This window comes from Argopecten irradians, chromosome 2, assembly GCF_041381155.1.
Source record: "Argopecten irradians isolate NY chromosome 2, Ai_NY, whole genome shotgun sequence".
In the NCBI taxonomy this organism is placed as follows: Eukaryota; Metazoa; Mollusca; class Bivalvia; order Pectinida; family Pectinidae; genus Argopecten; species Argopecten irradians.
The window spans coordinates 72,124,601-72,191,378 of record NC_091135.1 but is presented as its reverse complement, the minus strand read 5'-3'; the positions used below and the strand labels follow the sequence as shown (position 1 = coordinate 72,191,378).

At 33.4% G+C, this 66,778-nt stretch overlaps 3 protein-coding genes and 1 long non-coding RNA gene across 4 annotated transcripts in view; 2 read left to right on the top strand and 2 right to left on the bottom strand.

The window, feature by feature from the left end:
• The first annotated feature begins 26,897 nt into the window (after window positions 1-26,897).
• Window positions 26,898-31,127, top strand: LOC138316381 (uncharacterized). Its single transcript, XR_011207649.1, has 3 exons — window positions 26,898-27,030; window positions 27,318-27,419; window positions 28,913-31,127. It is a non-coding gene; the product is annotated as an uncharacterized lncRNA (long non-coding RNA).
• A 1,936-nt stretch (window positions 31,128-33,063) lies between these two features.
• Window positions 33,064-39,299, top strand: LOC138316380 (CBY1-interacting BAR domain-containing protein 1-like). Its single transcript, XM_069258082.1, has 4 exons — window positions 33,064-33,420; window positions 34,483-34,596; window positions 34,933-35,136; window positions 37,539-39,299. The coding sequence occupies exons 2-4, from the start codon at window positions 34,489-34,491 to the stop codon at window positions 37,617-37,619; spliced, it is 393 nt and encodes a 130-aa protein (XP_069114183.1). The 5' UTR covers window positions 33,064-33,420; window positions 34,483-34,488; the 3' UTR covers window positions 37,620-39,299.
• A 22,255-nt stretch (window positions 39,300-61,554) lies between these two features.
• Window positions 61,555-62,110, bottom strand: LOC138316837 (uncharacterized transmembrane protein DDB_G0284971-like). Its single transcript, XM_069258491.1, has 2 exons — window positions 62,057-62,110; window positions 61,555-61,857 (listed from the first exon to the last, which is right to left on the bottom strand). The coding sequence occupies exons 1-2, from the start codon at window positions 62,108-62,110 to the stop codon at window positions 61,555-61,557; spliced, it is 357 nt and encodes a 118-aa protein (XP_069114592.1).
• Window positions 61,573-66,778, bottom strand: part of LOC138316379 (CBY1-interacting BAR domain-containing protein 1-A-like) — a gene marked incomplete at its 5' end in the record, with an annotated part of 11,210 nt that continues 6,004 nt past the window's right edge. Inside the window, 4 exon segments of the mRNA XM_069258081.1 lie at window positions 61,573-62,429; window positions 64,832-65,035; window positions 65,372-65,485; window positions 66,561-66,665. Coding sequence (XP_069114182.1) covers window positions 62,349-62,429; window positions 64,832-65,035; window positions 65,372-65,485; window positions 66,561-66,665 — 504 coding nt within the window.

Here is a 66,778-nt window from a genome sequence, read left to right as displayed (position 1 = left end):
ATTGAACATAAAATTTGCTTTTTAGCCTTCGTTCGTATCGTGTTGGTGTTCGCAACAAAAAAGGATTTCAATATTTTCAGACTATTTTGTTTTGCTTTGATTTCGATTGCAGTATGGGCAGTCTTTCACCGTACGTCACGGTGTATATGTATGTTGTGCACATCTGATGACATTACAAAATGTAGCTACAATCTTTTCTGACCGAATTAAGATAAGACTATCTTAAGGTGATGTACAAAATGTAGCTCATATCTCAGCACAATCTTTCCTGTTACGACAGTAATCCGATCAATATACACTAGTATTATCCACAGGGATCTGATGATCCATAGATGATTGTCACAAGCTTCAAAAATGACATACCAACTCGAGTCATGGAAGGAGAGATGGCAAATGAGATTCAATGCCAAAAATGTTCAATTATAAACGCAACATGTCATCTTGCACCAGGAAAGTCAAGGCCATAACATACACATCATTAGTAAGACCATCACTTACGTATGCAGCACCTTGCTAGGACCCCTACCAATCTGAACAAGTCCTAGCCATAGAGTACATACAAAGAAGGGCTGCTCGATTTGTCTATAATGACCATAGATCAAGAGACCATGGCTGTGTCACAAACATGCATGATACAATCATAAGAATGGGAGCCCCTAGCCCAAAGAAGAAAAATAGCCAGACTGGTAACATTCCATAAGTTCATAAATAAAACTGTTGCAAAAACTCCATCTCAACACTTATCACAAATCACAAGGAGACAGAAGAACTCGAGGTGCACACAAATATAACCAAATTTTCACCAACAAAAATGTTTACAAATATTCGTGTTTTCCCAGAACCATCTCAGACTGGAATTCACCACCATCTTTGAACAGTAGCAAGCATAACAAACCTGAACCCCTTCAGGTCTGCCCTTGCCAATCATTAGCACCCATGAAAGAACAAGTTTTTATCATATATATATATATATATATATATATATATATATATATATATATAAGAAATAAAAACAATAACGACTGACTAGTGAGCGCTTTCGCCCCATTCAAGGGAGCTCTTCAGACTGTTTATTGAAGACCAACTATTATATATATATTATATATATATTATATATATATTTTATTGAAGGTCTTCAATAAACAGTCTGAAGAGCTCCCTTGAATGGGGCGAAAGCGCTCACTAGTCAGTCGTTATTGTTTTTATTTCTTATAGATTTCGTCCGTAAGGATTTTTGTTTAAATTTATTGTATATATATATATATCAAATCATGTAACCAACATTAAAGTTCATGCCACCACCCGGAGTCAAATCACTCAACCCTTTGAGTCTGACACTAGATTTGGAAGAAGAAGAAGAATAAACCGTCTAAATATTGATGTTAATGATGTACCGTATATATGCAAATCACTTGAATTATTGAAGTATTTCACGTGTACGTTATATATTATTATACGTCATTACAGTTACATTATCCAATAAATACTTAAATCATATTTAATTTCAACAAAACACACGAAAAGCATAGGCCTACATATGTATCTACACATCCTCGATACTCCAGGGCTTCCAATCACTTACGATCTCTACACCCCTGGACTATCTCATAGTAAAACTGGAGGCAACAGAATAGAACAGGTAATTTAGTCATTTGATGTACATCAAAAGAGCCGTATAACGGTACACTGTGGTTGACTGTGTGGCTTTGATGTTAGGCGTCGCTCTCTCTGCAGTCTTCAAAGAAGTCTTTGCTAGCCTGTGATTGGTCAAATGTTTTCCGCTGAGCTGCCTTCAGTTTCACTATGAGATACATACAATGTAGTCCAGGGGTGTAGAGATCGTAAGTGATCGGAAGCCCTGGAGTATCGAGGATGGTATCTACAGTACATTGTATACAGTAGGTCTATTATACTTTGTAGATCTCCTGGCTCGACTTTATTTTGTGTGACTCTTCGCTGATGACTTAGAGTTTAAATTATTCGATATATCACACTCATTATCAGAGGGCACCTGTTAGCTTAGAATCAGGGGCGATAATCCTGTCAAGCGTCACTGTCAGAACTCTTTTGTACCAGAAACCAAAATTAGTCGGGAGGAATGTTTGGTTGGTTTTCAGGACAACCAGCCCATTTCAGCAGAAATATTCAAAATGAGTCGTCCGAATTCCTCTCCTTCAAAGTAAGTTTGAGAAATGTATTCGATGTTATGCTTAAATGCATGTTTTGTACATTTTATAACGCTCAAGGTTTTGACGCCTTGTATCGCACGAACTGGGGACAAGTCTGAGCAAAGCTTCAGACTACTAACCACAGAGGATAATTTGTTATAGCTAGGCCTACCAATTACAGAATGCTTGGTAATTACATGTATAAATTCTTCTTTTCGTAGCTTGTATAGGATTTAATTAACTACGGTCGATTATGAAAATTATTCGATGATGGAAGAAGAAAAAAAAATAGATCGTTAAAATGATAGATTTTCAGGTTTTGTATTTCGTATAGATAACATAAATAAATTCTCAATTAAGATCATGTTGAACACCCTTCATAGTGAAGTTTCCATTCAAACACAGCTGTTAAAAGAATTTTGAACAGAGCTCTTACACTATGGGTCTGTATTTGTGTTTATCATAGAAAATCTGCAACAAATTATACCTTTGCATCATGTTGAATTGAAGACATTCATTGGTATGTTTCTATGGCACAGTCATATTGATAACCTTTTAAATAAAAAAATTTTAATATAGTTGCTGAGTTCATTATTATCATAAACTGTTAGATTGAAATCTAAGACCTTACTCATATTTTTACTGCCTTGTCACATACAAATGTATATCAGTACAATACATTAGTGGCATATTAGTCAATCAATCATCCATAAGCTTGTTTATAAACGTCTGTCACTTGTTTGATTGTCATCTCTTTAATCATGATAAGCTACATCTAATTAAAATCTTTGTATGAGTGTTCTCGGTCTAAACATCACTTTTTCACACATAGCCTTTCTCAAATTACATGTACTTACTTTGAACATTCTGCTGATTTGCATTGACCCAAGGATTTTGTGTTAGTAGCTAGATGTACATGTAGTTTGTTATGATTTTACAATGTGAAGAATTCATTAGTTTGAGGTAATTTAGAGTCCGATGTTGTTGATTCATGTATAATACTGTGATAATACATAGATATGGGCATTCAGCCGCATAGTCCGTTAGCTAGCTTCTGTAACAGTGTGGATGAGTGTTGGTTCTGTGTATCGTAGTTAAGCAACCTAGCTGCAATATTGTAGCTCAAAAGACTATTTGACAGAAAATGGTGTTGTCTTTAGAGCTACACTTGGTGCCTATTACTGCTAATGGAGCAAAGAAATGATTATGCAAACCATTATAAAACGTTTGTTTGCAGTTTTATCGTACTTGTTTGATATCGCCTACCTACTAGGCAATAAAACTGAACCAGATAAAATATCAAATTCTCATCGAGGCATTATTTTTTTCACATAATACATATAAAGGTCTTTCTGAAGGGAATTTATACGGCAAGTCCACAAATTGTGAGTTTGACGTCTTGTTAGCGGATCGGTAGATATTAAGAATAGTGGTTGTGTTTGTTTTGGACAAAAATATTATGTAAATGCATGTATACGTATAAAATAATAGGAAACCTACAAAAAAGTATAGAAAACTATGCCCGAGTGGTTTTCGGAGGCAGTGCTCCACTACGACACATAGGGACCAATTTGTACGCGGCCGTAAGGTATATTAGGCCGGGTACATATATACATTCTATTAAAGGTAGGTTTCGCCCAACCAAATAAATATTTTTTTGTGAATTGCGATAAGCGGAAGAAAAGATGAAAAAACATATAAAAATATCTCAATTTAATTTCTTTATGTGTTTGAGATTCAACAAATGTGTCTTAATTGAATACAAAATTGAAGGAAATCCTTGATTTATTACGGTGTCCGTCAGACAAAATAATATGCAAATGAAGCTGCGATGGATTGTGTTGTCGAAGTTTGGCGCATGCGCATTGTCACACACTAAAAGTAAACAAAATGGCTGAATGAAAGTGTGTGCGATGAAAAAAATATATCTGAATCGGCAACAAAGTGGAGGAAATTATAATGGATTCGGTAGCACCCTAGGATATCTATAGGGAATTAAATTCAGAGATGGCATGTAGCAATAGAAGAAACAGAAGCCACATCTCAAGCGGAACTTGCCGGGATCTGTTGGGACTCGTGTAACGGCATTGCACGTGGCGAGTTAAATTTCAACACATATGCCAGCGCACAAACAGCCGCAGACTAACTACATGTATATTTGGTGTACAAAGTTAGCGAGCGTATGTAAGTAACATGAAGTGTTTTAGATTATATGATATGTATAAACAGTCCCTCGCACTTCGACTTGTTGTTGTTGTTTTTTAACTAAACATGCCGTGGCAAGACTGTCACTTCTATCTGACATTTTGTTGCACGCATCCGTTTGTTGCTGCGGCCTCGTTTTGGAAAAAATACGTCATGTTCTATGTAAAGCTTGACTTCGCTCTATTTTTAGAGGAGTATTTTCCTGGTCAAGCTAGGCAACTGACCACCCATATTGTTCGCTGTATGCATTGAAAATGATCTGAAAATTATATCTATGTATAGGATAAATTTCAATTTCGTAGTCTTTATATTTCATTGGGCGAAACCTACCTTTAAGCAACCGTGAGTGCGGCCCACTCTTTGATGGGTGCTCACCACGTTGGTTCGGACCCCATCCTCGGCACGTTACAATACCGGTGTTTAGATTATTAATTGTTAAGCTTTTAAGAGTTCAATTGCAATGTTGACAGTAAAGTAAAAAAGCTAAATAAAAAAGTAAGGCTTTTATTAAGGAATTTTCAAAAGTTGAAAGTGAATGATTTTTTAATATTTTTAGCCCACCATCATCAGATGGTGGGCTATTCAAATTGCCCTGCGTCCGTGGTCCGTCGTCCGTCGTCCGTCCGTAAACAATGCTTGTTATCACTATTTCTTAAAAACTGCTGCAGGGATTTTGTTCAAACTTCACATGGAGGGTCCCCTTGGTCCATATTTGTGCCATACAAATTTTGAGGCTGATCGAAAAAACAAGATGGCCGCCAGGCAGCCATCTTTGATTTTGGCAGTTGAAGTTTGTTATCGATATTTCTTGAGAACCACTGAAGGGATTTTTTTCAAACTTCACATGAAGGTTACCCTTGGTCCCTAGTTGTGCCATTCAGATTTTGAGGCTGATCGGAAAAACAAGATGGCCGCCAGGCAGCCATCTTTGATTTTGGCAGTTAAAGTTTGTTATCAATATTTCTTGAGAACTACTGAAGGGATTTAGTTTAAACTTCACATGAAGGTTACCCTTGGTCCCTAGTTGTGCCATACAGATTTTGAGGCTGATCGAAAAAACAAGATGGCCGCCAGGCAGCCATCTTTGATTTTGGCAGTTGAAAATTGTTATCGATATTTCTTGAGAACTACTGAAGGGATTTTGTTCAAACTTCACATGGAGGTTACCCTTGGTCCCTAGTTGTGCCATACAGATTTTTAAGCTGATCGGAAAAACAAGATGGCCACCAGGCAGCCATCTTTGATTTTGGCACTTGAGGTTTGTTATTGATATTTCTTGAGAACTACCGAAGGGATTTTGTTCAAACTTCACATGAAGGTTACCCTTGGTTCCTAAGTGTGCCATAGATATTTTGAGGCTGATCGGAAAAACAAGATGGCCGCCAGGCAGCCATCTTTGATTTTAGCTGTTGAAGATTGTTATCGATATTTCTTGAGAACTACTGAAGGGATTTTGTTCAAACTTCACATGAAGGTTACCCTTGGTCCCTAGCTGTGCCATACAGATTTTGAGGCTGATCGAAAAAACAAGATGGCCGCCAGGCAGCCATCTTTGATTTTGGCAGTTGAAGTTTGTTATTGATATTTCTTGAGAACCACTGAAGGGATTTTGTTCAAACTTCACATGGAGGTTACCCTTGGTCCCTATTTGTGCCATACAGATTTTGAGGCTGATAGGAAAAACAAGATGGCCGCCAGGCGGCCATCTCGGATTTTGATAGTTAAGGTTTGATATCCCTATTTCTCAAAAAGTGCTGAAGGGATCTTTCTCAAATTTAATATGTAGGTTCCCCTAGGACCCTTGTTGTGCATATTGCATTTTTGGACCAATCGGTGAACAAGATGGCCGCCAGGCCGCCATCTTGGATTTTGATAGTTAAAGTTTGTTATGGCTATTTCTCAGATAGTACTGAAGGGATCTGTCTCAAATTTCATATGTAGGTTCCGCTAGGGACCTAGTTTTGCATATTGCATTTTGGGACCGATTGGTCAACAAAATGGCGGCCAGGCAGCCATCTTGGATTTTGTTATTCAAAGTTTGTTATCGCTATTTCGCAGAAAGTACTGAACGGATCTGTCTCAAAATTCATATGTAGGTTCCCCTAGGGCCCTAGTTGTGCATATTGTGATTTGGGACTGATCGGTCAACAAAATTGCTGCCAGGCAGCCATCTTGGATTTTTAGGTCATCTGACCGAAGGTCGTGCGTAAAACTATTTATACAAAAGCCTACTCCTCCTAAACCCTTGAGTGAACTACATCCATATTTGGTGTGAAACATCCTTGGGGAAGGACAATCATATTTTATATAAATGAGATAAGTCCGACCCCTAGGGGCAGAGGGGCGGGGCCCCAAAAGGGCAAATTTTCTTAATTTAAGCTTTTAAATCCTACTCCTCCTTCATCCTTGGATGGATTTCATCCATATTTAGTGTGAAACATCATTGGGGACCGACAATCATATTTTATATAAATGAGCCTGGTCCGACCCCTAGGGGCTGAGGGGTGGGGCCCCAAAAGGGCAAATTTTCTTAATTTTAGCTTTAAAATCCTACTCCTCCTTCATCCTTGGATGGATTTCATCTATATTTGGTGTGAAACATCATTGGGGAAGGACAATCATATTTTATATAAATGAGCTTGGTCCGACTCCTAGGGGCTGAGGGGTGGGGCCCCAAAAGGGCAAATTTTCTTAATTTTAGCTTTAAAATCCTACTCTTTCCTCATCCTTGGATGGATTTCATCCATATTTGGTGTGAAACATCATTGGGGAAGGACAATCATATTTTATATAAATGAGATAAGTCCGACCCCTAGGGGCAGAGGGGCGGGGCCCCAAAAGGGCAAATTTTCTTAATTTAAGCTTTTAAATCCTACTCCTCCTTCATCCTTGGATGGATTTCATCCATATTTAGTGTGAAACATCATTGGGGACCGACAATCATATTTTATATAAATGAGCCTGGTCCGACCCCTAGGGGCTGAGGGGCGGGGCCCCAAAAGGGCAAATTTTCTTAATTTTAGCTTTAAAATCCTACTCTTTCCTCATCCTTGGATGGATTTCATCCATATTTAGTGTGAAACATCATTTGGGATGGGCAATCATATTTTATATAAATGAGCCTGGTCCGACCCCTAGGGGCTGAGGGGTAGGGCCTTAAAAGGGCAAATTTTCTTAATTTTAGCTTTAAAATCCTACTCCTCCTTCATCCTTGGATGAATTTCATCCATATTTGGTGTGAAACATCATTGGGGAAGGACAATCATATTTTATATAAATGAGTCTGGTTTGACCCCTAGGGGCTGAGGGGTTAGGCCCCAAAAGGGCAAATTTTCTTAATTTTAGCTGGCCCAATTCCTGTATTCAGGTTTCGGTCTCCGATCTCAATGATTTTATAGGGGTTTAATTGATGCCGAACAACATACAACATTTTCGTAAAGATTTTTGGTATTCCAAGATGGCCGCTGGCCCACTTCCTGTTTTAAGGATTCAACCTCCGATCTCAATGAAAATTGGTCTATAGGGGTTTTAATTGATGCTGAACAACATGAAAACATTTTCATAAAGATTTTGGTATTCCAAGATGGCCACTGGCCCACTTTCTGTTTTCAGGTTTCAGTCTCCGATCTCAATGAAAATTGGTCTATAGGGGTTTTAACTGATTCAGAAGGGGGAACTTTAGGTGAGGACAATCATATTTTATGAAGGACCGAGCTAAGACCCATGGGGATAGTACGGCGGAGGTCCAAAATGGGAGCTTTGCTGAAATTTGGCTTTAAAATCTGACGACTCCTCATATTAATCCTTGAATCGGTTACAACCATATATTGATGAAGGGCTACCAAGTTTGTTCAACAAATGATATTTACCTATTTCAGAAACTTACATATTCAACTAAGGAGTTCCTTGTATTGTTTATATTAATCGTTAACCAATTTGCTTTATACTGTGACTTTGTTGTTTTGTGCCATGAGTCAGATGACCGTTAAGGCCCATGGGCCTCTTGTTATATTCAAAGTTTGTTATCGCTATTTCTCAGAAAGTATTGAATGGATCTTTGTCAAATTTCACATGTAGGTTCCGATCCCCTAGGGCCCTAGTTGTGCATATTGTGATTTGGGACCGATTGATCAACAAGATGGCCGCCAAGGAGTCATCTTGGATTTTGATAGTTGAATTTTGTTACCGCTATTTCTCAAAAGGTACTGAAGTGATCTGTCTCAAATCTTATATGTAGTATGTTTGAAAAAGTTTAAAAAGTAGAGAAAAGATCCATCTTTCCTTTGTCAGATATAGATCATTCTTTGGTGGGCGCCAAGATCCCTCTGGGATCTCTTGTTATCAAATAAAAGTGTTTGCAATGTTTTGAAATTTTACATTATGATATGCTTGAAAAGAATAAGATAAAAATTATTTAAAAACCAATGGTGGCATTCTTCATAGAATACATGTATTCAAAATCATAGTATATTAAACAGAATAACTGATCTTTCCTTTCACAGTGGATTATCGATGACCTCGTCTGAGAAACAGGTGTAAGTGTAACACTGATATATATTGTTGGGTTCTATTTGTCATATCTGTTGTATACTGCACAGACCTTTGGTAGGATTAGTGCTAAACATTCATTTATTCCAGCAGCATCCTTTAGAGATGAAAATTACAAAAATAGATGTAGGATAATGATGCTGAATTCATCACATCCTAATCATGATTTATTTTGTCTCAAATGTGATGTCTAGTTTTGAGATTTGTTTCCACTTTTCCAACATTTATGTACATTTCTACTTGCATTAAAATTGCTTTTCCTGCTTTTGAAATAAAACCATATAAAATCGTTACACACTGTATTATAATTTCTGTAGCTTTTATGCTCAGATCACATACTGCCATTAATGTTTCTCGGGGTAAAGATGGAAACAAATTTAAAACTGCTTTATCTTATTGGTCTGGGCAGACTCTATGTAGTTTTTCCAATATTAATATTCCAATTTTCTCTGAAGGGAATGGTTAACATTTTTAATACACTGTAGTAGGAAGTTTTATATCATACATTTAAAATCATCTTAAGAATCATAACAAGTTTGTGTAAGATTTAAATCTGAATAAGTAGCAAAATGATAATATGTGCTGTTTTATACAAACTTTATAATCTAGCATTTCAAAAAATTAGGAAAATCACCTTTTTTGTATGCATTTCCCATTTTTCATTATAGATATAAATGACACTAGTGTAGTTTAAATTAGTGAATCTTCTAGGAAGTCCATTTCTCAGACAGCACAAACATTTTTAATGAAAATAATGTTTTTCGGGAAATGTTTTAAAGCTAAAACTATTTTAATTTATCTAACTTCTGATCCCTAGAGTATGCAATGCACTATTGTACCCCTACTATATTTTGTATTGACATTAAGGGTCATATATGGTACATTTGAATTGATACATACTTTACATTGTCTCTACAATTTTGTGATTTTGATCATTTTATACTAGTAATACTTAAAATTTTATTTGAAATGATACAACAACATGACTTTATTATACTTATTAATGACATACGTTTTATAACTTTGACTGAAGGTTTTGTGTACATACAACAACAATATACTTATAAATGTCAGACATTTTATAACTTTGACCGAAGGTTTTGTGTACATACAACAACAATATACTGATTAATGACAGACGTTTTATAACTTTGACTGAAGGTTTTGTGTACATACAACAACAATATACTTATTAATGACAGACATTTTATAACTTTAACTGAAGGTTTTGTGTACATACAACAACAATATACTTATTAATGACAGACGTTTTATAACTTTGACTGAAGGTTTTGTGTACATACAACAACAATATACTGATTAATGACAGACGTTTTATAACTTTGACTGAAGGTTTTGTGTACATACAACAACAATATACTGATTAATGACATACGTTTTATAACTTTGACTGAAGGTTTTGTGTACATACAACAACAATATACTTATTAATGACAACGTTTTATAACTTTGACTGAAGGTTTTGTGTACATACAACAACAATATACTGATTAATGACAACGTTTTATAACTTTGACTGAAGGTTTTGTGTACATACAACAACAATATACTTATTAATGACAGACGTTTTAATAACTTTGACTGAAGGTTTTGTGTACATACAACAACAATATACTTATTAATGACAGACGTTTTATAACTTTGACTGAAGGTTTTGTGTACATACAACAACAATATACTTATTAATGACAGACATTTTATAACTTTGACTGAAGGTTTTGTGTACATACAACAACAATATACTTATTAATGACAGACATTTTATAACTTTGAACTGAAGGTTTTGTGTACATACAACAACAATATACTTATTAATGACAGACGTTTTATAACTTAGACTGAAGGTTTTGTGTACATACAACAACAATATACTTATTAATGACAGACATTTTATAACTTTGACTGAAGGTTTTGTGTACATACAACAACAATATACTTATTAATGACAGACGTTTTATAACTTTGACTGAAGGTTTTGTGTACATACAACAACAATATACTGATTAATGACATACGTTTTATAACTTTGACTGAAGGTTTTGTGTACATACAACAACAATATACTTATTAATGACAGACATTTTATAACTTTGACTGAAGGTTTTGTGTACATACAACAACAATATATGACTTATATGACAGACATTTTATAACTTTGACTGAAGGTTTTGTGTACATACAACAACAATATACTTATTAATGACAGACGTTTTATAACTTTGACTGAAGGTTTTGTGTACATACAACAACAATATACTTATTAATGACAGACGTTTTATAACTTTGACTGAAGGTTTTGTGTACATACAACAACAATATACTTATTAATGACAGACATTTTATAACTTTGACTGAAGGTTTTGTGTACATACAACAACAATATACTGATTAATGACAGACATTTTATAACTTTGACTGAAGGTTTTGTGTACATACAACAACAATATACTTATTAATGACAGACGTTTTATAACTTTGACTGAAGGTTTTGTGTACATACAACAACATGATTTTATTATACTTTTTATAACTTTGACTGAAGGTTTTGTGTACATACAACAACAATATACTTATTAATGACAGACGTTTTATAACTTTGACTGAAGGTTTTGTGTACATACAACAACAATATACTGATTAATGACAGACATTTTACTTACTTAACTTTGACTGAAGGTTTTGTGTACATACAACAACAATATACTTATTAATGACAGACGTTTTATAACTTTGACTGAAGGTTTTGTGTACATACAACAACAATATACTGATTAATGACAGACGTTTTATAACTTTGACTGAAGGTTTTGTGTACATACAACAACATGATTTTATTATACTTATTTAACTTTGACTGAAGGTTTTGTGTACATACAACAACAATATACTTATTAATGACAGACGTTTTATAACTTTGACTGAAGGTTTTGTGTACATACAACAACAATATACTTATTAATGACAGACGTTTTATAACTTTGACTGAAGGTTTTGTGTACATACAACAACAATATACTTATTAATGACAGACGTTTTATAACTTTGACTGAAGGTTTTGTGTACATACAACAACAATATACTGATTAATGACAGACGTTTTATAACTTTGACTGAAGGTTTTGTGTACATACAACAACAATATACTGATTAATGACAGACGTTTTATAACTTTGACTGAAGGTTTTGTGTACATACAACAACAATATACTTATTAATGACAGACGTTTTATAACTTTGACTGAAGGTTTTGTGTACATACAACAACAATATACTGATTAATGACATACGTTTTATAACTTTGACTGAAGGTTTTGTGTACATACAACAACAATATACTTATTAATGACAGACATAACTTTATTATACTTATATAACTTTGACTGAAGGTTTTGTGTACATACAACAACAATATACTGATTAATGACAGACGTTTTATAACTTTGACTGAAGGTTTTGTGTACATACAACAACAATATTTTATTATACTTGACAGACATTTTACATACAACAACATGATTTTATTATACTTTTATAACTTTAACTGAAGGTTTTGTGTACATACAACAACAATATACTTATTAATGACAGACGTTTTATAACTTTGACTGAAGGTTTTGTGTACATACAACAACAATATACTGATTAATGACAGACATTTTATAACTTTGACTGAAGGTTTTGTGTACATACAACAACATGATTTTATTATACTTATTTAACTTATTAATGACAGACGACATTATTTAACTTTGACTGAAGGTTTTGTGTACATACAACAACAATATACTGATTAATGACATACGTTTTATAACTTTGACTGAAGGTTTTGTGTACATACAACAACAATATACTTATTAATGACAGACTTTTTATAACTTTGACTGAAGGTTTTGTGTACATACAACAACAATATACTTATTAATGACAGACGTTTTATAACTTTGACTGAAGGTTTTGTGTACATACAACAACAATATACTTATTAATGACAGACGTTTTATAACTTTGACTGAAGGTTTTGTGTACATACAACAACAATATACTTATTAATGACAGACGTTTTATAACTTTGACTGAAGGTTTTGTGTACATACAACAACAATATACTTATTAATGACAGACGTTTTATAACTTTGACTGAAGGTTTTGTGTACATACAACAACAATATACTTATAAATGACAGACGTTTTATAACTTTGACTGAAGGTTTTGTGTACATACAACAACAATATACTTATTAATGACAGACGTTTTATAACTTTGACTGAAGGTTTTGTGTACATACAACAACAATATACTTATTAATGACAGACGTTTTATAACTTTGACTGAAGGTTTTGTGTACATACAACAACAATATACTGATTAATGACAGACATTTTTATAACTTTGACTGAAGGTTTTGTGTACATACAACAACAATATACTTATTAATGACAGACATTTTATAACTTTGACTGAAGGTTTTGTGTACATACAACAACAATATACTTATTAATGACAGACGTTTTATAACTTTGACTGAAGGTTTTGTGTACATACAACAACATATTTAATATTTACTTAAGTACATACAAACATATACTTATAATGACAGACTTTTTAACTTTGACTGAAGGTTTTGTGTACATACAACAACAATATACTTATTAATGACAGACGTTTTATAACTTTGACTGAAGGTTTTGTGTACATACAACAACATACTATACAACAATACTTTGAGGTTTGTGTCATACAACACAATATACTTATTAATGACAGACATTTTATAACTTTGACTGAAGGTTTTGTGTACATACAACAACAATATACTGATTAATGACAGACATTTTATAACTTTGACTGAAGGTTTTGTGTACATACAACAACAATATACTGATTAATGACAGACAATTTTATTATACTTATTTAACTTTGACTGAAGGTTTTGTGTACATACAACAACAATATACTGATTAATGACAGACATTTTATAACTTTGACTGAAGGTTTTGTGTACATACAACAACAATATACTTATTAATGACAGACATTTTATAACTTTGACTGAAGGTTTTGTGTACATACAACAACAATATACTGATTAATGACAGACATTTTATAACTTTGACTGAAGGTTTTGTGTACATACAACAACAATATACTTATTAATGACAGACATTTTATAACTTTGACTGAAGGTTTTGTGTACATACAACAACAATATACTTATTAATGACAGACATTTTATAACTTTGACTGAAGGTTTTGTGTACATACAACAACAATATACTTTTAATGACATACGTTTTATAACTTTGACTGAAGGTTTTGTGTACATACAACAACAATATACTTATTAATGACAGACGTTTTATAACTTTGACTGAAGGTTTTGTGTACATACAACAACATTATACTGATTAATGACAGACGTTTTATAACTTTGACTGAAGGTTTTGTGTACATACAACAACAATATACTTATTAATGACAGACGTTTTATAACTTTGACTGAAGGTTTTGTGTACATACAACAACAATATACTGATTAATGACAGACATTTTATAACTTTGACTGAAGGTTTTGTGTACATACAACAACAATATACTTATTAATGACAGACGTTTTATAACTTTGACTGAAGGTTTTGTGTACATACAACAACAATATACTTATTAATGACAGACATTTTATAACTTTGACTGAAGGTTTTGTGTACATACAACAACAATATACTTATTAATGACAGACATTTTATAACTTTGACTGAAGGTTTTGTGTACATACAACAACAATATACTTATTAATGACAGACATTTTATAACTTTGACTGAAGGTTTTGTGTACATACAACAACAATATACTTATTAATGACAGACGTTTTATAACTTTGACTGAAGGTTTTGTGTACATACAACAACAATATACTTATTATATGACTTTATTATACTTTTTATAACTTTGACTGAAGGTTTTGTGTACATACAACAACAATATACTTATTAATGACAGACGTTTTATAACTTTGACTGAAGGTTTTGTGTACATACAACAACAATATACTTATTAATGACAGACTTTTATAACTTTGACTGAAGGTTTTGTGTACATACAACAACAATATACTTATTAATGACAGACATTTTATAACTTTGACTGAAGGTTTTGTGTACATACAACAACATGATTTTGACAGACGTTTTATAACTTTGACTGAAGGTTTTGTGTACATACAACAACAATATACTTATTAATGACAGACGTTTTATAACTTTGACTGAAGGTTTTGTGTACATACAACAACAATATACTTATTAATGACAGACGTTTTATAACTTTGACTGAAGGTTTTGTGTACATACAACAACATGATTTTATTATACTTATTTAACTTTTTATAACTTTGACTGAAGGTTTTGTGTACATACAACAACAATATACTTATTAATGACAGACGTTTTATAACTTTGACTGAAGGTTTTGTGTACATACAACAACAATATACTTATTAATGACAGACATTTTATAACTTTGACTGAAGGTTTTGTGTACATACAACAACAATATACTTATTAATGACAGACATTTTATAACTTTGACTGAAGGTTTTGTGTACATACAACAACAATATACTTATTAATGACAGACGTTTTATAACTTTGACTGAAGGTTTTGTGTACATACAACAACAATATACTTATTAATGACAGACATTTTATAACTTTGACTGAAGGTTTTGTGTACATACAACAACAATATACTGATTAATGACAGACGTTTTATAACTTTGACTGAAGGTTTTGTGTACATACAACAACAATATACTTATTAATGACAGACATTTTATAACTTTGACTGAAGGTTTTGTGTACATACAACAACAATATACTTATTAATGACAGACATTTTATAACTTTGACTGAAGGTTTTGTGTACATACAACAACAATATACTTATTAATGACAGACGTTTTATAACTTTGACTGAAGGTTTTGTGTACATACAACAACATGATTTTATTATACTTATTTAACTTTGACTGAAGGTTTTGTGTACATACAACAACAATATACTTATTAATGACAGACGTTTTATAACTTTGACTGAAGGTTTTGTGTACATACAACAACAATATATACTGATTAATGACAGACGTTTTATAACTTTGACTGAAGGTTTTGTGTACATACAACAACAATATACTTATTAATGACAGACATTTTATAACTTTGACTGAAGGTTTTGTGTACATACAACAACAATATACTTATTAATGACAGACGTTTTATAACTTTGACTGAAGGTTTTGTGTACATACAACAACAATATACTTATTAATGACAGACGTTTTATAACTTTGACTGAAGGTTTTGTGTACATACAACAACACAATATACTTATTAATGACATACGTTTTATAACTTTGACTGAAGGTTTTGTGTACATACAACAACAATATACTGATTAATGACAGACGTTTTATAACTTTGACTGAAGGTTTTGTGTACATACAACAACAATATACTGATTAATGACAGACGTTTTATAACTTTGACTGAAGGTTTTGTGTACATACAACAACAATATACTTATTAATGACAGACATTTTATAACTTTGACTGAAGGTTTTGTGTACATACAACAACAATATACTTATTAATGACAGACGTTTTATAACTTTGACTGAAGGTTTTGTGTACATACAACAACAATATACTTATTAATGACAGACTTTTTATAACTTTGACTGAAGGTTTTGTGTACATACAACAACAATATACTTATTAATGACAGACGTTTTATAACTTTGACTGAAGGTTTTGTGTACATACAACAACAATATACTTATTAATGACAGACATTTTATAACTTTGACTGAAGGTTTTGTGTACATACAACAACAATATACTGATTAATGACAGACGTTTTATAACTTTGACTGAAGGTTTTGTGTACATACAACAACAATATACTTATTAATGACAGACGTTTTATAACTTTGACTGAAGGTTTTGTGTACATACAACAACAATATACTTATTAATGACAGACATTTTATAACTTTGACTGAAGGTTTTGTGTACATACAACAACAATATACTGATTAATGACAGACGTTTTATAACTTTGACTGAAGGTTTTGTGTACATACAACAACAATATACTGATTAAATGACAGACGTTTTATAACTTTGACTGAAGGTTTTGTGTACATACAACAACAATATACTTATTAATGACAGACATTTTATAACTTTGACTGAAGGTTTTGTGTACATACAACAACAATATACTTATTAATGACAGACATTTTATAACTTTGACTGAAGGTTTTGTGTACATACAACAACAATATACTTATTAATGACAGACGTTTTATAACTTTGACTGAAGGTTTTGTGTACATACAACAACAATATACTGATTAATGACAGACGTTTTATAACTTTGACTGAAGGTTTTGTGTACATACAACAACAACTATGACAACTTTTATAATGACAGACGTTTTGTGTATAACTTTGATATGACATTTATAACTTCTGAAGGTTTTGTGTACATACAACAACAATATACTGATTAATGACAGACATTTTATAACTTTGACTGAAGGTTTTGTGTACATACAACAACAATATACTTATTAATGACAGACGTTTTATAACTTTAACTGAAGGTTTTGTGTACATACAACAACAATATACTTATTAATGACAGACATTTTATAACTTTGACTGAAGGTTTTGTGTACATACAACAACAATATACTTATTAATGACAGACGTTTTATAACTTTAACTGAAGGTTTTGTGTACATACAACAACAATATACTTATTAATGACAGACATTTTATAACTTTGACTGAAGGTTTTGTGTACATACAACAACAATATACTTATTAATGACAGACATTTTATAACTTTGACTGAAGGTTTTGTGTACATACAACAACAATATACTGATTAATGACAGACGTTTTATAACTTTGACTGAAGGTTTTGTGTACATACAACAACAATATACTTATTAATGACAGACATTTTATAACTTTGACTGAAGGTTTTGTGTACATACAACAACAATATACTTATTAATGACAGACGTTTTATAACTTTAACTGAAGGTTTTGTGTACATACAACAACAATATACTTATTAATGACAGACGTTTTATAACTTTGACTGAAGGTTTTGTGTACATACAACAACAATATACTTATTAATGACAGACGTTTTATAACTTTGACTGAAGGTTTTGTGTACATACAACAACAATATACTTATTAATGACAGACGTTTTATAACTTTGACTGAAGGTTTTGTGTACATACAACAACACAATATACTTATTAATGACAGACGTTTTATAACTTTGACTGAAGGTTTTGTGTACATACAACAACAATATACTGATTAATGACAGACGTTTTATAACTTTGACTGAAGGTTTTGTGTACATACAACAACAATATACTTATTAATGACAGACGTTTTATAACTTTGACTGAAGGTTTTGTGTACATACAACAACAATATACTTATTAATGACAGACGTTTTATAACTTTGACTGAAGGTTTTGTGTACATACAACAACAATATACTTATTAATGACAGACGTTTTATAACTTTAACTGAAGGTTTTGTGTACATACAACAACAATATACTTATTAATGACAGACGTTTTATAACTTTGACTGAAGGTTTTGTGTACATACAACAACAATATACTGATTAATGACAGACATTTTATAACTTTGACTGAAGGTTTTGTGTACATACAACAACAATATACTTATTAATGACAGACGTTTTATAACTTTGACTGAAGGTTTTGTGTACATACAACAACAATATACTTATTAATGACAGACGTTTTATAACTTTGACTGAAGGTTTTGTGTACATACAACAACAATATACTTATTAATGACAGACATTTTATAACTTTGACTGAAGGTTTTGTGTACATACAACAACAATATACTTATTAATGACAGACATTTTATAACTTTGACTGAAGGTTTTGTGTACATACAACAACAATATACTTATTAATGACAGACGTTTTATAACTTTGACTGAAGGTTTTGTGTACATACAACAACAATATACTTATTAATGACAGACATTTTTATAACTTTGACTGAAGGTTTTGTGTACATACAACAACAATATACTTATTAATGACAGACGTTTTATAACTTTGACTGAAGGTTTTGTGTACATACAACAACAATATACTTATTAATGACAGACGTTTTATAACTTTAACTGAAGGTTTTGTGTACATACAACAACAATATACTTATTAATGACAGACATTTTATAACTTTGACTGAAGGTTTTGTGTACATACAACAACAATATACTGATTAATGACAGACATTTTATAACTTTGACTGAAGGTTTTGTGTACATACAACAACAATATACTTATTAATGACAGACGTTTTATAACTTTGACTGAAGGTTTTGTGTACATACAACAACAATATACTTATTAATGACAGACGTTTTATAACTTTGACTGAAAGGTTTTGTGTACATACAACAACAATATTATACTTATAAATGTATTAATGACTGAAGACACACACCAACATTTATAACTTTGACTGAAGGTTTTGTAAAAGTGTACATACAACAACAATATACTGATTAATTAATTACAGACGTTTTATAACTTTGACTGAAGGTTTGAATGTGTACATACACAAAAGTTCACTGCCATATTCTACTATATTAATGACAGATATTTTACAGATATTTGTGCATGTTTCTGAATTTTCATATACATGTCATGGTGTTGGCAATCCTATATCACATTTTCATTATCCAAGACTACATTTTGGAGTTCAAGTCAGTGATCTGCTGAGGCCTTTTGGTTGCACCAATATTTTACATTTACATATTATATACGTGGTGGAATGTACAATGTTTTATCCACAATGCACTTTAATACATATAATTCACTTTATACGTTATGCATGCTTTAGCTTGTGTATCTATGGCTGTACAGCAAACTGTTTTATATAGCTACTCATGTAATCTTATCTTGGAGAAATTTAGGATTGTTATCAGAGCTTCATCAAAAGTCATTTCATCAAAATCAAGTTATAAAAAAATCATTATGTAAAAATTCATAAAATAAATCATCGAACAGAGCTTCATCAAAACTGATAAAATCATTTCATCAAAAGTGTTTCAACAATGTTTAAGTGTTCATCCTCCATGCATCTTTTTATGAATTAGAATTATCCGTTGTTGCTGATGAAATAAGCTACTGTGGTAATCCCCATGTACTTCTTCGCTATTGGGTTTTGTGTTTGCATGTAACTATCACAATCAATATATATTGGTACCTACTTGTGCTAGGTAAATTATCACTTTGTTTCATGTTTTCAGCCTTAAGAATCAATATTTTGTATGTTGTAGTGAAAATCAGGGCCAAGTTTATGTCAAGCCCGAGTCAAACCTAACAGAAAAACATTTGGGACTGTTATGTGAAACTGTTGGTTCTATGAACAGAAAAATCTGCTAAAATGAGAGACAAAGGTTGGATATGTTTTCTTGAATAAAGAAAATTAAATACCTCTGATAACACATTCCTATTATTTTGTAGGATTTATTGTTTTAAAGATGTATTATTAATATAAGAATGTACAGAATATAGTTGTACAAATATACTATAGCTGTTCTTATCAACTCATAAAATACATTTAAGTATGGAAAATGAGTTTTCTTATTAAGTTAGACAGAGTTGATTAATGTTAGCTCTGGCCACATATATAGAGTATAAAACATATTGGATCATATATTCTAATAACAATATGTTCTTGCAGTCTTTCATCAGGGGATATCTTGGCACGACAGCTGATTGACTACGCAAAATGTGAAGATATCAGTCATTCAATCATTAAAAAATGGGACTGTTACATTTCTCGGAGAACTTGTGACATGCGAAGTACGAATCATCGAGGTTTGACTGTAGTATAAGTTTATGTAATAAACCCTATAGAGGTAATTTGATAATTAGTATAAGTTTATGTAATAAACCCTATATAGGTAATTTGATAACTAGTACAAGTTTATGTAATAAACCCTATAGAGGTAATTTGATAACTAGTATAAGTTAGGGCTGCCGCGGTTAACCGGTATATTGGGGTATTGCAATACACCACCAAAAAATATTGTACCGCGATACAGTTTGCCTGTATCGGTTTTTTACGATATATTTTCTTAGTATCATAATTTCATTAATTTGATATAATTAAAACGTCCTATCATTAAAACAAAACCAGCAAGTTGTATTTGTTTTCCTTTCCGATAATATGAAGCCATGTGGGTATCCCTTTCGTTTTCATTCAATTGAGATGTCAGTCAAATGTTTGCTGATTTGCTCCATTAATCAACAATACCGGAATATATAATTCTCTAAACACATTTAAGGCCCGGTGAATACATGGCTGCAAGGATTTTGCCAGCTATTTCAGGCTTCATCGTCCGCCGCCATTTTCGAGTTCCTACACCTGTCAAAACAGAACTGCAAGTCGATCAGCCCTTTGAAGTTTAATCACGATCGTAAGCTTATTTTGCAAGGACAATTGTTCTTAAATTTGTTCATTATTTAGGTTCAAAAGTGTTAACTATCATGTTTAGTAATTGCATTTTTAGGTTACGATCGTCTGTAGCCTATTATTTTCACAAACAGACTCGTAGGCTATTTTTTAAAACAAGAACCTCACATTTGAACATTTGAACCCTATAGAGGTAATTTGATAACTTGTATAAGTTTATGTAATAAACCCTTTAGAGGTAATTTGATAACTATAAACCCTTTAGAGGTAATTTGATAACTAGTATAAGTTTATGTAATAAACCCTATAGAGGTAATTTGATAACTAGTATAAGTTTATGTAATAAACCCTATAGAGGTAATTTGATAACTAGTATAAGTTTATGTAATAAACCCTATAGAGGTAATTTGATAACTAGTATAAGTTTATGTAATAAACCCTATAGAGGTAATTTGATAACTAGTATAAGTTTATGTAATAAACCCTATAGAGGTAATTTGATAACTAGTATAAGTTTATGTAATAAACCCTATAGAGGTAATTTAATAACTAAGTATAAGTTTATGTAATAAACCCTATAGAGGTAATTATAACTAGTATAAGTTTATGTAATAAACCCTATAGAGGTAATTTATAACTATATAAATAAACCCTATAGAGGTAATTTGATAACTATATAGTTTATGTAATAAACCCTATAGAGGTAATTTGATAACTAGTATAAGTTTATGTAATAAACCCTATAGAGGTAATTTGATAACTAGTATAAGTTTATGTAATAAACCCTATAGAGGTAATTTGATAACTAGTATAAGTTTATGTAATAAACCCTATAGAGGTAATTTATAACTAGTATAAGTTTATGTAATAAACCCTATAGAGGTAATTTGATAACTAGTATAAGTTTATGTAATAAACCCTATAGAGGTAATTTGATAACTAGTATAAGTTTATGTAATAAACCCTATAGAGGTAATTTGATAACTAATATAAGTTTATGTAATAAACCCTATAGAGGTAATTTAATAACTAGTATAAGTTTATGTAATAAACCCTATAGAGGTAATTTGATAACTAGTATAAGTTTATGTAATAAACCCTATAGAGGTAATTTGATAACTAATATAAGTTTATGTAATAAACCCTATAGAGGTAATTTGATAACTAGTATAAGTTTATGTAATAAACCCTATAGAGGTAATTTGATAACTAGTATAAGTTTATGTAATAAACCCTATAGAGGTAATTTATAACTAGTATAAGTTTATGTAATAAACCCTATAGAGGTAATTTTGATAACTAGTATAAGTTTATGTAATAAACCCTATAGAGGTAATTTATAACTAGTATAAGTTTATGTAATAAACCCTATAGAGGTAATTTATAACTAGTATAAGTTTATGTAATAAACCCTATAGAGGTAATTTGATAACTAGTATAAGTTTATGTAATAAACCCTATAGAGGTAATTTGATAACTAATATAAAGTTTATGTAATAAACCCTATAGAGGTAATTTGATAACTAGTATAAGTTTATGTAATAAACCCTATAGAGGTAATTTGATAACTAGTATAAGTTTATGTAATAAACCCTATAGAGGTAATTTAATAACTAGTAATAAGTTTATGTAATAAACCCTATAGAGGTAATTTGATAACTAGTATAAGTTTATGTAATAAACCCTATAGAGGTAATTTAATAACTAGTATAAGTTTATGTAATAAACCCTATAGAGGTAATTTGATAACTAGTATAAGTTTATGTAATAAACCCTATAGAGGTAATTTGATAACTTGTATAAGTTTATGTAATAAACCCTATAGAGGTAATTTAATAACTAATATAAGTTTATGTAATAAACCCTATAGAGGTAATTTAATAACTAGTATAAGTTTATGTAATAAACCCTATAGAGGTAATTTAATAACTAGTATAAGTTTATGTAATAAACCCTATAGAGGTAATTTAATAACTAATATAAGTTTATGTATTATAGTACATTCATTTTTATCCCCTGTGAAACCTGTTTGCTGGGGATATTGTGCTGGGCTCCGTCCGTCCATCCGTCTGAGATCCTTTTCTGGACTATAACTCAAAAATGCCAAATTTCTGTTTCCTTTTGCTTCCGGACTATAACTCCAAAACCCTTCAACACAGCTCCATGAAGCTTTCTGAATATATCAGACAAGTGCCCTAGTTGTGCCTTTTGCTATTGCAGAAATTCCATTTTGAGAATGTTTTCTGTTACCATGGAAACTCCAAATTACAGTTTCTTTTTGTTAACTGCTGTTTTTTTGGGTTTTTAGTTTAATTTACAATACTCGCATGCATTGAGAGTTATACTTCAATAATTGTTTCTTTGACCTTAATGTCTTTTGGTTTTTATATCAACTGCGGGGCGCAGGGGGATAATGCCACGCTTTGCGGCTCCTTGTTCCATTTCTTTTTGCAGGTGACTGAAAGGGTGAAATATTTAATAATCAAAAAAAAAAAAAAAAATGTTCTTATAATTAAGCTCTGTCTAATTAATTAATTTACCCTGTTTATTATACATTTAAAAAAACAAGGCTTGTATTGTATGGAATCCAGTTTAGTCTCTCCATTTTAAAAAGAAGACTTTATCTTTCTAACAACATAATCCTATCTAGTATTGGTAGGAAATTGGCTGTTAAACTACCCAATAAACACCTTCATTGTAGTGTTCAACCTTGTCTAGTGTTTTAATTCCTCTAATTTATAAAAATGTAATATATTAACTAAATTTAAACTCTTCTTAGTTATATAAGTATAATATATTAATTAAATTTAAACTCTTCTTAGTTATATAAGTATAATATATTAATTGAATTTAAATTCCTCTAAGTAACAAAAGTATAATATATTAACTAAATTTAAATTCCTCTTAGTTATAAAAGTATAATATATTAATTGAATTTAAACTCCTCTTAGTTATAAAAGTATAATATATTAATTAAATTTAAACTCTTCTTAGTTATATAAGTATAATATATTAATTGAATTTAAATTCCTCTAAGTTATAAAAATATAATATATTAATTAAATTACTATGTGGTTTTTGAGGAAAGTATGGTCCAAGAGAGTTTCTGTTACTTAGTAAAAATAAACTGAGAGTTAAGGGAGTAGAGTAGGCCCTAACTGAATGGTGACAGGAAAACCAGGGAGTAGAGTAGGCCCTAACTGAATGGTGCCAGGAAAACCAGGGAGTATAGTAGGCTCTAACTGAATGGTGCCAGGAAAACCAAGGAGTATAGTAGGCTCTAACTGAATGGTGCCAGGAAAACCAAGGAGTATAGTAGGCTCTAACTGAATGGTGCCAGGAAAACCAGGGAGTAGAGTAGGCCCTAACTGAATGGTGCCAGGAAAACCAGGGAGTATAGTAGGCTCTAACTGAATGGTGACAGGAAAACCAGGGAGTAGAGTAGGCCCTAACTGAATGGTGCCAGGAAAACCAAGGAGTATAGTAGGCTCTAACTGAATGGTGACAGGAAAACCAGGGAGTAGAGTAGGCCCTAACTGAATGGTGCCAGGAAAACCAGGGAGTATAGTAGGCTCTAACTGAATGGTGCCAGGAAAACCAGGGAGTAGAGTAGGCCCTAACTGAATGGTGCCAGGAAAACCAGGGAGTAGAGTAGGCCCTAACTGAATGGTGACAGGAAAACCAGGGAGTAGAGTAGGCCCTAACTGAATGGTGCCAGGAAAACCAAGGAGTATAGTAGGCCCTAACTGAATGGTGCCAGGAAAACCAAGGAGTATAGTAGGCTCTAACTGAATGGTGCCAGGAAAACCAGGGAGTAGAGTAGGCCCTAACTGAATGGTGCCAGGAAAACCAGGGAGTATAGTAGGCCCTAACTGAATGGTGCCAGGAAAACCAGGGAGTAGAGTAGGCTCTAACTGAATGGTGTCAGGAAAACCAAGGAGTATAGTAGGCTCTAACTGAATGGTGCCAGGAAAACCAGGGAGTAGAGTAGGCTCTAACTGAATGGTGTCAGGAAAACCAAGGAGTATAGTAGGCTCTAACTGAATGGTGTCAGGAAAATCAGGGAGTAGAGTAGGCCCTAACTGAATGGTGACAGGAAAACCAGGGAGTAGAGTAGGCCCTAACTGAATGGTGACAGGAAAACCAAGGAGTATAGTAGGCTCTAACTGAATGGTGTCAGGAAAATCAGGGAGTAGAGTAGGCCCTAACTGAATGGTGCCAGGAAAACCAAGGAGTATAGTAGGCTCTAACTGAATGGTGCCAGGAAAACCAGGGAGTAGAGTAGGCCCTAACTGAATGGTGCCAGGAAAACCAAGGAGTATAGTAGGCTCTAACTGAATGGTGTCAGGAAAACCAGGGAGTAGAGTAGGCTCTAACTGAATGGTGCCAGGAAAACCAGGGAGTAGAGTAGGCCCTAACTGAATGGTGCCAGGAAAACCAAGGAGTATAGTAGGCTCTAACTGAATGGTGTCAGGAAAACCAGGGAGTAGAGTAGGCCCTAACTGAATGGTGCCAGGAAAACCAAGGAGTATAGTAGGCTCTAACTGAATGGTGCCAGGAAAACCAGGGAGTAGAGTAGGCCCTAACTGAATGGTGCCAGGAAAACCAGGGAGTATAGTAGGCCCTAACTGAATGGTGCCAGGAAAACCAGGGAGTAGAGTAGGCCCTAACTGAATGGTGCCAGGAAAACCAGGAAGCAGAGTAGGCCCTAACTGAATGGTGCCAGGAAAACTAGGGAGTAGAGTAGGCCCTACCTGAATGGTGCCAGGAAAACCAGGGAGTAGAGTAGGCTCTAATTGAATGGTGCCAGGAAAACCAGGGAGTATAGTAGGCCCTAACTTAATGGTGCCAGGAAAACTAGGGAGTAGAGTAGGCCCTAACTGAATGGTGCCAGGAAAACCAGGAAGTAGAGTAGGCCCTAATTGAATGGTGCCAGGAAAACCAGGAAGTAGAGTAGGCCCTAACTGAATGGTGCCAGGAAAACCAGGGAGTAGAGTAGGCCCTAACTTAATGGTGCCAGGAAAACCAGGGAGTAGAGTAGGCCCTAACTGAATGGTGCCAGGAAAACCAGGAAGTAGAGTAGGCTCTAATTGAATGGTGCCAGGAAAACCAGGGAGAAGAGTAAGGCCCTAACTGAATGGTGCCAGGAAAACCAGGGAGTAGAGTAGGCCCTAACTGAATGGTGCCAGGAAAACCAGGAAGTAGAGTAGGCTCTAACTGAATGGTGCCAGGAAAACCAGGGAGTAGAGTAGGCCCTAACTGAATGGTGCCAGGAAAACCAGGGAGTAGAGTAGGCTCTAATTGAATGGTGCCTGGAAAACCAGGGAGCAAACACATCAACATAGAATATTTATCAGATTGGTTTCATTTTTATATTGATAGTTTCAGAATTTTTACACTGCTACACAATGATTGTTTCATATTTATTAACTTTACTAACTTTTAAATACAGATCTTGAGAGTTGACTCCAAGGTGTTACGACCGCTTAGTGATTATGGAAATATCTGTAAACAGGTCAAGGTCAGTATCGCAAAGTCAAGGTCAGATCAATCAAAGTCAATATATACTCTTCATTCTCATTCAAAAGTTAAACAGCAAATTAAAGATTAAAAAAAAATCAATATTTTCTTGCTTTCTGAGACATATGAAATTGAAATTTTAAAATGTTATCGAGGAAAATGTGAGCAATTAATTAATGTAAAATTAAACTGATATACAACTTTTTTGTCGTAAATCTTATTTTCATTTTTGTACTATTGACTTCAAGGTCTAAAATTCACTAAATGAATGTTTGTTTTTGTTGACAGTCTGGTGTAAAGACAGAACTTACAGCAATCAAGAAGGAACAAAAAATGGTACAGCAACTTCAGAAAGTTCGAACAAAGAATCCTGCAGATGCCCATCAAATTGTATCCTTTTATAGGATTACTAGAAAGTCGGTAGTAATTGGTAAACTGTACAAGAAATAATGGAGTATTTTTTACTATTGGTTTATATTTGTAAGTGTACAAACTATGAATATTTTATCTCTGATTGCTACAGAACTATAAATACATGTAGTTTATCTACGATTACTATAGAACTATTAACAGTTTATCTCTGATTGCTATAGAACTATAAATAGTTTATCTCTGATTACTATAGAACTATTAATAGTTTATCTCTGATTGCCACATAACTATAAATAGTTTATCTCTGATCACTTTAGAACTATTAATAGTTTATCTCTGATTGCCACATAACTATGAATAGTTTATCTCTGATCACTTTAGAACTATTAATAGTTTATCTCTGATTACTATAGAACTATAAATAGTTTATCTCTGATTGCTATAGAACTATTAATAGTTTATCTCTGATTGCTTTAGAACTATAAATAGTTTATCTCTGATTACTATAGAACTATTAATAGTTTATCTCTGATTGCTTTAGAACCATAAATAGTTTATCTCTGATTACTATAGAACTATAAATAGTTTATCTCTGATTGCTATAGAACTATAAATAGTTTATCTCTGATTGCTTTAGAACTATAAAAAGTTTATCTCTTATTGCCATGTAACTATAAATAGTTTATCTCTGATTGCTATAGAACTATAAATAGTTTGTCTCTGATTGCTATATAACTATAAATAGTTTATCTCTGATTGCTATAGAACTATTAATAGTTTATCTCTGATTGCTATAGAACTATTAATAGTTTATCTCTAATTGCTATAGAACTATAAATAGTTTGTCTCTGATTGATAAATTGTATATCACATAGCCACTTATGTAAGATCCTTTATATCTGTAATTGCTACAGAACTATAAATAGTTTATCTCTGATTGCTATGGAACTATAAAAAGTTTATCTCTGATTGCAATAGAACTGTTAATAGTTTATCTCTGATTGCAAAAGAACTATTAATAGTTTATCTCTGATTGCTATAGAACTATTAATAGTTTATCTCTGATTGCTATAGAACTATAAATAGTTTGTCTCTGATTGATAAATTTCACATTACATAGTCACTTATGTAAGATCCTCTATATCTGTAATTGCTATAGAACTATAAATAGTTTATCTCTGATTACTATAGAACTATAAACAGTTTATCTCTGATTGTTAAAGTGCTATAAATAGTTTTTCTGTAATTGCTGTAGATCTATAAATACCATATATTGCAAATATTGTTTGTTTGACTAGCCATTGAGTTAATAATATACAAGCTGTGAGATTTCATTTTGTAGTACACGAAAAAAATGGTAAATATTTGGTGTGAAGCTTTCAGTACAATTGCTTTTTGCCAAAACAGATTACTAATTTTTTTACAATACACAAAACAAAAAAGCTCATGCATTGTGTTTTTTTTATATACTTTACAAGCATGCTATATGTATTTCTTTAACAAATTGTCAGAGCCGGGTAAGTGAAAATCAAGACAACGGCATGCATTATTGACGGTGCAGAATGACAGCTTTAAGATAGCATCATGAAATGTGTTGAATGGAAATAAAATCACCAGGAAACAAAACCTCTGAAATACTTCCTTAAACAAATATCATGTTTAAATTGTGTATTTGTAAATAATTGTTAAAATAATCATTGCCCTTGGTGAAAGTCCAATCATTTATGGTAAACTTGTATGTTGCTGAGACAGAAGGTGTTATACCTATATGATATAAATGTATAGTTTTTAGGTCATCTGACCCAAAGGGTCAGGATGACCTATTGTCATCATGCACCGTCCGTCGTCGTGCGCCGTGCGCCGTGCGCCGCCAGCCGTCCATAAACTTTTCATTCAAACGACTTCTTCTCAATAACCGGAAGGCCCAGGGTACTCATATTTGGCCTGTAGGTTGCTGGGATGAAGGGCTATCAAGTTTGTTCAAATGAATGACCTTGACCTTCATTCAAGGTCACAGGGGTCAATAGGCTAAAATCTTTAAACGACTTCTTCTCAAAAACCAGAAGGCCATGGGTACTGATATTGCGCCTGTAGGATGCTGGGATGAAGGGCTACCAAGTTTGTTCAAATAAATGACCTTGACCTTCATTCAAGGTCACAGGGGTCAAATAGGCTAAAATCCTTTAAACAACTTCTTGTGAATAACTAAGAGGCCTAGAGACCTGATATTAGGCCTGTCGCATGCTGGCATGAAGGGCTACCAAGTTTGTTCAAATGAATGACCTTGATCTTCATTCAAGGTCAAAGGGGTCAAATAGGCGACTATGTTGTATTGTACTAATAGTCAGATGACCGTTAAGGACCATGGGCCTCTTGTTTAATCATGTTACACCTGTATGATATAAATGTCTGTTTTATGTAGGCTGAGACAGAAATGTCTGTTTTTATATAGGCTGAGACAGAAGGTGTTTTATCTGTATGATATAAATGTCTGTTTTTATGTAGGCTGAGACAGAAATGTCTGTTATTATGTAGGCTGAGACAGAAGGTGTTTTATCTGTATGATATAAATGTCTGTTTTTATGTAGGCTGAGACAGAAATGTCAGTTATTAAGTAGGCTGAGACAGAAGGTGTTTTATCTGTATGATATAAATGTCTGTTTTTATGTAGGCTGAGACAGAAATGTCTGTTATTATGTAGGCTGAGACAGAAGGTGTTTTATCTGTATGATATAAATGTCTGTTATTATGTAGGCTGAGACAGAAGGTGTTTTACCTGTATGATATAAATGTCTGTTTTTATGTAGGCTGAGACAGAAGGTGTTCTACCTGTATGATATAAATGTCTGTTTTTATGTAGGCTGAGACAGAAATGTCTGTTATTATGTAGGCTGAGACAGAAGGTGTTTTACCTGTATGATATAAATGTCTGTTTTTATGTAGGCTGAGACAGAAAGTGTTCTACCTGTATGATATATGTCTGTTTTTATGTAGGCTGAGACAGAAAGTGTTCTACCTGTATGATATAAATGTCTGTTTTTATGTAGGCTGAGACAGAAATGTCTGTTATTATGTAGGCTGAGACAGAAGATGTTTTACCTGTATGTTATAAATGTCTGTTTTTATGTAGGCTGAGACAGAAGGTGTTCTACCTGTATGATATAAATGTCTGTTTTTATGTAGGCTGAGACAGAAGGTGTTTTATCTGTATGATATAAATGTCTGTTATTATGTAGGCTGAAACAGAAGGTGTTATACCTGTATGATATAAATGTCTGTTTTTATGTAGGCTGAGACAGAAATTTCTGTTATTATGTAGGCTGAGACAGAAGGTGTTCTACCTGTATGATATAAATGTCTGTTATTATGTAGGCTGAGACAGAAGGTGTCTTACCTGTATGATATAAATGTATGTTTTTATGTAGGCTGAGACAGAAGGAGTTATACCTGTATGATATAAATGTCTGTTTATATGTAGGCTGAGACAGAAGATGTTATACCTGTATGATACAAATGTCTGTTTTTATATAGGCTGAGACAGAATGGGTTATACCTGTATGATATACATGTATTTTTCTATGTAGGCTGAGACAGATATGATACAAATGTCTGTTATTATGTAGGCTGAGACAGAAAGTGTCTTACCTGTATGATATAAATGTCTGTTTTATGTAGGCTGAGACAGAAGGTGTTTTATCTGTATGATATAAATGTCTGTTTTTATGTAGGCTGAGACAGAAATGTCTGTTTTATTAAGGCTGAGGAGTGTTTTATCTGTATGATTAAGTCTGTTTATGTAGGCTGAGACAGAAAGTGTTTACTGTATGATATAGTCTGTATGATAGCTGAGACAGAAGTCTGTTTTTATGATAGTCTGTTTTAGGCTGAGACAGAAATGTCTGTTATTATGTAGGCTGAGACAGAAGGTGTTTTATCTGTATGATATAAATGTCTGTTTTTATGTAGGCTGAGACAGAAGGTGTTTTACCTGTATGATATAAATGTCTGTTTTTATGTAGGCTGAGACAGAAGGTGTTCTACCTGTATGATATAAATGTCTGTTTTTATGTAGGCTGAGACAGAAATGTCTGTTATTATGTAGGCTGAGACAGAAGGTGTTTTACCTGTATGATATAAATGTCTGTTTTTATGTAGGCTGAGACAGAAAGTGTTCTACCTGTATGATATATGTCTGTTTTTATGTAGGCTGAGACAGAAAGTGTTCTACCTGTATGATATAAATGTCTGTTTTTATGTAGGCTGAGACAGAAATGTCTGTTATTATGTAGGCTGAGACAGAAGATGTTTTACCTGTATGTTATAAATGTCTGTTTTTATGTAGGCTGAGACAGAAGGTGTTCTACCTGTATGATATAAATGTCTGTTTTTATGTAGGCTGAGACAGAAGGTGTTCTACCTGTATGATATAAATGTCTGTTATTATGTAGGCTGAGACAGAAGGTGTTTTATCTGTATGATATAAATGTCTGTTATTATGTAGGCTGAAACAGAAGGTGTTATACCTGTATGATATAAATGTCTGTTTTTATGTAGGCTGAGACAGAAATTTCTGTTATTATGTAGGCTGAGACAGAAGGTGTTCTACCTGTATGATATAAATGTCTGTTATTATGTAGGCTGAGACAGAAGGTGTTTTATCGGTATGATATAAATGTCTGTTATTATGTAGGCTGAAACAGAAGGTGTTATACCTGTATGATATAAATGTCTGTTATTATGTAGGCTGAGACAGAAGGTGTTTTACCTGTATGATATAAATGTCTGTTTTTATGTAGGCTGAGACAGAAAGTGTTCTACCTGTATGATATAAATGTCTGTTTTTATGTAGGCTGACACAGAAATGTCTGTTATTATGTAGGCTGAGACAGAAGGTGTTTTACCTGTATGTTATAAATGTCTGTTTTTATGTAGGCTGAGACAGAAGGTGTTCTACCTGTATGATATAAATGTCTGTTTTTTTGTAGGCTGAGACAGAAGGTGTTCTACCTGTATGATATAAATGTCTGTTATTATGTAGGCTGAGACAGAAGGTGTTTTATCTGTATGATATAAATGTCTGTTATTATGTAGGCTGAAACAGAAGGTGTTATACCTGTATGATATAAATGTCTGTTTTTATGTAGGCTGAGACAGAAATTTCTGTTATTATGTAGGCTGAGACAGAAAGTGTCTTACCTGTATGATATAAATGTATGTTTTTACGTAGGCTGAGACAGAAGGAGTTATACCTGTATGATATAAATGTCTGTTTATATGTAGGCTGAGACAGAAGATGTTATACCTGTATGATACAAATGTCTGTTTTTATATAGGCTGAGACAGAAGGCGTTATACCTGTATTTTATAAATGTCGTTTTTTTGTAGGCTGAGACAGTATGAGTTATACTGTATGATATAAATGTATTTTTCTATGTAGGCTGAGACAGATATGATACAAATGTCTGTTATTATGTAGGCTGAGACAGAAAGTGTCTTACCTGTATGATATAAATGTCTGTTTTATGTAGGCTGAGACAGAAGGAGTTATACCTGTATGATATAAATGTCTGTTTTTATGTAGGCTTAGACAGAAGGCGTTATACCTTATTTTATAAATGTCCGTTTTTTTGTAGGCTGAGACAGTATGAGTTATACCTGTATGATATAAATGTATTTTTCTATGTAGGTTGAGACAGATATGATATAAATGTCTGTTTTTATGTAGGCTGAGACAGAAATGTCTGTTATAATGTAGGCTGAGACAGAATGAGTTCTACCTGTATGATATAGATATCTGTTTTTATGTAGGCTGAGACAGAAGGTGTTCTACCTGTATGATATAAATGTCTGTTTTTATGTAGGCTGAGACAGAATGGGTTATACCTGTATGATATAAATGTCTGTTTTTATGTAGGCTGAAACTGAGGTACAGAAGGCATCTGCTGATGCGTCTATAGGAAGTAAAGCCCTGGAATCGCAGCTAGATTTATTTGAGAAAAACCGAATCCACGACGTCAAGGTACGTTTTTTTTTTGAGTTTTTGTTATCCATCCCTTCAATGTTTACAAACAAATATTTTTTTTGTTTAGAAGTCATTGGATTTTTAATCGTTTAAATTGGTCTACGTAATGACATTTTGATTAGACTTGTAAGAGTTCTGACCCCTTGACTATTGTGCCCTGCCATGAATTTTTGAAATTGGCAAGAATGTGGGTACTTTTTTAACCTGGTTTCCTTAATCAGATCTGACTTTGGTGTATTTGAGGAGGTAGGTTTTATTTTTATTGTGAATTCCATACCAGATCTGACTTTGGTGTATTTGAGGAGGTGGGTATTATTTATATTGTGGATTCCATACCAGATCTGACTTTGGTGTATTTGAGGAGGTGGGTATTATTTATATTGTGGATTCCATACCAGATCTGACTTTGGTGTATTTGAGGAGGCGATTTTTATTTTTTTAGTGGATTCCATACCAGATCTGACTTTGGTGTATTTGTGGAGGTGGGTATTATTTTTATCCTGGGTTCCTATCTGATCTGACTTAGGTACATTTGAGGAGGTGGGTATTATTTTTATCCTGGGTTTCTATCTGATCTGACTTAGGTATATTTGAGGAGGTGGGTATTATTTTTATCCTGGGTTTCTATCTGATCAGACCTGGTATTTTTGAGGAGGTCAGACCTAGGTATTTTCTGATCTGACTTAGGTATATTTGAGGAGGTGGAGGTATATTTGAGGAGGTGGATATTATTTTTATCCTGGGTTCCTATCTGATCTGACTTAGGTATATTTGAGGAGGTGGGTATTATTTTTATCCTGGGTTTCTATCTGATCAGACTTAGGTATATTTGAGGAGGTGGGTATTATTTTTATCCTGGTTTCCTATCTGATCTGACTTTGGTGTATTTAAGGAGACCCATTTAGATCAAACATAATGTTCAAATTTGTTTTTTATTGTTTGTTTTATGATCATTGTTAATATTAATTAAGAATCCAGACCTGTCACATTTATTGGTATTCATGAATTAAAGCTTGGTATAATGTTTTGTGTCTCACTGTTATTGTTTTGTCATTACAGAATATCATGATAGACTTTGTAAATGTTGAGATGATGTTTCATGCCAGAGCCTTGGAATTTTACTCCAAGTGTTTTGAAAGTCTAGCACTGGTGGACGAAGATAGAGATTTAGATGTAAGACACATATGTATATTACAAATACCACATAAATAATAAAGGCCACATTTGTCTAACCCAGTCAGTCCTTTTACAGATGGCCAGGTTTGTAACAGCTATAGATATACCAATTAAAAAGCATTGCAATAAATAACTAAATGTGAATTGATGATTAAGTTCCTGTGATTATATGTTTTGTTAAGCACATAAATTTCGTTTATTTGAAAATTAATTATCTCTCTATTTTTCTTATTATTAAAATTCTTCAGAAGTAAGAGTTTGTGGAGAAAGTTAGAACTTAATCTACTTATATAGAGCTTAACCTATTTAGTTTAACTTCTTTGATACTTACAGGAATTCCGACGAAAGCTCAGACTTGCCAAAGGTACAAATCCTGAGGAATATAACAGAACACTGGAAAGTCTTGGGACAGGCACGTCTTCTGGAATGTCCACCACCATTGGGACAGGATCTATGGAAACGGACACATATGGAGATACATATGGCGACTCGTCAATGTCAGGGTCGAATCGACGAGTACGCATCAACACAAGAGGGGTAGGTAACGGGATATAGAACAACAAACAGGTTTATTTATTAAACGTTGTTGAAGACTGCGGGGGAGTTTTATGGTTGACTCCAGGATCACATTAAGGAATACCGGTACTCAGTTTCCATTAGTGATATGAGAGCAGACTTGGTTTTAAAAGATACATGTTGTGGTGGTATTGTCATAAATTCATTTTCTGTCATTTCATTTTGTACTTTGGTCTTTAAATCAGTGAAGCTAAAACTGAATTCATGACAAAATTTACACTGTCAATATAAAGCTAGTCATACATTGGTATATGTGAACATCAAATTTTGTCCTCGAATGAACTTTGTACACAAAACAATTCTCTCGTTTTAGCTCTACTGCCCGAAGGGCAAGTGAGCTTATGCTGTGGTGCGGCGTCCATAGTCCGGCTGGCGTCAAATTTTCCATTTAAACAACTTGGAGACCTAGAGTCCTGAAATTTCACTTATAGCATACTGGGATGAATGGCTACCAAGTTGTTCAAATGAATGACCCTGAACTTCATGCAAGGTCACAGGGTCAAATAGGCTGAAATATCTTGATACAACTTCTGCATAATAACTGAGAGGCCAAGGCACCTGATATTGGGCATTTGACATGCTTGGACGAAGGATTACAAAGTTTGTTCAAATTAATGACCTTGACCTTCATTCAAGGTCACAGGGGTCAAATAGGCTAAAATATTCTGCTAAAACTTCTGCTTAATAACCAATAGGCCTAGGGACCTGATATTTGGATTGCGACATCCTTGGATGAAGGGCTACCAAGTTTGTTCAAATGAATGACCTTGCCCTTCATTAAAGGTCACAGGAGTCAAATAGGTTAAAATCATTAAACAATTTCTTCTTAATACATAAGAGGCCTAGGGACCTTATATTAGGCAGGTGACATGCTGGGAAGAAGGGCTATAAAGTTTGTTCAAATGAATGCTTTGACCTCCATTCAAGGTCAGAGGGGTCAAGGGTCTAGGGACCTGATATTGGGCTTGTGACATGCTGGGATGAAGGATTACAAAGTTTGTTCAAATTAATGACCTTGACCTTCACTCAAGGTCACAGGGGTCAAATACACTAATATATCTTGATATGACTTCTGCTTAATAACCAAGAGGCCTAGGGAGGTGATATTTGGCATGTGACATCATGGGATGAAGGGCTACGAAGTTTGTTCAAGTGAATGACCTTGACCTTCATTAAAAGTCACAGGGGTCAGATAGGCTTAAATCTTTAAACTTATTCTACTTAATAACCAAGAGGTCTAGGGAACTGATATTAAGCCTGTTTCATGCTGGGATGAAGGGCTACCAAGTTTGTACAAATGAATGACATTGACCTTCATTCAAGGTCACAGGAGTCAAATAGGCTAAAATCCCTTAAACAATTTCATGTGAATAACTAAGAGGCCTAGAGACCTGATATTAGGCCTGCAGAATGCTGGGATGAAGGGCTACCAAGTTTGTTCAAATGAATGACCTTGATCTTCATTCAAGGTCAAAGGGGTCAAAAAGACTGAAATCTTTAAACGACTTCTTCTCAAGAAACAGAAGGCCTAGGGTACTGATATTGAGCCTGTAGGATGCATGGATGAAGGGCTACCAAGTTTTTTCAAATAAATGACCTTGACCTTTATTCAAGGTCACAGGGGTCAAATAGGATTAAATCTTTAAACGACTTCTTAATAACCAAGATGCATAGAGACCTGATATTGGGCATGTGACATGCTTGGAGGAAGGGCTATTAAGTTTGTAAAAATGAATTACCTTGACCTTCATTCAAGGTCACAGGGATCAAGTTGGCTGAAATATCTTGATACCGCTTCTGCTTAATAACCAAGAGGCATAGGGAACTGATATTTGGCATGTGACATCTTGGGATGAAGGGCTACGAAGTTTATTTAAATGAATAACCTAGACCTTCATTGAAGGTCACAGGGGTCAAATAGGCTGAAATATTTAAACGATATCTTCTTAATAACCAAGAGGCCTAGGGATCTGATATTGGGCCTGTGACATACTGGGTTAAAGGGCTACCAAGTTTGTTCAAATTGATGACCTTGACCTTCATTCAAGGTCACATGGATCAAATAGGCTGAAATCTTTAAACGACTTCTTCTTAATTATCGTGAGGCGTAGAGACCTGATATTGGGCCTCTGATCTTAACAAAATTGTTAATTATGAACCATGATTACCAGATATCAGGTGATTCGGGCCCATTGGGCTCTTGTTAGATATTAGATACAAACGCATATTGATATTATTTAACCGCTACTCAATATACTCTATTTCCAATGTATTAATTCTGCTGTAATACCAGATTGAAGTTAACTCTATCCAGGATATATTTTATTATATTATATTTTATATCGTAATTATTTATATTGCAGTCAACAATGTACGGTGATGATGATGACGACGATGACGATGATGACGATGATTATGAAGATGAACTTTCAACACGACGATGAAAATACTTAGTAATATAGTTCCAATATTATAATCATTAATTTATTGTTCACATAAAATTGAACCTCTCTTCGCTCAATCATCTCACTTAGATGCTTATAAGACCTAACAGGAGACTTTTGGTGAAGTTTCTGTGTACAATCTAATATTTGTCAAGGATTTGTCTCAATGGATAGTTATATATATACTATTGTTTTAATTGAGGAGACAATGAAAAGAAACATTGAACAAACCAATCTATGACTGATGCCTTTAACGGACCTCATACTTTCACAGTAGTGCTTCCAGGCATTGTACATCAAAAATCAGCTTATTCGTTACATGAAAGGGCTATTTCATGTTTTAAAACTGCCATTGTTTAAAGTTGTAAGAATTTTAAATGTGTATAAAAAGGAGCTTTAGTTAGAATGATTGAGTCACATTAATTTGTCGTCTTTATCATTATGATGTTTGTCTTTTCCTGCCAACTCTCCTAATATTATTGATTCATAGGCTTATACTGTGGTAACCAACAATGACACTGTGGTAACCAACAATGACACTGTGGTAACCAACAATGACACTGTGGTAACCAACAATGACACTGTGGTAACCAACAATGACACTGTGGTAACCAACAATGACACTGTGGTAAAACAACAATGACACTGTGGTAACCAACAATGACACTGTGGTAACCAACAATGACACTGTGGTAACCAACAATGACACTGTGGTAACCAACAATGACACTGTGGTAACCAACAATGACACTGTGGTAAACAACAATGACACTGTGGTAACCAACAATGACACTGTGGTAACCAACAATGACACTGTGGTAACCAACAATGACACTGTGGTAACCAACAATGACACTGTGGTAACCAACAATGACACTGTGGTAACCAACAATGACACTGTGGTAACCAACAATGACACTGTGGTAACCAACAATGACACTGTGGTAACCAACAATGACACTGTGGTAACCAACAATGACACTGTGGTAACCAACAATGACACTGTGGTAACCAACAATGACACTGTGGTAACCAACAATGACACTGTGGTAAACAACAATGACACTGTGGTAACCAACAATGACACTGTGGTAACCAACAATGACACTGTGGTAACCAACAATGACACTGTGGTAAACAACAATGACACTGTGGTAACCAACAATGACACACTGTGGTAACCAACAATGACACTGTGGTAAACAACAATGACACTGTGGTAACCAACAATGACACTGTGGTAACCAACAATGACACTGTGGTAACCAACAATGACACTGTGGTAACCAACAATGACACTGTGGTAACCAACAATGACACTGTGGTAAACAACAATGACACTGTGGTAACCAACAATGACACTGTGGTAACCAACAATGACACTGTGGTAACCAACAATGACACTGTGGTAACCAACAATGACACTGTGGTAAACAACAATGACACTGTGGTAACCAACAATGACACTGTGGTAAACAACAATGACACTGTGGTAACCAACAATGACACTGTGGTAATCAACAATGACACTGTGGTAACCAACAATGACACTGTGGTAACCAACAATGACACTGTGGTAATCAACAATGACACTGTGGTAACCAACAATGACACTGTGGTAACCAACAATGACACTGTGGTAACCAACAATGACACTGGTAACAACAATGACACTGTGGTAACCAACAATGACACTGTGGTAACCAACAATGACACTGTGGTAACCAACAAATGACAACTGTGGTAATCAACAATGACACTGTGGTAATCAACAATGACACTGTGGTAATCAATCAATGACACTGTGGTAACCAACAATGACACTGTGGTAATCAACAATGACACTGTGGTAACCAAAAATGACACTGTGGTAACCAACAATGACACTGTGGTAACCAACAATGACACTGTGGTAACCAACAATGACACTGTGGTAACCAACAATGACACTGTGGTAAACAACAATGACACTGTGGTAACCAACAATGACACTGTGGTAACCAACAATGACACTGTGGTAACCAACAATGACACTGTGGTAACCAACAATGACACTGTGGTAACCAACAATGACACTGTGGTAACCAACAATGACACTGTGGTAATCAACAATGACACTGTGGTAACCAACAATGACACTGTAGTTACTGGAACCTACTATCACTATTTACAAATAGCACTTGTGATTTTTTAAGCAAAAGCAATTCATCATAGTGTCAGTTCTTTGAAATGTCATTACATTTGGATATTATAGAGAATTGATGCGTAATTGACATTTTAAGTGTCATTATTAGACCCCAAATTTCCTGACCTCTACTGAATGGAGCATCAGCGAGGTGTTTAAAACTTGTATGATTTTGCAGTAAATCATAGAAACATATAATTGGTTAGATTAAGACATAATTAATAAGATCTGTTAAAAGAATTTTGTATTATTGATAGATATTTATTTTTTAAGGTTTAAAATGATTTTCCCAATTTCTTTCTGTTGCAGACAGACAGTGAATCTCAAGATGTAGATATTATACATAAAATGTAACATTCTGTTTATTTTGGAAATTTAATTTGACTTGAATGAATATTACATTTATGTATGCATGAAACATTCTATTCTACAAAAATATTTGTTGACAACCGTTGATATTTCATAATTTTTCTCGCAATTCTTTTGAACTTTCATATTTCAAATGTTTGCTTGTTTTAGTAGATTATGTTTGTATTTTCCCTGACTTTTGTTTCCAGTGATACTCATTTTTGTGTTGCCCCTTTAACCGCCGTAGAACAGTTGTGTTGTGTATCTAAGTAATTGCACAACATGCTAGTGTGATTGAGAAAACAAAATACGCAAAACATATTTGCATGGAGTCGTGAAGAAATTCTCATTTTTATAGTAAAACCTTGTATATGTTTTACATTAATTCTTGCTAAATCATTTGGGCTAATTGTTTTCCATAGTCTTAGAGCGAACGAAAACAAAACATGGCATAGCGTTATGAATTATGTTTTTATTTTCAAAATACAGTGTATATATGAATTATTCAGATATGTTAATAATTTAAATCCAGAAATGTTTTATGTCCATGCCATTAATTCCGCCCTTTCAGAAATGCGTATGAAATACAGAGAATATATTTAGAGGTATTTTTTTTTACAATTTCATATTTTTGGAATGACGTGTTGCTAAATGTACATTAAAATCAGTTCAATATTTTACGTTCGAAGGTCCTTGCTACTTATAAAGGCCTTTTTCCCAATTACAACTGTATCTAACCAGACATATAAAACTGGTTTCATCTAAGCTGCAGTGTGATAAACAAATCATATATACGTGTAAACTTGATAAACACATTGTTCTTTATTTTTGAAATCGGTGATATTAGTTCTAGTCAGTCACCAGCCCGAATTACTTTGGCCCTAACACCAGACATCGACAATTTGGCAGGAATATGTCTAGTCATATCCCAGACATCTAGCTGTTAAATGTCAGTCTTCTTGTTCTGGTAACTCGGGCTAGTTAATCATGTGTTATGAGATGACCACTTTGAATTCCACAATATGTTCTAAAATATTGTTTTAAGAAAGTTTTGTCTGATAAACTTTGATGTATTTACTTTGTCTGTGATAGTTTTACATTGGATTTGACACAAGTATATTTCTATGTCATAAATATGATAACACATTGCGTCCTGTTTACAATCTGTGATAAGTTTACTAAAATATACTCGAGTTTTAATCCGCTTAAATCATCTACGGAAGTCCATTGGTGCCAAATTAGACATGAAAAATTAGGCACTAAAGGGATTTCGTAGAAATTTCCTAAGCTCATGTTGATGTTATGCCAACCACTCTTAATTGAAATGAGAGAAGCATGACATCACATATTTACAAAGATATTCGGCGTAATCATCTGTCTCAAAAACTCGTTTGTATTGCCATATTAGTCCAACTCTATAATGAAGATGACAACATTTTGTTGGCGTGTAATTTTGATCGCTTGTGTAAATTATTCCTTTAGTGTGAATGCACGTACTACTGTTGAAGAAGTATATAGATTTAGTTGTTATACTGGCCGTTTAGTAGCTACTAGGTTGTTATTAGAGACATTACCTAATGCTAAAGATGATCTATGGTACTGAAGCAATGTGATACAGAGTTTTTACGGTTAACACTAAAAGGTTTTAGTGAACTAATTACTACAGGCTTTTAGTGACTCTTAATTAAGTATATCTTATGGCTTCATATAGTTCAGTTTAACGAAGCTATTTGGTACAAAGTACTTGTGATTATGTCGCTTTGATTGTCTTATTTGTCTTTTCATTACCAAACTGTTACATTGGCATTAACTAACATTTAGCACTTAGCTAGACTAATGCACACACATTAAATTGGCTAGATACATACAATGTATTTATTTTGTTTTTGCATTTGTTAAATGTTTTAGCACTTTTCATTGCCCTAGTTAGGTTTTTGTATCATACACAAAATCTGATGAACAGTTACATCATCCTCGATATTCGAGAGGGTTACTATCACTCTCAATATCCACTCCTGTGCTTTGTCATGGAAGAACTGAAGGCATTTCAGGTGGAAAAAAACTTATCAATCACAAGTCTACCGAGACTTCTGAAGATAACAGAAAGCAACGTCCAGGAGTTAACTACAATGTACCATTATTCTTTTGAATTACATCGATTAAATTACCCGTCTCCTATATGTTGTCGCACACGGAACCTTTTGCCAGAGTTAGGGTTAGGTGGTGTTAATATACGACAGTGGTAGTAACCCCTGTCGGAATGTCGAGGATGCGGCAATATGTTCCCTAGCAACGTGGTTTATGAAGTAGAAAGTAATTTTTCTTACTACATGTATATATATGTTGAATAAGAGAAGTTGGGTTACACATTGGTCGCGGTTTTCCTTAAAAATGATAGTACGCACCTTCTGATGAAGCCTTGTTGGATATAGGATGACGTGCCCAACCGGGTATGTGAAATATTATGTTCATGCTAGAAGGTGCCATCAGGTTTCAATGTTCTGGAACAGAAACTCTGCCAGTCGTTAGGTTGTAGAATCATTCCACTTGATTCATATTAAACATGTAGAACAGGAAACCCGTATGTGTTAGTGAATATGTAGTGATTATGTTTCATTATGTCGTTATAACAAAGAAAATAAATCACTTGTTCCAATTGATCTGGGCGTTTATTGTTATTGCTCCTGTCTCATGTCCTATCAATAACGTACTAGAGTTACGATAGCTACATTTCTCAGTATAAAATTATACAACATTGTTATTGATCCTGTCTATGTCCTATCAATAACGTACTAGAGTTACGATAGCTACATTTCTCGGTATAAAATTATATAACATTGTTATTGTTCCCGTCTCATGGTCTATCAATAACGTACTAGAGTTACGATAGCTACATTTCTCAGTATAAAATTATACAACATTGTTATTGCTCCCGTCTCATGGTCTATCAATAACACACTAGAGTTACGATAGCTACATTTCTCAGTATAAAATTATATAACATTGTTATTGTTCCTGTCTCATGTCCTATCAATAACGTACTAGAGTTACGATAGCTACATTTCTCGGTATAAAATTATATAACATTGTTATTGCTCCTGTCTCATGGTCTATCAATAACGTACCAATCCTGTCTCATGGTCTATCAAAAACATACTAGAGTTACGATAGCTACATTTCTCAGTATAAAATTATATAACATTGTTATTGCTCCTGTCTCATGGTCTATCAATAACATACTAGAGTTACGATAGCTACATTTCTCAGTATAAAATTATATAACATTGTTATTGCTCCTGTCTCGGTATATCTAAAACATACTAGAGTTACGATAGCTACATTTCTCAGTATAAAAATTATACAACATTGTTATTGCTCCTGTCTCATGGTATATCAATAACGTACTAGAGTTACGATAGCTACATTTCTCAGTATAAAATTATATACAACATTGTTATTGCTCCTGTCTCATGGTCTATCAATAACATACTAGAGTTACGATAGCTACATTTCTCAGTATAAAATTATACAACATTGTTATTGCTCCTGTCTCATGGTCTATCTATAACATACTAGAGTTACGATGCTACATTTCTCAGTATAAAATTATAAACACTGTTATTGCTCCTGTCTCTGTATCTATAACATACTAGAGTACGATAGCTACATTTCTCAGTATAAAATTATACAACATTGTTATTGCTCCTGTCTCATGGTCTATCAATAACATACTAGAGTACGATAGCTACATTTCTCAGTATAAAATTATATAACATTGTTATTGCTCCTGTCTCTGTCTATCAATAACATACTAGAGTTACGATAGCTACATTTCTCAGTATAAAATTATACAACATTGTTATTGCTCCTGTCTCGTGTCTATCAATAACATACTAGAGTTACGATAGCTACATTTCTCAGTATAAAATTATACAACATTGTTATTGTCCTGTCTCGTCTATCAATAAATACTAGAGTTACGATAGCTACATTTCTCAGTATAAATTATAAACATTGTTATTGCTCCTGTCTCTGGTCTATCAATAACATACTAGAGTTACGATAGCTACATTTCTCAGTATAAAATTATATAACATTGTTATTGCTCCTGTCTCATGTTCTATCAATAACATACTAGAGTTACGATAGCTACATTTCTCAGTATAAAATTATATAACATTGTTATTGCTCCTGTCTCGTGTTATCTATAACATACTAGAGTTACGATAGCTACATTTCTCAGTATAAAATTATACAACATTGTTATTGTTCCTGTCTCGTGGTCTATCAATAACATACTAGAGTTACGATAGCTACATTTCTCAGTATAAAATTATATAACATTGTTATTGCTCCTGTCTCATGGTCTATCAATAACATACTAGAGTTACGATAGCTACATTTCTCAGTATAAAATTATATAACATTGTTATTGCTCCCGTCTCGTGTTCTATCAATAACATACTAGAGTTACGATAGCTACATTTCTCAGTATAAAATTATATAACATTGTTATTGCTCCTGTCTCGTGTTCTATCAATAACGTACTAGAGTTACGATAGCTACATTTCTCAGTATAAAATTATATAACATTGTTATTGCTCCTGTCTCGTGTTATCTATAACATACTAGAGTTACGATAGCTACATTTCTCAGTATAAAATTATATAACATTGTTATTGCTCCTGTCATGTGTCTATCAATAACATACTAGAGTTACGATAGCTACATTTCTCAGTATAAAATTATATAACATTGTTATTGCTCCTGTCTCGTGTTATCTATAACAATACTAGAGTTACGATAGCTACATTTCTCAGTATAAAATTATATAACATTGTTATTGCTCCTGTCTCATGTCCTATCAATAACGTACTAGAGTTACGATAGCTACATTTCTCAGTATAAAATTATATAACATTGTTATTGCTCCTGTCTCGTGTTCTATCAATAACGTACTAGAGTTACGATAGCTACATTTCTCAGTATAAAATTATATAACATTGTTATTGCTCCTGTCTCGTGTTATCAATAACATACTAGAGTTACGATAGCTACATTTCTCAGTATAAAATTATACAACATTGTTATTGCTCCTGTCTCATGGTCTATCAATAACATACTAGAGTTACGATAGCTACATTTCTCAGTATAAAATTATATAACATTGTTATTGCTCCTGTCTCATGTCCTATCAAAAACATACTAGAGTTACGATAGCTACATTTCTCAGTATAAAATTATATAACATTGTTATTGCTCCTGTCTCATGGTCTATCAATAACATACTAGAGTTACGATAGCTACATTTCTCAGTATAAAATTATATAACATTGTTATTGTTCCTGTCTCATGGTCTATCAATAACATACTAGAGTTACGATAGCTACATTTCTCAGTATAAAATTATACAACATTGTTATTGCTCCTGTCTCATGGTCTATCAATAACTAACATACTACAGAGTTACGACATATTGCTCCTGTCTCTGGTCTACAATAACATACTAGAGTTACGATAGCTACATTTCTCAGTATAAAATTATACAACATTGTTATTGCTCCTGTCTCATGGTCTATCAATAACATACTAGAGTTACGATAGCTACATTTCTCAGTATAAAATTATACAACATTGTTATTGCTCCTGTCTCATGGTCTATCAATAACATACTAGAGTTACGATAGCTACATTTCTCAGTATAAAATTATATAACATTGTTATTGCTCCTGTCTCATGTCTATCAATAACATACTAGAGTTACGATAGCTACATTTCTCAGTATAAAATTATATAACATTGTTATTGCTCCTGTCTCATGGTCTATCAATAACATACTAGAGTTACGATAGCTACATTTCTCAGTATAAAATTATACAACATTGTTATTGCTCCTGTCTCATGGTCTATCTAATAACATACTAGAGTTACGATAGCTACATTTCTCAGTATAAAATTATACAACATTGTTATTGCTCCTGTCTCATGGTCTATCATAACATACTAGAGTTACGATAGCTACATTTCTCAGTATAAATTATAAACATTGTTATTGCTCCTGTCTCGTGTTATCTATAACATACTAGAGTTACGATAGCTACATTTCTCAGTATAAAATTATACAACATTGTTATTGCCCCTGTCTCATGGTATCAATAACATACTAGAGTTACGATAGCTACATTTCTCAGTATAAAATTATATAACATTGTTATTGATCCTGTCTCATGTCCTATCAAAAACATACTAGAGTTACGATAGCTACATTTCTCAGTATAAAATTATACAACATTGTTATTGCTCCTGTCTCATGGTCTATCAATAACATACTAGAGTTACGATAGCTACATTTCTCAGTATAAAATTATACAACATTGTTATTGCTCCTGTCTCATGGTATCAATAACATACTAGAGTTACGATAGCTACATTTCTCAGTATAAAATTATACAACATTGTTATTGCTCCTGTCTCGTGTTATCTATAACATACTAGAGTTACGATAGCTACATTTCTCAGTATAAAATTATACAACATTGTTATTGCTCCTGTCTCATGGTCTATCAATAACATACTAGAGTTACGATAGCTACATTTCTCAGTATAAAATTATACAACATTGTTATTGCTCCTGTCTCATGGTCTATCAATAACATACTAGAGTTACGATAGCTACATTTCTCAGTATAAAATTATATAACATTGTTATTGCTCCTGTCTCATGGTCTATCAAAAACATACTAGAGTTACGATAGCTACATTTCTCAGTATAAAATTATACAACATTGTTATTGCTCCTGTCTCATGGTCTATCAATAACATACTAGAGTTACGATAGCTACATTTCTCAGTATAAAATTATATAACATTGTTATTGCTCCTGTCTCATGGTCTATCAATAACATACTAAGAGTTACGATAGCTACATTTCTCAGTATAAAATTATATAACATTGTTATTGCTCCTGTCTCATGTCTATCAATAACATACTAGAGTTACGATAGCTACATTTCTCAGTATAAAATTATACAACATTGTTATTGCTCCTGTCTCATGGTCTATCAATAACATACTAGAGTTACGATAGCTACATTTCTCAGTATAAAATTATACAACATTGTTATTGCTCCTGTCTCGTGTTATCTATAACATACTAGAGTTACGATAGCTACATTTCTCAGTATAAAATTATACAACATTGTTATTGCTCCTGTCTCATGGTCTATCAATAACGTACTAGAGTTACGATAGCTACATTTCTCAGTATAAAATTATATAACATTGTTATTGCTCCCGTCTCGTGTTCTATCAATAACGTACTAGAGTTACGATAGCTACATTTCTCAGTATAAAATTATATAACATTGTTATTGCTCCTGTCTCATGGTCTATCAATAACATACTAGAGTTACGATGGCTACATTTCTCAGTATAAATTATATAACATTGTTATTGCTCCCCGTCTCGTGGTCTATCAATAACATACTAGAGTTACGATAGCTACATTTCTCAGTATAAAATTATATAACATTGTTATTGCTCCTGTCTCATGGTCTATCAATAACATACTAGAGTTACGATAGCTACATTTCTCAGTATAAAATTATATAACATTGTTATTGCTCCTGTCTCGTGTTATCTATAACATACTAGAGTTACGATAGCTACATTTCTCAGTATAAAATTATATAACATTGTTATTGCTCCTGTCTCGTGTTCTATCAATAACATACTAGAGTTACGATAGCTACATTTCTCAGTATAAAATTATAAACATTGTTATTGCTCCTGTCTCATGGTTATCTCATACTAGAGTTACGATAGCTACATTTCTCAGTATAAATTATACTAACATTGTTATTGCTCCTGTCTCAGGTCTATCTATAACATACTAGAGTTACGATAGCTACATTTCTCAGTATAAAATTATATAACATTGTTATTGCTCCCGTCTCGTGTTCTATCAATAACGTACTAGAGTTACGATAGCTACATTTCTCAGTATAAAATTATATAACATTGTTATTGCTCCTGTCTCATGTTCTATCAATAACATACTAGAGTTACGATAGCTACATTTCTCAGTATAAAATTATATAACATTGTTATTGCTCCTGTCTCATGGTCTATCAATAACATACTAGAGTTACGATAGCTACATTTCTCAGTATAAAATTATATAACATTGTTATTGCTCCTGTCTCATGGTCTATCAATAACATACTAGAGTTACGATAGCTACATTTCTCAGTATAAAATTATACAACATTGTTATTGCTCCTGTCTCATGGTCTATCAATAACATACTAGAGTTACGATAGCTACATTTCTCAGTATAAAAATTATATAACATTGTTATTGCTCCTGTCTCATGGTCTATCAATAACATACTAGAGTTACGATAGCTACATTTCTCAGTATAAAATTATACAACATTGTTATTGTTCCTGTCTCGTGGTCTATCAATAACATACTAGAGTTACGATAGCTACATTTCTCAGTATAAAATTATATAACATTGTTATTGCTCCTGTCTCATGGTCTATCAATAACATACTAGAGTTACGATAGCTACATTTCTCAGTATAAAATTATACAACATTGTTATTGCTCCTGTCTCATGGTCTATCAATAACATACTAGAGTTACGATAGCTACATTTCTCAGTATAAAATTATATAACATTGTTATTGCTCCTGTCTCATGGTCTATCAATAACATACTAGAGTTACGATAGCTACATTTCTCAGTATAAAATTATACAACATTGTTATTGTTCCTGTCTCGTGGTCTATCAATAACATACTAGAGTTACGATAGCTACATTTCTCAGTATAAAATTATATAACATTGTTATTGCTCCTGTCTCATGGTCTATCAATAACATACTAGAGTTACGATAGCTACATTTCTCAGTATAAAATTATATAACATTGTTATTGCTCCTGTCTCATGGTCTATCAATAACATACTAGAGTTACGATAGCTACATTTCTCAGTATAAAATTATACAACATTGTTATTGCTCCTGTCTCATGGTCTATCAATAACGTACTAGAGTTACGATAGCTACATTTCTCAGTATAAAATTATATAACATTGTTATTGCTCCTGTCTCGTGTTCTATCAATAACGTACTAGAGTTACGATAGCTACATTTCTCAGTATAAAATTATATAACATTGTTATTGCTCCCGTCTCGTGTTCTATCAATAACATACTAGAGTTACGATAGCTACATTTCTCAGTATAAAATTATATAACATTGTTATTGCTCCTGTCTCGTGTTCTATCAATAACGTACTAGAGTTACGATAGCTACATTTCTCAGTATAAAATTATACAACATTGTTATTGCTCCTGTCTCATGGTCTATCAATAACGTACTAGAGTTACGATAGCTACATTTCTCAGTATAAAATTATATAACATTGTTATTGCTCCTGTCTCGTGGTCTATCAATAACATACTAGAGTTACGATAGCTACGATTTCTCAGTATAAAATTATATAACATTGTTATTGCTCCTGTCTCATGGTCTATCAATAACATACTAGAGTTACGATAGCTACATTTCTCAGTATAAAATTATACAACATTGTTATTGCTCCTGTCTCATGTTCTATCAATAACATACTAGAGTTACGATAGCTACATTTCTCAGTATAAAATTATATAAACATTGTTATTGCTCCTGTCTCATGTTCTATCAATAACGTACTAGAGTTACGATAGCTACATTTCTCAGTATAAAATTATATAACATTGTTATTGCTCCTGTCTCATGGTTCTATCAATAACACATACTAGAGTTACGATAGCTACATTTCTCAGTATAAAATTATATAACATTGTTATTGTCGGGCGCAATTAACAATGTTGTATTAATTTTACAACAGAGAAATTGCTAGCTCTCATCGAAACTCAATGTATGTCTTTATTGATTAGGACCATGAGACGGAAGCAAATTAATAAGGTTGTTTATATTATTTTATACAGAGAAAATGTATAGCTATCGTATAAACTCTAGTACGTTATTGATAGACCATGAGACAGGAGCAATAACAATGTTGTATATAATTTTATACTGAGAAATGTAGCTATCGTAACTCTAGTAGTACACGAGACAGGAACAATACTATGTTGTATAATATTTATACTGAGAAATGTAGCTTATTGTAACTCTAGTCGTTATGTGAGCAATGAGACAGGATCAGATAATAATTTTATATATTTTTATACTGAGAAAAGCTATCGTAACTCTAGTACGTTATTGATAGACCATGAGGACCGGGGAGCAATAACAATGTTATATAATTTTATACTGAGAAATGTGTAGCAATCGTAACTCTAGTACGTTATTGATAGAACACGAGACAGGAAAAATAACAATGTTGTATAATATTATTACTGAGAAATGTAGCTATCGACGCTCTCTAGTATGTTATTGATAGAACACGAGACAGGAGCAATAACAATGTTATATAATTTTATACTGAGAAATGTAGCTATCGTAACTCTAGTATGTTCATTGATAGACCATGAGACAGGAGCAATAACAATGTTATATAATTTTATACTGAGAAATTGTAGCTATCGTATCGTATAGAAGACTCGAGACAGGAGCAATAACATGTTGTATAATTAGAAAATGTCGCACGAGACGGGATAGCAATAACAATGTTGATATACATTTTATACTGAAGAAATGTAGCCTATCGTAACTCTAGTACGTTATTTGATAGAACACGAAGACAGGAGCAATAACAATGTTATAATAATTTTATACTGAGAAATGTAGCTATTTGTAACTCTAGTATTTGTTATTGACCTAGACCATGAAAGACGGGAGCAATAACACAATGTTATATAAATTTTTATACTGAGAAATGTAGCTATCGTAACTCTAGTATGTTATTGATTGAACACGAGACGGGAGCAAATAACAATTGTTATATAATTTTCTATACCTGAGAAATGTAGCTATCGTTAACTCTTGTTTACGTTATTAGATAGGACCATGAGACGGGAGCACAATAACAATGTTATATAATTTTATACTGAGAAAATGTAGCTATCGTAACTCTAGATATGTTATTGATAGACCATGAGACAGGAGCAATAACAAATGTTGTATAATTTTATAATGAGGAAATGTAGCTATCGTAATTGTTAGTACGTTATTGATAGGACATGGAGGACAGGAGCAATATATATCATATGTTATATATATAATTTTATTATGAGAAATGTAGCTATCGTAACTCTAGTACGTACATTCTATTGATAGTACACGAGACGGGAGCAATAACAATGGTGTATAATTTTTTATACTGAGAAATGTAGCTATTCGTAACTCTAGTATGTTATTGATAGACCATGAGACGGGAGCAATAACAGTGTTATATAATTTTATACTGAGAAATGTAGCTATCGTAACTCTGGTATGTTATTGATATCATGAGACAGGAAGCAATAACAATGTTATATAATTTTATACTGAGAAATGTAGCTATCGTAACTCTAGTATGTTATTGATAGAACACGAGACGGGAGCAATAACAATGTTATATAATTTTATACTGAGAAATGTAGCTATCGTAACTCTAGTACGTTATTGATAGAACACAGACAGGAGCAATAACAATGTTGTATAATTTTTATACTGAGAAATGTAGCTATCGTAACTCTAGTATATGTTTATTGATAGAACACGAGACAGGAGCAATAACAATGTTATATAATTTTTTATACTGAGAAATGTAGCTATCGTAACTCTAGTATGTTATTGATAGACCACGAGACGGGAGCAATAACAATGTTATATAATTTTATACTGAGAAATGTAGCTATCGTAACTCTAGTACGTTATTGATAGACCATAGACCAAATGAGAAGACAGGAGCAATAACAATGTTATATAATTTTATACTGAGAAATGTAGCTATCGTAAACTCTAGTATGTTATAGATAGACCATGAGACAGGAGCAGATAAAATGAGACAGGAGACAGGAGCAATAACAAATGTTATATAATTTTTATACTGAGAAATGTAGCTATCGTAACTCTAGTATGTTATTGATAAGACCACGAGACAGGGGCAATAACAATGTTGTATAATTTTTATACTGAGAAATGTAGCTATCGTAACTCTAGTATGAGTTATTGATAGACCTTGAGACAGGAGCAATAACAATGTTTATATAATTTTATACTGAGAAATGTAGCTATCGTAACTCTAGTATTCATTGATAGACCATGAGACAGGAGCAATAACAATGTTGTATAATTTTATACTGAGAATGTGTAGCTATCGTAACTCTAGTATGTTATTGATAGACCATGAGACAGGAGCAATAACAATGTTTATATAATTTTATACTGAGAAATGTAGCTATCGTAACTCTAGTATGTTATTGATACCATGAGACAGGGGCAATAACAATGTTGTATAATTTTATACTGAGAAATGTAGCTATCGTAACTCTAGTATGTTATTGATAGACCATGAGACAGGAGCAATAACAATGTTATATAATTTTATACTGAGAAATGTAGCTATCGTAACTCTAGTACGTTATTGATAGAACACGAGACAGGAGCAATAACAATGTTATATAATTTTATACTGAGAAATGTAGCTATCGTAACTCTAGTATGTTATTGATAGACCATGAGACAGGAGAGCAATAACAATGTTATTGTAATTTTTTATACTGAGAAAATGTAGCTATCGTAACTCTAGTATGTTTATTGATAGACCATGAGACAGGATCAAGCAATAACAATGTTATATAATTTTATACTGAGAAATGTAGCTATCGTAACTCTAGTACGTTATTGATAGACCATGAGACAGGAGCAATAACAATGTTATATAATTTTATACTGAGAAATGTAGCTATCGTAACTCTAGTACGTTATTGATAGGACATGAGACAGGAACAATAACAATGTTATATAATTTTATACTGAGAAATGTAGCTATCGTAAACTCTAGTACGTTATTGATAGACCATTGAGACAGGAGCAATAACAATGTTATATAATTTTATACTGAGAGCTAATGTAGCTATCGTAACTCTAGTACGTTATTGATAGAACACGAGACAGGAGCAATAACAATGTTATATAATTTTATACTGAGAAATGTAGCTATCGTAACTCTGGTATGTTATTGATAGAACACGAGACGGAAGCAATAACAATGTTATATAATTTTATACTGAGAAATGTAGCTATCGTAACTCGTAACTCTAGTACGTTATTGATAGACCATGAGACAGGAGCAAATAACAAACATATAATTTTATACTGATACTGAGAAATGTAGCTATCGTAACTCTGAGTATGTTATTGATAGACCATGAGAACAGGAGGCAATAACAATGTTATATAATTTTATACTTGTAGAACTGTAGCTATCGTACCTCTAGTATGTTATTTATAGATAGACCATGAAGACCAGGAGCAATAACAATGTTGTATAAGATTTTTTTATACTGGAGAAATGTAGCTATCGTAACTCTAGTACGTTATTTGAAAGACCATGAGACAGGGATCAAAAAACAATGTTGTATAATATAAATTTTATACTGAGAAATGTAGCTATCAGTATACTCTATATGTTATTGATAGAACACGAGACAGGTTGAGCAATAACATTGTTTGTAACCTAATATTTTACTACATGAGAAATGTAGCTATCGTAACTCTAGTATGAGTTTTTGAAAGGACATGGAGACAGGATCAATAACAATGTTATAATAGATGGTTATACATGAGAAAATGTAGGCTATCGTAACTCTTAGTAAAGTTATTGATAGACCATGAGACAGGATCAATAACAATGTTTGTATATATTTTATACTGAGAAATGTAGCTATCGTAAACTCTAGTATGTTACTTGATAGAACATGAGACAGGAGCAATAACAATGTTGTATAATTTTATACTGAGAAATGTAGCTTGTCGTAACTCTAGTATGTTATTAAGATAGACACACGAGACGGGAGCAATAACAATGTTATATAATTTTATACTGAGAATGTAGCCATCGTAACTCTAGTATGTTATTGATAGACTATGAGACAGGATGCAATAACCAATGTTGTATAATTTTATATACTGAGAAATGTAGCTATCGTAAACTCTAAGTATGTTATTAGATAGACACACGAGACAGGAGCAATAACATATGTTGTATAAATTTTATACTGAGAAATGTAGCTATCGTAACTCTAGTACGTTATTTGATAGGACACTTGAGACAGGAGCAATAACAATGTAGTATAATTTTATACTGAGAAATGTAGCTATCGTAAACTCTGAGAATGTTATTAGATTGAACAGGAGCAATTAATAATTATAATATAATTTTTTTAAACTAGACCATTCTAGATGTTATAGAACACTAGACAAGGAGCAATAACAAATGTTATATAATTTTATACTGAGAAATGTAGCTCCATCGTGACGTCTCTAGTACTTATTATTGATAGGACTTCGAACACACGAGACAGGAGCAATAACAATGTTAGTATAATTTTATACTGAGAAATGTAGCTATCGTAACTCAGTATGTTATTGATAGACCATGAGACCTGAGACAGTTAACAAACTAACAGAAATGTTATCATAATGTTTTAGATAGTCTGAGACATGTAACTATCATAATATAAAAGACTGGTAGTATCGTATATGATAGACCACGAGACTGGAGCAATAAACAGTGTTATATAATTTTATACTGAGAAATGTAGCTATCGTAACTCTAGGTATGTTAAAAGATAACCAATAAAAAAACATGAGACAGGAGTACAACGTCAAGATCGTATAGATAATGGTTATATGTTATAATTTTATACTGAGAAATGTAGCTATCGTAACTCTAGTTATGTTATTGAAAGACCATGAGACAGGAGCAATAACAATGTTATAATAATTTTTTAAACTGAGAAATGTAGCTATCGTAACTCTAGTATGTTATTGATATACCATGAGACTGGAGCAATAAACAATGTGTATATAATTTTATACTGAGAAATGTAGCTATCGTAACTCTAGTATGTTATTGATAGTGTACCAACGAGACAGGAGCAAATAACAATGTTAAATAATTTTTATACTGAGAAATGTAGCCTATATCGTAACTCTAGTTCATGTTATTGATAACTACCATCGAAGAACGGGAACATATAACAATGTTATATAACTCTATTTTATACTGAGAACGGATGTAGCTATTGTAACTCTAAGTACGTTTATTGTGATAGACCATGAGACAGGAGGCATGCAATAACAATGTTATAATAAATTTTATAACTGAGAAATGTAGACTATCGTTAAACTCTACATGAACAATAACAAAGTTGGTATTGATAGAACTAACGTAACACTGAGACGACGGACATAGCAATAACAGTGTTGTAATGGAGAAATGTATATAACACTAGATTTATTGAAATACACGAGACGAAGCTATAACAAAAGAGAAATGTAGCTATCGTAACTCTAGTATGTTATTGATAGACCTGATGAGACAGGGACAATAACATGTATGTTAAATAATTTTATACTGAAAAAATGTAGCATAATCGTAGGACCTATGTAATTTATAGATAACACGAGACAGGAGCAATAACAGATGATAATTTAAATACTGAGAAATGTAACTCTAAATTTTGATACTGATACAGAAATGATTATAAATAGCTATCGTGAAAAGTCTATCGTAAACTCAATATGTTATTGATAGGACATAGATGACAGGATCAATAACAATGTTGTATAATTTTAATACTGAGAAATGTAGCTTATCGTAACTCTAGTATATATGCATTATGATACTTACAACAATAACGAATGGTGTGTAGAAATTTAATACTGATAAATGTAGGCTATCGTATAACTCAGACACGAGAGGAGCCAATAACAATTTTATATAATTTTATACTGAGAAAAGTAGCTTTCGTAATTTGTAGTATTTATTGATAATACCCAAGAGACAGGAACAATGAACAATTATATAAATAATTTATACTGAGAACTGTAGCTAATCCGAAGACACTATAAAAGAAATAGATACATTCCATGAGACAGGACTAATATCTAATGTTATTAATATTATAACTGAGACAATGGATATCTTTCGTAACTCTGGTACGTTTTTGATTGAACATGAGTCAGGAGCAATAACAATGTTATATAATATTAAACCGAGAAATGTAGCTATCTGTAACTCTAGATACGTTAGTTGATAAGGTACTATACTGGAATCAATAACAATGTAATAATTTTATACAGAGAAATGTTAGCTATCGAAACTCTAGTGTTTTAATGATAGACACATGAGACGGGAGCAATAACAATGTTTAGTAATTTTTATACTGAGAAATGTAGCTAACGTAACTCAAGTACGTTATTGGATAGACCATGAGACGGGGAACAAAAACAAAGATATTGATAAATTATATATACCGAGGACGATGGTAGCAACCGTATCTCAAGTACGTTATTGATAGTACATAACAGGAGCAATAACAATGTTGTATAATATTTATACTGAGAAATGTAGCTATCGTAACTCTAGTACGTTATTGATCTGGACCTGAGACGAGGAGCACCTTAACAATAAACGCCCAGAATCAAATTGGAACAATATTTAAATAATTCTTTGTTATAATCACATAATAAACATAATCACAAACATAATCACTAACACAATACGTGTTCCTGGGCTACATGTTTAAATAAGAATCCAGTGGAATGATTCTACAACCTAACGACTGGCAGAGATTCTGTCCAGAAACATTGAACCTGATGGCAACCTTCTAGCATAAACATAAGTTTTTTCACATACCCGGTTGGCAACGTCATCCTATAGTCCAACAAGGCTTCATCAAAAGGTCGTACTATCATTTTAAGGAAACTGCGACCAATGTGTAACCCCCAACTACTCTTCATCAACATATATATATACATGTAGTAAGAAAAATACTACTTCTGACGTTCATAGAACCACCGTTGCTAGGGGAACATATTGCCGGCAAATAAAAAATTCCCCGACATTCCGAACAGGGGGTTAATACCACTGTCCTATATATTAACACCACCTAACCCTAACTACTGGCAAAAGGTACCGTGTGGGCGACAACATATAGGTAACGGTAATTTAATCCGAGATGTGAATTCAAAATAAAAATGTGTACGATTTTTAGTTCACATCCTTGGACGATGCCTTTCCTTTTATGCGTTCAGAAACCTCGGTAGAATTGTTAATGATAAGTATTTTACCACCTGAAATTCCTTCAGATCTTCCATGACCAAAGCATCAAGGAGTGGATATTGATAGTGGATAGTAACCCTCTCGAATTATCCGATGTTGATGTCACTGTTCAATCAGATTTTGTGTCATGATACAAAACACCTAACTAGGGCAATGATAAAGTGCAAGAAACATTTACACAAAAGCAAAACAAAATAATAACATTGATATGTATCTAGCCAATATAATGTGTGTGCATTAGTCTAGCAAAGTGCTGAAAAGTTTAGTGTAATTCCAATGTAACAGTTTGGTGTAATGAAACGACACAGATAAGACAATGCAAAAGCGACATAATCACAAGTACTTTGTACCAAATAGCTTCGTTAAACCGAAGCTATATGAAGTCCAAAAGATATACATTAAATAAGAGTCACTAAAAGCCTGTAGTTAATTAGTTATCACTAAGAACCTTTTAGTAGTTAACCGAATAAACGTCTGTATCACAATCCCTTACAGTACCATAGAATCATCTTAAGCATATAGGTAAGTGACGTCTAATAACAACCGAGTAGTCTACTAAGACTGCCATTATAACACCTAAATTCTATATACTTCTTCAACAGTAGTACGTGGCATTCACACATAAAGGAATAATTTAACAACAATCAATCAAAATTAACACGCCAACAAAATGATGGTCATCTTCATTAATAGAGTTTATGGACAAATAATGGCAAATACAAACGAGTTATTTTGAGACAGAGATTACTCCCGAATATCTTGTAAAATATGTGATGTCATGCTTCACTCATTCAATTAAGAGATGGTTGGCATAACATCAACCATGAGCTTAGTAAATTTCTACGAAGTCCCTTTAGTTGCTAATTTTTTCAATGTCTTATATTTGGCAGCCAATGGACTTCCGAAGATGAATTAAGCGGATTAAAACTCGAGTGTCCATTTTTAGTAAACTTATCAACAGAATGTAAACAGGACGCAATGTGTTATCATAATTAATGACATAGTGAAATGATACTTGTGTCAAATCCAATGTAAAACTATCACAGACAAAGTAAACTACATCAAAGGTTTATTTAGACAAAACTTGGCTTAAATACAATATTTTAGAACATATTGTATTGAAATTCAAAGAGGTCATCTCATAACACATGATTAACATAGCCCGAGTTACCAGAACAAGAATACAGCCATTTAATCAGCTTAGTATGTCTATGGAAATATACTAGACATATATCCCTGCCAAATTGAGTCGATTTCGTGGAGTTTAGTGGCCAAAGTAAATCCGTGCAGGTGACTGACTAGAAACTAGATATCACTCGATTTCAAAAATAAAGAACAATGTGATTTATTCAAGTTTACACGTATATATGATTTGTTCTATAACACCTGCGCAGCTTAGATGAAACCAGTATTATAATGTCTGGTTAGGAGTACATTATGTAATTAGGAAAAAGGCCTTAATACAAAGTAGCAAGGACCTTCGAGACGTAAAATTATGACTTGATTTTAATGTACATTTATATGCAACAGCGTACATTCCAAAACTATGAAAATGTGAAAAAAAAAAACCTCTAAATATATTCTCTGTAATTCATGATACGCCATCTCTGAAATGGCGGAACTTTAATGGCCTGGACGTAAACCAATTCTTGGATTTAAATTATTATACAAACTCAGAATAAATCATATATACACACTGTAATTATGAAAAATAAAACATAATTTCATAACGCTATGCCAAGTTTTGTAATTCTGTTCGCTTCTAAGACAATATTGAGAAACAAAATATCCCAAAAGAATTAGCATAGGAAATAATGTAAAACAAAAACAAGGTTTTACAATAAAAATGCAAAATACTTCACGAACACCATGCAGAATGATGTTTTGCGTAATTTGGTTTTCTCAATCACACTAGCATGTTTTGAAATTACATAATTACACTCAACACAACTTGGTTCAAACAAACGGGCTGGTTAAAGGGGCAACACAACAAATGAGTAATCACAGGAAAACAAAAGTCATACAGGAAAATATACAAAGCATAATCTACAAAAACAAGCATACAGTGTGAAATATAGAAAGATCAAAAGAAATGCGAGAAAAATTAATGAAATATCAACGGTGTCAAACAAACTATTATTGTAGAATAGAATGATTCCATGCATACGAAATAATGATAATATGTCATTCACGGCAAATATAAATTTCCAAATAAACAGAATGGTTACATTTATGTATTAGATATCTACATCATTGAGATTCACTGTCCTGTGCTGCAATAACAGATAAGAAAATGGGAAAATCATTTTAAAGCTTTTTAAAACTAAAATAACCATCAATGAATACAAAATTCCCTTTTAACAGCATCTTAGTAATTATGTCTTTAAACTAACCAATTATAAGTTTCTATGATATACTGCAAAATCATACAAGTTATAAACCCCTCATCGCTGATGCTCCATACCAGTATGAGGTCAGGAAATATGGGGGTCTAATAATGTACAACTTAAAATGTCAATTACAGCATCAATACTCTATAATATCCTAAGTGTAATGAACAATTCAAAGAAACTTGACACTTAGTGATGAATTTGAGCTTTGAAGCATAAAAAATTCACAAGTTCAATAGTGATAAAATGAGTGATATTAGGTTCCAGTTAACTAAAGATGGTCTATTGATGGATTTACGCACACAGTCATTGTTGATTTACCACCGTAGTACATTGTATGGAGATACCCACAGTGTCATTGTTGGTTCCTCACAGTGTCATTGTTGGATACCAACAGTGTTCAATGATGGTTACCACAGTGTCATTGTAGTTACCACAGTTGTCATTGTTTGTTACCTACAGTGTCAATGTAGTTTACCAACAGTGTCATTGTTTGTTTACCACAGGTGATCATTGTTGGTTACCACAGTGGTCATTGTTGAGAGTACCACAGTGTCAATGTATTGTTACCACAGTGTCATAAGTTGGTTACCACAGTGTCATTTTTGGTTACCCAAACAGTTGTCATTTTTGATCTACCACAGTGTCATTGTTGAATACCTACAGTGTCCTAATGTTGATTACCACAGTGTCATGTGTTGATTACCAATGGTCATTGTAGAATATAGGTCATGGTTTGGATATTGTGGTGTCCATTGTTTGGTTACCACAGAGTCATTGATGGTTAACCACATGTGTCATTTAGTTGTGGTTACCTACAGTGTCATTGTAGGATACCGACAGGTGTACATTGTTGATTACTCACAGTGTCCCATTGTTGGTTACCACAGTGTCCTTGTTGGTATACCACAGTGTCATTGTTGGTTTGTTTACGACACAGTGGTCATTGTTGTTACCACAGTGTCATTGTTGGTTACCACCAGTGTCATTGTTGGTTACCACAGTGTCATTGTTGGTTACCACAGTGTCATTGTTGGTTACCACAGATGTCATTGTTTGGTTACCACAGTGTCATTGTTGGTTACCACAGTGTCATTGTTGGTTACCACAGTGTCATTGTTGGTTACCACAGTGTCATTGTTGATTACCACAGTGTCATTGTTGGTTACCACAGTGTCATTGTTGTTTACCACAGTGTCATTGTTGGTTACCACAGTGTCATTGTTGGTTTACCACAGTGTCATAGTTGCGTTACCACTAGTGTCATTGTTGGTTACCAGTGTCATTGTTGGTTACCACCAGTGTCATTGTGTTTACCACAGTGTCATTGTTGGTTACCACAGTGTCATTGTTGATTACCACAGTGTCATTGTTTGGTTACCAACAGTGTCATTGTTGGTTACCACAGTGTCATTTGTTGGTTACCACAGTGTCATTGTTGGTTACCACAGTGTCATTGTTGTTTACCACAGTGTCATTGTTGTTTACCACAGTGTCATTGTTGGTTACCACAGTGTCATTGTTGTTTACCACAGTGTCATTGTTGGTTACCACAGTGTCATTGTTGGTTACCACAGTGTCATTGTTGTTAACCACAGTGTCATTGTTGTTTACCACAGTGTCACCACAGTGTCATGTTGGTCACCAATGTTGGTGGTTTACCACAGTGTCATAGTTTGTTACCACAGTGTCAGTGTTACATTGTTGGTTGGTCACCACAAGTGTCATTGTTGATGTACCACAGTGTCATTGTTGGTCACCACAGTGTCATTGTTGATTACCACAGTGTCATTGTTGGTTACCACAGTGTCATTGTTGGTTACCACAGTGTCATTGTTGGTTACCACAGTGTCATTGTTGGTTACCACAGTGTCATTGTTGGTTACCACAGTGTCATTGTTGGTTACCACAGTGTCATTGTTGGTTACCACCACAGTGTCATTGTTGGTTACCACAGTGTCATAGTTGGTTACCACAGTGTCATTGTTGGTTACCACAGTGTCATTGTTGGTTACCACAGTATAAGCCTATGAATCAATAATATTAGGAGAGTTGGCAGGAAAAGACAAACATCATAATGATAAAGACGACAAATTAATGTGACTCAATCATTCTAACTAAAGCTCCTTTTTATACACATTTAAAATTCTTACAACTTTAAACAATGGCAGTTTTAAAACATGAAATAGCCCTTTCATGTAACGAATAAGCTGATTTTTGATGTACAATGCCTGGAAGCACTACTGTGAAAGTATGAGGTCCGTTAAAGGCATCAGTCATAGATTGGTTTGTTCAATGTTTCTTTTCATTGTCTCCTCAATTAAAACAATAGTATATATATAACTATCCATTGAGACAAATCCTTGACAAATATTAGATTGTACACAGAAACTTCACCAAAAGTCTCCTGTTAGGTCTTATAAGCATCTAAGTGAGATGATTGAGCGAAGAGAGGTTCAATTTTATGTGAACAATAAATTAATGATTATAATATTGGAACTATATTTACTAAGTATTTTCATCGTCGTGTTGAAAGTTCATCTTCATAATCATCGTCATCATCGTCATCGTCGTCATCATCATCACCGTACATTGTTGACTGCAATATAAATAATTACGATATAAAATATAATATAATAAAATATATCCTGGATAGAGTTAACTTCAATCTGGTATTACAGCAGAATTAATACATTGGAAATAGAGTATATTGAGTAGCGGTTAAATAATATCAATATGCGTTTGTATCTAATATCTAACAAGAGCCCAATGGGCCCGAATCACCTGATATCTGGTAATCATGGTTCATAATTAACAATTTTGTTAAGATCAGAGGCCCAATATCAGGTCTCTACGCCTCACGATAATTAAGAAGAAGTCGTTTAAAGATTTCAGCCTATTTGATCCATGTGACCTTGAATGAAGGTCAAGGTCATCAATTTGAACAAACTTGGTAGCCCTTTAACCCAGTATGTCACAGGCCCAATATCAGATCCCTAGGCCTCTTGGTTATTAAGAAGATATCGTTTAAATATTTCAGCCTATTTGACCCCTGTGACCTTCAATGAAGGTCTAGGTTATTCATTTAAATAAACTTCGTAGCCCTTCATCCCAAGATGTCACATGCCAAATATCAGTTCCCTATGCCTCTTGGTTATTAAGCAGAAGCGGTATCAAGATATTTCAGCCAACTTGATCCCTGTGACCTTGAATGAAGGTCAAGGTAATTCATTTTTACAAACTTAATAGCCCTTCCTCCAAGCATGTCACATGCCCAATATCAGGTCTCTATGCATCTTGGTTATTAAGAAGTCGTTTAAAGATTTAATCCTATTTGACCCCTGTGACCTTGAATAAAGGTCAAGGTCATTTATTTGAAAAAACTTGGTAGCCCTTCATCCATGCATCCTACAGGCTCAATATCAGTACCCTAGGCCTTCTGTTTCTTGAGAAGAAGTCGTTTAAAGATTTCAGTCTTTTTGACCCCTTTGACCTTGAATGAAGATCAAGGTCATTCATTTGAACAAACTTGGTAGCCCTTCATCCCAGCATTCTGCAGGCCTAATATCAGGTCTCTAGGCCTCTTAGTTATTCACATGAAATTGTTTAAGGGATTTTAGCCTATTTGACTCCTGTGACCTTGAATGAAGGTCAATGTCATTCATTTGTACAAACTTGGTAGCCCTTCATCCCAGCATGAAACAGGCTTAATATCAGTTCCCTAGACCTCTTGGTTATTAAGTAGAATAAGTTTAAAGATTTAAGCCTATCTGACCCCTGTGACTTTTAATGAAGGTCAAGGTCATTCACTTGAACAAACTTCGTAGCCCTTCATCCCATGATGTCACATGCCAAATATCACCTCCCTAGGCCTCTTGGTTATTAAGCAGAAGTCATATCAAGATATATTAGTGTATTTGACCCCTGTGACCTTGAGTGAAGGTCAAGGTCATTAATTTGAACAAACTTTGTAATCCTTCATCCCAGCATGTCACAAGCCCAATATCAGGTCCCTAGACCCTTGACCCCTCTGACCTTGAATGGAGGTCAAAGCATTCATTTGAACAAACTTTATAGCCCTTCTTCCCAGCATGTCACCTGCCTAATATAAGGTCCCTAGGCCTCTTATGTATTAAGAAGAAATTGTTTAATGATTTTAACCTATTTGACTCCTGTGACCTTTAATGAAGGGCAAGGTCATTCATTTGAACAAACTTGGTAGCCCTTCATCCAAGGATGTCGCAATCCAAATATCAGGTCCCAAGGCCTATTGGTTATTAAGCAGAAGTTTTAGCAGAATATTTTAGCCTATTTGACCCCTGTGACCTTGAATGAAGGTCAAGGTCATTAATTTGAACAAACTTTGTAATCCTTCGTCCAAGCATGTCAAATGCCCAATATCAGGTGCCTTGGCCTCTCAGTTATTATGCAGAAGTTGTATCAAGATATTTCAGCCTATTTGACCCTGTGACCTTGCATGAAGTTCAGGGTCATTCATTTGAACAACTTGGTAGCCATTCATCCCAGTATGCTATAAGTGAAATTTCAGGACTCTAGGTCTCCAAGTTGTTTAAATGGAAAATTTGACGCCAGCCGGACTATGGACGCCGCACCACAGCATAAGCTCACTTGCCCTTCGGGCAGTAGAGCTAAAACGAGAGAATTGTTTTGTGTACAAAGTTCATTCGAGGACAAAATTTGATGTTCACATATACCAATGTATGACTAGCTTTATATTGACAGTGTAAATTTTGTCATGAATTCAGTTTTAGCTTCACTGATTTAAAGACCAAAGTACAAAATGAAATGACAGAAAATGAATTTATGACAATACCACCACAACATGTATCTTTTAAAACCAAGTCTGCTCTCATATCACTAATGGAAACTGAGTACCGGTATTCCTTAATGTGATCCTGGAGTCAACCATAAAACTCCCCCGCAGTCTTCAACAACGTTTAATAAATAAACCTGTTTGTTGTTCTATATCCCGTTACCTACCCCTCTTGTGTTGATGCGTACTCGTCGATTCGACCCTGACATTGACGAGTCGCCATATGTATCTCCATATGTGTCCGTTTCCATAGATCCTGTCCCAATGGTGGTGGACATTCCAGAAGACGTGCCTGTCCCAAGACTTTCCAGTGTTCTGTTATATTCCTCAGGATTTGTACCTTTGGCAAGTCTGAGCTTTCGTCGGAATTCCTGTAAGTATCAAAGAAGTTAAACTAAATAGGTTAAGCTCTATATAAGTAGATTAAGTTCTAACTTTCTCCACAAACTCTTACTTCTGAAGAATTTTAATAATAAGAAAAATAGAGAGATAATTAATTTTCAAATAAACGAAATTTATGTGCTTAACAAAACATATAATCACAGGAACTTAATCATCAATTCACATTTAGTTATTTATTGCAATGCTTTTTAATTGGTATATCTATAGCTGTTACAAACCTGGCCATCTGTAAAAGGACTGACTGGGTTAGACAAATGTGGCCTTTATTATTTATGTGGTATTTGTAATATACATATGTGTCTTACATCTAAATCTCTATCTTCGTCCACCAGTGCTAGACTTTCAAAACACTTGGAGTAAAATTCCAAGGCTCTGGCATGAAACATCATCTCCACATTTACAAAGTCTATCATGATATTCTGTAATGACAAAACAATAACAGTAAGACACAAAACATTATACCAAGCTTTAATTCATGAATACCAATAAATGTGACAGGTCTGGATTCTTAATTAATATTAACAATGATCATAAAACAAACAATAAAAAACAAATTTGAACATTATGTTTGATCTAAATGGGTCTCCTTAAATACACCAAAGTCAGATCAGATAGGAAACCAGGATAAAAATAATACCCACCTCCTCAAATATACCTAAGTCTGATCAGATAGAAACCCAGGATAAAAATAATACCCACCTCCTCAAATATACCTAAGTCAGATCAGATAGGAACCCAGGATAAAAATAATATCCACCTCCTCAAATATACCTCCACCTCCTCAAATATACCTAAGTCAGATCAGATAGGAACCCAGGATAAAAATAATACCCACCTCCTCAAAAATACCTAGGTCTGATCAGATAGAAACCCAGGATAAAAATAATACCCACCTCCTCAAATATACCTAAGTCAGATCAGATAGAAACCCAGGATAAAAATAATACCCACCTCCTCAAATGTACCTAAGTCAGATCAGATAGGAACCCAGGATAAAAATAATACCCACCTCCACAAATACACCAAAGTCAGATCTGGTATGGAATCCACTAAAAAAATAAAAATCGCCTCCTCAAATACACCAAAGTCAGATCTGGTATGGAATCCACAATATAAATAATACCCACCTCCTCAAATACACCAAAGTCAGATCTGGTATGGAATCCACAATATAAATAATACCCACCTCCTCAAATACACCAAAGTCAGATCTGGTATGGAATTCACAATAAAAATAAAACCTACCTCCTCAAATACACCAAAGTCAGATCTGATTAAGGAAACCAGGTTAAAAAAGTACCCACATTCTTGCCAATTTCAAAAATTCATGGCAGGGCACAATAGTCAAGGGGTCAGAACTCTTACAAGTCTAATCAAAATGTCATTACGTAGACCAATTTAAACGATTAAAAATCCAATGACTTCTAAACAAAAAAAATATTTGTTTGTAAACATTGAAGGGATGGATAACAAAAACTCAAAAAAAAAACGTACCTTGACGTCGTGGATTCGGTTTTTCTCAAATAAATCTAGCTGCGATTCCAGGGCTTTACTTCCTATAGACGCATCAGCAGATGCCTTCTGTACCTCAGTTTCAGCCTACATAAAAACAGACATTTATATCATACAGGTATAACGCTTTCTGTCTCAGCCTACATAAAAACAGACATCTATATCATACAGGTAGAACACCTTCTGTCTCACAGACATTT

Coding starts and splice junctions, on each gene's coding strand:
- LOC138316380 (XM_069258082.1), top strand. CDS start 34,489: ATGATAGACTTTGTAAATGTTGAGATGATGTTTCATGCCAGAGCCTTG. Junction 34,597..34,932: donor ACGAAGATAGAGATTTAGAT/GTAAGACACATA, acceptor TGATACTTACAG/GAATTCCGACGAAAGCTCAG. Junction 35,137..37,538: donor TACGCATCAACACAAGAGGG/GTAGGTAACGGG, acceptor TTTATATTGCAG/TCAACAATGTACGGTGATGA.
- LOC138316837 (XM_069258491.1), bottom strand. CDS start 62,110: ATGACTGATGCCTTTAACGGACCTCATACTTTCACAGTAGTGCTTCCA. Junction 61,858..62,056: donor CAGTAGTGCTTCCAGGCATT/GTACATCAAAAA, acceptor ATTGATTCATAG/GCTTATACTGTGGTAACCAA.